At 39.9% G+C, this 67,500-nt stretch overlaps 1 protein-coding gene across 1 annotated transcript; it reads left to right on the top strand.

Annotated features, from left to right (window-relative positions):
- Window positions 1-11,899: 11,899 nt before the first annotated feature.
- Window positions 11,900-48,527, top strand: LOC137614375 (telomerase RNA component interacting RNase-like). Its single transcript, XM_068344162.1, has 4 exons — window positions 11,900-12,028; window positions 27,009-27,252; window positions 40,966-41,043; window positions 47,406-48,527. The coding sequence occupies exons 1-4, from the start codon at window positions 11,934-11,936 to the stop codon at window positions 47,514-47,516; spliced, it is 528 nt and encodes a 175-aa protein (XP_068200263.1). The 5' UTR covers window positions 11,900-11,933; the 3' UTR covers window positions 47,517-48,527.
- Window positions 48,528-67,500: the final 18,973 nt, after the last annotated feature.

Genomic DNA, 67,500 nt, shown 5'->3' with positions numbered 1-67,500 from the left:
TTTCCTTATATCATTTCCTCAATGGGCTATTTTCCCTGTTGGAGCCCTTGGGCTTATAGCATCCTGCTTTTCCAACTAGGGTTATAGCTTAGCAAGTAATAATAATAATAATAATAATAATAATAATAATAATAATAATAATAATAATAATAATAATAATAATAATAATAATAACAAGCATGTCTTGTTTAACATGGGAAAAAGAACTGTATCAAACAGATAATTTTCATTTCTTTATTCTTTATCTTTATCATTAGTACAAAACAATTATTCTTTAGGATTCTAAATGGGAAAGAAGTTTTTATGGGTGGAAGAACAAAAGTAATGAACTTCACCAAGTAAAATTATTAAGAAACAAAATATCACAAGATTACAGCAATATCAGAAATGCTCTCTAAAACAACCTAGGATGAAGGGTCCTAAATGACTGTGGATGATCCTAACCTAACCAGACCTAGACTGCCGTATACTATGGGAATGGTTGGATATATTTAAAGAATTTATTGCCACATAGTCCTACACTGGGGCCCGGAAGACCACTCAGTGTCACGGTATAATAAGAAGTTGCAACAGAGGTAAAGCCGAAGGATAGAATGTGAGGTGCAGCTAAGGCGTAAAGAGATGCTAAGACCCTTTAGTAATACTGTATCTAAGTACACTGCATGAGGTACAGTGATGGCACTAACCCACTACAAGAACCATATAGAGTAAAATACACAATTGCATTCAACCCTAACCTTCCTTGTTCTCTTCTAACCTAACCTAATATAAGGCACAGGGTTCTCACCAGCCAGGGTAGTATTTTCTCCCCTGGACTGGCCCTAACCTCACCTAGATCCCATAAATGTTGAATACTACAAAGATGCATCTAACCCAAACTCTCATAACAAGGACAAATGGTCTATAGATGCCCAAAACACCTACTTTATGCATAAGTTATATTTATTTTTAAAGGACAGGCTTGTATACAACAGTACTTTAAAACTACAAATTTTAAATGCAATTTATATTTTTTCCTAACGATACAAACCCAAGTAATTTTAATGGATAAGCTTTTAGCATACTTTTGTTACAACCATATACTGTAGATGAAAAACTGGTGGGAGATGGTTAGGTAGACCAAAATTGCGATGGATTGACTGTGTGAAAAGAGATATGAGGGAGTTGGTATAGAGCGAGGAAGATCCACTGGACCGAAGGAAATGGAAGAATGTGTTGAAGTACCACTACAGCAACCGCAAATAAGGACAAGCTTGTAGAGAAAGACGGTATAGAAAAACCACTGTTGGGCATGGCAACAATGTATGATTGCCCCATGTTTCCACCCAGGCACCGGCGCAGCAACGCTAGCATCACGTAGTCACTCTATCTTTTGGTTGAGACTTGCAAGGTGGCAGAGGCTGACAATATGAATAAAATGACACGAGTCTATATAACTAAGAAAAATACAAATCATATTTACAATTTGTAGTTTGTTCCTATGCAGATACAAACCCTCATCATTTTAATGAAGAGTCTTCTTTAGGTGGTAGGAAGTCCCAGTGATGTCAGATAAAGGACATCTGTTTGACCTTTACCTCAAAGAGGTCATGCCCGGCTTTGAGAAGATGCAAAGACATACCTAAATCCTTAAGTGACATGAAAATGAATGACATGATCCCTGCCAGACAAAGAGTGTAATTTGCTTTGAAACAGACAATCACACGTATCATAAAATCATACAGTACGTGTATAGCTGTCTGACTACATGTAGGCAGATTGCTGTCTGTCAGCCAATACTTCTGAGTAACAGCGATTCAACAGACAGAATGCAAACTAAGGTTAAAGTGAACATTTTGCCCCGTTTAGTTAATCTACCAAGAAGCATCTTCAAATTTTATTGGGTACTGTAAGTCAACCCGCCTTTTTTGTAGGGGTTAGGTAACAGAGGCAGGTGCGAGAATCAAGAATCCGCAGATACTGGCTACCCTAGGGTGAGTTAACTCCCAACCTAACAACTCACAGCCCATTGTTTTCACGCTGTCCATTAATACACTAAGTAACCCACTTTACAACCTGATATTGTTTCTTCTGGGTTTCTATCACAGTATAAGTATTGTATTACGGTATGAACACATTTCAGTAAGTGTACAGTGCATGTGCACTCATGTTCGTAAGACTGAGGTACTACACATAACACTAGTCATTGCAACACTTATGGGTAAATAATGTAATGTGACAACAAAACACTGTTGTTCCTTTCTAATATAGCACCTGCTGATACTGTAGTGTATATCATTGTCATATATGTACAGTACAGTACTATCACTACATCCTCATCATCATCATCATCTCCTCCTACGCCTATTGACTCAAAGGGCCTTGGTTAGATTTTGCCCGTCGTCTCTATACTGAGCATTTAATTCAATACTTCATTTATCATCTCCTACTTCGCGCTTCATAATCCTCAGCCATGTAGGCCTGGGTCTTCCAACTCTTCTAGTGTCTTGTGGAGCCCAACTGAACGTTTGGTGAACTAATCTCACCAAACACGTAGTCAATCTCTACATTACTGTACTCTTGTAAAATACAGCATTTCATATACAGTACAGTCCTTAATATAACAATAACACTAGAGTATTATACAACGAATACACTAACAAAATAAAAATTAAAAGAAAAAGTATCAGTACAATACCACTATTAAAAATGGCTATGCATATATATCCAGTACCTGCACTTCGAGAGCACTATAAATGTACTATACACTCTACTGTAAGTACTGTAATAATACTCTTATCCTGTTTCTGTGTCTGAAAGTATATGTACTGTGCAGTAGTCTAGAAAATATACAGGTACAATACACGAGACACTAGCATTGTAATATAGTATGCGTGTAAAGTATTATGCTATACAATGTACTTACAACTCAAGTACGCATTGTACATACTGTTTTAAGCAGTAAGTAGGAAGCATGATGCAACTCTTGTAGAACAGGGGTAACCTTGATACGGCTCCCCTTCTATTCTGCCACACCCGTTCGAAGCGTAAACGCTATTAGGGGTGCAGATTGCTATGTGGCGTGTCAAGAATACGTCCTCTGATATCATGCGATATCCTTGAGAGAAAATTTAAGGATATTCGCGCCAGGAGTTAGAATTCTGGATACCTAAAGGTAAAATTCTCTGGGAATATCACTGTAGTACATATATCCCTTAGGAAGCTACTTTAAGGAACTTCCATCGGGATGACATGGCCATCTCACCCAAAAATAGATTTTGAGCGAATAGTGTGGCGATGACAAAGTTAATTGGTTCCAAGAAGCTGTTTGTAAGTTGAATTGTTTGCGAAAGTCCAATTTTGTTAAATTTTGGCTTATGGTAGGCCTAACCTGAATTCCATGCCTATGATTTCCAGCTACAAGAGTCAAGAAATAGTCAAGCTTCATATGAAATATATATCAGGTTATTACAAATGTCATTTTGCTTACTGTAATAAATGATATAATATTGTTTAATTACAGTATTTCTTTATCTTATCTTTGTTATTTTCAGTTGGATTTGCTTTTGTATCTCCGAATGTGTGCTTGAGGGTACACTCGGGCTCACTGTTCTATCTAGTTTCTCTTCCTCTTGTTTTGTTAAAGTTTTTATAGTGTATATAGGAAATATCTATTTAGATGTTACTATTCTTAAAATATTTTATTTTTCCTTATTTCCTTTCCTCACTAGGCTATTTTCCCTGTTGGGACCCTTGGGCTTATAGCATTATGCTTTTCCAATTAGGGTTGTAGCTTAGCATTTAATAATAATAATAATAATAATAATAATAATAATAATAATAATAATAATAACAATAATAATAATAATAATAATAAGGACCTTCTGTATGTACCATAGTCTACATACACATGTGTACATATATTTTACACTTCTGAAGTGTTCATTCATTAACACAATACTTATACTGTGATAGAAACCAAGTAAAAACAATTTAGGCAGCACAGAGTACAGGGGGTTACTTAGTGTGTTAGTTAACTGTACATAGGCAATGGGGACTGAGTTGGTATGTTACGAATTAACCCACTCTATGGCAGAAAATATTCGCGGATTCGCGCTTTTCGCACCTGTCTCTGTTACCTGACCCCAGCAAATAAAGAGGGCTGGCTGTATTTTGAAGTGATCAGTATAGCATTTATGTCTTGATCTGATGTTTTTGGAGACAGTTATAGGTTCATGTATTGAACCCTATGTTTCATGGGTATAAACAGGCATGCTTTTTATGACAGCCCATACGGTTGTCAGTCTCAGCCAAATTTCTACCTATCTGTAATTGGTAAAAAAAAAGAAAAAAAAAAAAAAAAAAAAACGAGTGTTAGTTACGTCGGTGCTTGAATACAGTCTGAACAAAACCAATTGTATTAATGTTTTCATCTCATCCTCAAGCCTGAAGCTTTACAACATCCTGTACTTTTCTCTACATTTAATGGTGCTATATAGAACGCCAAATACCAGTTTCCCATCGTAGTCTCAGCTTTTATTTTTCCTGCCTACTAGAAATACTGTATTAAATTTTTAAATCAGATTGAATTATACTATAGGTTTAAAAATAATCTTTATCAAAATACTGGACATGTTCACAGATTGTTTGTAAATAGAAAGAGAGCTATATCAAGGCTAAAAATATGAAAACAAAATTTAAAGAAAAAAAATATAGTAGTTCTGACAATAAGGTACCAAAATAAATAAGCAGCACTTGTAAGATCAATAGGCCTAGATATAAATTGTAAAAATGGAATTAGGTAAATTGGTCTATTAATAAGTAAACCAAAGTATTATATTGAGTAAAAATGCAGCGCAGTTACTAATTGTATACTGTGCAAGAGAAACATATTGCTTACTACAAACAGAAATAAACATCATACAATTTACAGTGAGCTGTATCAGGTTAGGCTGGGAATCCAGCTCACCAACATTAACACCAGAATTAGGTTAGAACAAAGGGTTTTATTATAGTTACAGACAAAAAAAAAAGCTTTCTACTAAAAGACAGGAGTTTCCTATAGAAAAATGTCAATTTTCTTTAAAAATGACACTTATTTTCACTGCAAATAAAAACTTAACTATCGAATAAATAATAATTGATGGGGTTATCATGCACAGCTTGGAATGTAATGCTTGCCAGTACATAGGAGCTTGATGTTTTTCTTTTTCTGCAAGCAAAGCAGAGCAAAAACCATTAGCTTTCTAAAAAATATCCCCATTCCTAGACGCTTTAACGGCATTTTTGGTTTATTTGCTGTTGAATGAAGGTCAAATTCAGTGAAAGCACATAATTTACAACAGGAAAAATTATTTTTACTGTTCTAAATGTTGTTCCATTCGGAACTATAATTTTACCGAACAAAGTACCAAATCATAAATTTTTAATCTCATTATGGAGCCTTTGTGGATGGACCGAGACACCAAATCAAATTTGAGTAAATATTTGCTATAGCATAATATTGCTAATGAGGAAAATGAGAAGTTTTCTTGGTGTATTTATAGTTACTTTGAACTATTCAGCTGCAAATAACCGGGGAAACCCATACTTTTCAAATTTTAGATGTTTTTAAATTCCATAAGTTCTGACTGAAAAATCACGTTTTTAAAAGGGAAATAAACACAAGACCACCACCTCACCTGTGGTTACCCACCTACCCTAACCTAAGAGACGTATTCTTACCTACTTGTGTACCCGAAGACTAAGTCTTAAATTGTGGTTTTGCTTCATTACTGGCAAAGTAACACTAAATCATACTACTTCATAAACCATAAAACCAGCCTCCTATCATTAAGACAAAGGATTAGACAGTGTAGCCTAATATTGGTTATTAATTGTACCAAATCCCCAGTAACTTTGGGCAGGGAGGCCATTCAGTTGAGGTCAACCGAGGTAAAAATACCGCCGGTAAAGTTTTACTGTATTACAGATTATCATTTCGAACAGAATATATAAGTTTTCCTGTAGTAAATAATATGATTTAAAAAGAAAAAAACGTAGTTTTTTCCCTAGGTTACATTACCGTGTTATACAGTACAATAATACCTACTATCGTAATCTAAGTTAGACATAATAATACAGGTGGCCGCTATCATACATACACCCCAATACCACTATTGCACTATGAAGATGGAATGGAGAAGATTGGATTATGGATTATCCAATAATGGATAGACCTATGGTTTTTTCTTATGGTTTAATTGTAATTTAACTGGATGTTTAATGAATATATTGACAAGCTAAAATTTCCACCTTTGGAAATCATACCATAAAAAGATGATAAAGACAAAGCCGTAAATTTTATTAGTAGAGCTGCATGCAAATTTTGAAAAGTTTAATTTTATTAGAAAGATTAAATTTAATACTTACAAGACTTGAATGAATGAAATGTCTTTGTTTTGGGCCAATTATCACCAAATTTTGGTTCTTGTTTCATGATTACGAACTTAATATCACACACAGAATATATATTTTTTCTCACGTTTCTAAGTTAAATAAATTCCATAATCAATTTCAATACATTAGGCGACTTCATACATGAACTTTATAATTTACTTCGATAACATTTTTTTATTATTTTCCACAACTAAAAAATTAAATAAATGCATTGTTGTATTATCTAATTATCTCCATAACTCACGTAACTTATCGTATTCAATCCTAATTCTATTTTAATTATAAAATTTTAAACAATTATTTCAATATCAAAGATTTTCCAAATTCCTTATTATTTTCTACAACTAAAAAATTAAATAAATGCGTTTATGTATTATCTAATTCTCTCTATAACTCAGATATCATATCATATTCATTCCTAATCATATCATTCTATTTTAATTATAAAATTTTAGACAATTATTGTAATATCAAAGATTTTCCAAATTCCAAATTTCGATATTTTTTTATTATTTCTTACAACTAAAAGATAAAAATAAATGCGTTGTATTATCTAATTATCTCCATAACTCATATAACCTATTATATTCATTTCTAATTCTATTATTCTATTTTAATTATAAAATTTTAGAAAATTATTGTAATATCAAAGATTTTCCAAATTCCAAATTTCTAATAGTCCCGCATTGATAGTAGTAGTAAAGCACTGGTATGGGGGTGTTGGTTTGTAACGGCACCCCAAATGTACACTAGAGACAATAAAGAGGATAGGTTTACACATTATTATTATTATTATTATTATTATTATTATTATTATTATTATTATTATTATTATTATAATTATTATTATTATTATTATTATTATTAACCCAAATGTACACTAGAGACAATAAAGGAGATGTTTATACAATGTGTATTATTATTATGATTATCATTATTGTTATTATTATTATTATTATTATTATTATTATTATTATTATTATTATTATTATTATTATTATTATTATTATTATTATTATTATTATATAAGCTGCGACCCTTGTTAGAAAAGCAGGATACTAAAAGCCCAAGGGCTCCAATAAAGTAAAATATTATTATTATTAGTTGCTAAGCTACAACCCTAGTTGGAAAAGCAGGATGCTATAAGCCCAGGGGCCCCAACAGGGAAAATAGCCCAGTGAGGAAAGGAAATAAGGAAGAATAGGTTATTTTAATAACAGTAACATTATAATAAATATTTCCTATATAAACTATTAAGTCCTTTCATGGATTAGTCAACCCCCATATGTCTCTATTCATGGCCACCTCTTTTAGCTCTTTAGCGAATAGAACTGTGGAAATTTTACTGCACAGGAAACTCATCTATGACTCAAGTTTAAAGAATATGAAAAAGTTAGAAGGAATGATGTGCCAACTACCTTCTCGCATTAATGCGTTTCTTTGTCATATATTGGGAACTTTTTTTTAAAGAATTTCATAAGATGATTGTCTCTATTCATAGCCACCTCTTTTAGCCCTTTAGTGAGTAGAACTGTGGAAATTTTATTGCACAGGAAACTCATCCATGACTCAAGTTTAAAGAATCTGAACAACAAGTTAGAAGGAATGATGTGCCAACTACCATCTCGCATTAATGCGTTTCTTTATCATATATTGGGAATTTTTTTTAAAGAATTTCAATAATATGTTCAGTTTGCCTGAATGCCATCTGGCACTCGCCTGTGAAACCTGCTAGAATAGTATCTGCCCTTGAAACTTTAACTTACAATGTTTCTGTCTTTACCAGATTTAAAAAACTGTAAGTGTGAGGTGTGATTCTTTGCAATGCTTTTTTTCTGATGTTTCTTTGTATCCTTGTTGGCTAGGAGAGAGGCTTTGATAAGGTTCTTAAACTTGATGTCACTGACAAACCTTGCAGATAGCACATTTTATATATATATATATATATATATATATATATATATATATATATATATATATATATATATATATATATATATATAGCTGAGTCCACTTGCAACCAACTCCTTATTTCCCGATGTTTATGCCACTCCTCCTGATCAGATTCATAACTTTCTATTACTGAAACTGAGGTATATCAAGGAATGGTTAGCCCATTTTTTTTTTTTTTTTTTTTTTTTTGCTCAAACATATACACATACAACTCCAAAACATATTACACAAATAACGCCCTAAACAGTCACATATTATATGTACAACTTTTACCAAGCTTTTAGCAATTAGAATTAAAACACGCTTCTGAGAGAAGCTTTTACTTTTAAAAGGTTTTATGTTGGCCAAGATATATACCTACATAAGATTAGACTAGACTACGTTAGACTGTAGGCCTACTACGATAGATCTGAAGACACCCTCCATCTTAAATGTTTGAAATTACAACTTCCCTAGAAACCTCAGGAAATGACAAATTTCATAAATTAACTGTAAAATATATACATTCTTCCACCTGCATCGATTTCCACTTGTTTAGCTGTGGTTTTAACTGCACCATCTCTTCACAGGCTGACGAAATACATTCTCGTCTGAGCTCTCCATGCATGAAATCGAGTAAATAAGTACACAGTGTGCTGCTTAGATGTACATAACCTCTTATTAAAAAAAAAAATTCTTGACTGCTATTCTGAATTACTAATGCTATTAAAACATGTTTAACTGACAAGTAAAAGATGGGACCTGTGGTGGTGGCCGATGTGACAACGTCCCTAAATGATATACGTTAGACTGGGGTTCCAGCCCCACTCAAACTCGTAAGTTTCTTTTATTATTATTATTATTATTATTATTATTATTATTATTATTATTATTATTATTATTATTATTATTATTATTATTATTATTATTATTATTATTATTATTATTATTATTATTAAATGCTAAGCTACAACCCTAGTTGGAAAAGCAGGATGCTATAAGCCCAGGGGCCCCAACAGGGAAAATAGCTCAGTCAGGAAAGGAAACAAGGAAAAATTAAATATTTTAAAGAATAGTAAGAACATTAAAATAAATATTTCCTATATACACCATAAAAACTTTAACAAAACAAGAGGAAGAGAAAATAGATAAAAGTGTGCCCGAATGTACCCTCAAGCAAGAGAACTCTAACCCAAGACAGTGGAAGACCGTGGTACAGAGGCTATGGCACTACCCAAGACTAGAGAACATTGGTTTGGTTTTGGAGTGTCCTTCTCCTAGAAGAGCTGCTTACCATAGCTAAAGAGTCTCTTCTATCCTTACCAAGAGGAAAGTAGCCACTGAGCAATTACAGTGCAGTAGTTAACCCCTTGGGTGAAGAATAATTGTTTTGAGAGCTGCAACCTCATCATCCTTATGAGCTAAGGATGGGGCGTTTGGGAGAGCCTATAGGTCTATCTGCTGAGTCATCAGCAGCCATTGTCTGGCCCTCCTTGGTCCTAGCTTGGATGAAGAGGGTTCTTGGGCGCTGATCATATGTATATAAGGCCAGTCTCTAGGGCATTATCTTGCTTGATAGGGCAATGTCACTGTCCCTTGCCTCTGCCATTCACGAATAGACTTTAAACCTGGTAGATGGACCAAATGAGAACCGATAGATTGTCAGTAAAGGTAAATTATATGATTTTCTGAAAGCTGAAAATTGCTGACATCAAGGGCCCCTAATTTTAGTCATGACAGAACAGATTTGTTTAGGCAATGCAATGAATTCCATTAAGGCAGCCAATGTCACTGAAGTTTATTTATATAGATATATTTTTTTGTAGAAGGCAGTTTTGTTAAAAACCATTCGCAAAAGATCATACATTTAATATCACAACGCTCGTGATCTAATTGTGATAATATTTCTACTTCATCCCATGACCGAATCTACAACGAAGGCCCAGAATCTTGGTAAAAGAAATTAAAATTATAACAATAATTTGAATCAGCACTTCTCAACAATGATTCTCATAGCATGCCAGTAATAATTCGTCAACACTATTTATAGTAGTAATTCTTATATGATAACAATTTGGATCAATTTTTTTTGGCAGTAATTATTAAAATCAATGAACAATATCCCACCTCTTCCCTAGCACTTGGCTGCCATCTCCTTTTAAAATTCTGCGTATAAAACCCTAATAGAATATGAAGGAAAGTCTAAAATATATATATAAATAATCCTATAAGAGAAAATTAAAAAATAAAGCTTTATTAAATAACTATTATATGATAACAATTTGGATCAATTTTTTTTTGGCAGTGATTATTAAAATCAATGGACAATATCCACCCCTTCCCTAGCACTTGGCAGCCATCTCCTTTTAAAATTCTGAATATTAAACCCCATTAAATATGAAGGAAAGTCTAAAATATATATATAAATAATCCTATAAGACGGGAAAATGAAAAAAAAATAAAGCTTTATTAAATAACTATTTTTCAGATCAGATCAGATTAACTCTGTGTCTAGTTTTGTGTGTTCCTTATTTTCACTAATTTTTCTCTTTTCATCCAAATTTGTTGTAGTTCAATTTTCTTATTCTTAATATTTTCTTCATAAAAAAGGAAATTTTGGCAGTGATTATTAAAATCAATGGACAATATCCATCTCTTCCTTAGCACTTGGCAGCCATCTCCTTTTAAAATACTGCGTATTAAACCCATATTTAATATCACAGAAAGCTTAGAATATATATAGATAATTCTTTAATGGAAGAAGATTAAAAAATAAAGCTTTATTATATAACTTATTCCCTAGGAACGGAGGCGCATTGCATTATCGAACGCCTGTGACTTTAAGCTAAACGAACGCGCACGCACAGACGAACACACACACTCACGGCCAGGCCAGTGTTGCCTGATATGGGAATTTATCCCTAGATTTAGGGAAGTTTGTGTGTGTGATGGGGATATTCTCTACAAATTTCTATGAAGGGAAACGAAGATAAGTAAACCTTTATAGTAATTTATATATTAGTAATTTCTATATTAGTAATTTATATATTAGTAATTTATATATTAGTAATTTCCATATTAGTAAAGCCTTCAGAATCAGAAGGAAATATATTTTTGTAAATGGGGAATTTTTGGTGTTTTGGGGATTTTTTCATCATGAGTTTTGGGGATTTTTAGATTAACCCATCTCCTTTTAAAATTCTGCGTATTAAACCCCAATAAAACATGAAGGAAAGTCTAAAATATATAGAAATAACTCCTTAATGGAAGAAAATTAAAAGAATAAAACTTTATCATACAACTATTCTTAGGAAAGAATAAAACTTTATCATACAACTATTCTTAGGAAAGAATAAAACTTTATCATACAACTATTCTTAGGAACGAAGGCAGAATAATAAAATTCTGCGTATTAAACACACATTTAATATCACGGAAAGCTTAAAATATATATAGATAATTCATCAATAGAAGAAAATTTTAAAAATGAAGCTTTATTGTATAACAATTCTTTATCGAACGCCTGTGACTTAAGCTAAACGAACGCACATCACACACGCACAGACGAACACACTCACGGCAATATGGCGGATCGAGCATCCCCTCCTTCTTCCTCTTCATCGTCTTATCATCCTTATCCTGGTTCTTCCTCGGGCTCTTCGGATAATGATTCCAATAGGTAGAAATAACGTCAGAGATTTGTACTTGATGTTTTATAGTTTATTTAGTTAATTATCGTTGTTTACGATGGGTAAATGACTCTTTGATTACCCAACATCGAGTAGGCTTCGAGTCTAATTATGGACTAATTTTGGTTTTAATTTTGGTTTATGATTTTTATAATTGTCATTATTTAAATGAGTCTTGCAATTGCATGCCTTAGATGTAATTGTCATAGATTAGTTTATCGTAGGCCTAATTTAGGGTTTGGTGCAAATGGCGAAGCCTATCGTTAATTGCCAAATTGTCATTATCATAGAACTATGGATTTTTATTAATTTCCCATTATGGTATTTATATGACAACCAAATTCAATTATATATTTCGTAATTTACCATTTTATGGTTAATTGTGCATTCTAAGCCTAGACAACTAACAAAATAGACAACGGTAGGCTAACACTACAGTACCCTATAGAAGAATACCGGAGGAAATAAATTAGGGTATTTACTCCAAAATTATGCAATTCCGCAGCTTTATTTTTCTTATACAGTAATTAGGAGGTTCTTTAAATGCCGGCAAAGCTAAAAATATTAAGATAAATTAAGCAAGGGGGGAGGAGTTAGAAAAAATAAAAAAAATAGTTTGAGCAAATCGAAGAATCTATTTTTGGGTGAGATGGCCATGTCGTCCTGATGGAGGAAGGAATAATACAGAAAGTCAATTTTCTGTTCGCAATAGCCTCAGGGGCTAGGGTTAATGAAATATAGGCCATATATCGCTTAGAAAGCTGTCTAAAGGAACCTTCCATCAGGACGACATGGCTGAGCATAAAAACTTGGGCATTTATTTATAAGAGCACGCTCTCCATTTACTCCAAAATTATGCAGTCCCGCAGCTCTTATCTTATACAGTAATTAGGAGGTTCTTTAAATGCCGGGAAAGCAAAAAATGTCGAGACAAGACAAGATATAGTTATATAAAAAATACTATCTTGGTTTCCTCACTAAATGACCTGGAACCGACATTGTCAACATAGTCAACCTAACAGAAATGTTATACTGTAGTGTATTTTCAAAATATATAATAAATTAAAAATGGAGTAATTACTCAAAAGTGTCACTATTTGGCGTTTGTATATTGTATGGACATTTTTAATTTAGTATATACTGTATATACTGTATTTTGAATATACATCAAATGTACGCTGTCATCACGAACTTCTTTTCATGTAGGTTGGCATCGCGAACTTTTGTTTATGTGCGTTGGCATCGCGAACTTCTGTTTATGTGCGTTGGCATCGCGAACTTTTGTTTATGTGCGTTGGCATCGCGAACTTCTGTTTATGTGCGTTGGCATCGCGAACTTCTGTTTATGTGCGTTGGCATCGCGAACTTCTGTTTATGTGCGTTGGCATCGCGAACTTCTGTTTATGTGCGTTGGCATCGCGAACTTATGTTTATGTGCGTTGACATCGCGAACTTCTGTTTATGTGCGTTGGCATCGCGAACTTCTGTTTATGTGCGTTGGCATCGCGAACTTCTGTTTATGTGCGTTGGCATCGCGAACTTATGTTTATGTGCGTTGGCATCACAAACTTTTTATGTTCGTTGGCATCGCGAACTTCTGTTTATGTGCGTTGGCATCACGAACTTCTGTTTATGTGCGTTGGCATCACGAACTTCTGTTTATGTGCGTTGGCATCACGAACTTCTGTTTATGTGCGTTGGCATCACGAACTTCTGTTTATGTGCGTTGGCATCACGAACTTCTGTTTATGTGCGTTGGCATCACGAACTTCTGTTTATGTGCGTTGGCATCACGAACTTCTGTTTATGTGCGTTGGCATCACGAACTTCCTTTTATGTACGTTGGCATCATGAACTTCTGTTTGGTTGACTATGTTGGCAATGTCACTTCCAGGTCGTTTAGTGAGGAAACAGAGCTATTTTATTTTTAGAACCCCTCCCCCCCTGGTTCAACATATCTTGACATTTTTTGCTCTCCTGACATTTAAAGAACCTCCAACTTACTGTACAAAAAGAGGAGAGATGCAGGAATGCAGCAAGTATTAATAAAGTGTAGTTAGGTATCTTGAATATCCTAGCTTTGTACACTTAAGAATCAAAACGCTGACTGTTGCTTTGGCTAAAAACTACCCTTTTGCAATTAGCCTAAGAGATTTTTAAGGGTTTGGCGAGTAAGACTATACATACCGTCTACCTTAAGGTCTATTTTAGGAATTTGGGAGTTGGAGCCTTTGTATATCAGCGGCCTGTTCCTCCAGTGAGCATAAAATATAGATGCCAACTAACCTAAACTTCCCCACCTAACCTAACCTACAAGCCATTTCCTTACCTACTTACCTAACTGGGGGTAATGCCCCCAGCGACCCCCTTTACGCTGCCGTATTTTTATTCAGCCGTCATGATATATACATGAGGCCGCTATCATACATACACCCCTTAGGGTCCATTTTAGGAATTTGGGAGTTGGAGCCTTTGTACATCAGCGGCCAGTTCCTTCAGCGAGCATAAAATATAGACGCCAACTAACCTAAACTTCCTCACCTAACCTAACCTAAAGCCGTTTCCTTACCTACTTACCTAACTGGGGTAATGCCCTCAGCGTCCCCCTTTACGCTGCCGTATTCTTATTCAGCCGTCATCATTCATACACGAGGCCGCTATCATACATACACCCCGGGTAGTTTGTTTTGGGGTGGGGGAAATTGTATCTACTGGGAAGATTGAATGGATAAAGATATATTAGTTGCTCTAACTGTTTGTTTAACACACTTAATTTGGCAGTTTTAATTTTAAAGTCCAGTTGGCAACTCAGATCCTCTTATTACAGAAGGTCGTCAACTTACAAACTTAATTGGGTCCAAGAAGCTGTTTGTAAGTCGAATTTAGTAAATATTGGCCTAGAGTAGGCTTAACCTGACTCCCATTTCTATGACTTCCAGCCATAAAAGTCAACAAATAATTGGGTTTCATATGAAATAGATATCAGGTTATTATAAATGTTGTTTTGCTTACGGTATCAAATGATATAATATTGTTTTATAACATTATTTCCTTATTGTTATTTTCAGTTGGATTTGTTTGAAAGTCAAATTTTTGTAAGGGGGAGACCTTCTGTATAGTTATAATCTCTCTTAACATTCCTTAACCCAATAAAATTACGAGGCACTTCATCTTAAATTATGGATTTTTGTTGCCTTTCAATATTAGAATTGGAATATTGTCAGTATTATTATTATCAAATGCTAAGCTACAACCCTAGTTGGAAAAGCAGGATGCTATAAGCCCAGGGGCCCCATCAGGGAAAATAGCTCAGTGAGGAAAGGAAACAAGGAAAAATAAAATATTTTAAGAATAGTAATAACATTAAAATAAATATTTCTTAAATAAACAATAAAAACTTCAACAAAACAAGAAGAGAAACTAGATAGAACAGTGTGCCCGAGTGTACCCTCAAGCAAGAGAACTCTAACCCAAGACAGTGGAAGACCATGGTACAGAGGCTATAGCACTACCCAAGACTAGAGAACAATGGTTTGATATTGGAGTGTCCTTCTCCTAGAAGAGCTGCTTACCAGAGCTAAAGAGTAATTTGACGTTTGTTTTATTGATTGGTCCAATTTTGATATCTGGTGAAGCTGGATTATTGGTATTATCGTAGTTCCGGTCAGGAAAAACTTTATCGTAGTTGGGGTCAGGAAAAACTTTATCGTAGTTGGGGTCAGGAAAAACTTTATCGTAGTTGGGGTCAGGAAAAACTTTATCGTAGTTGGGGTCAGGAAAAACTTCATCGTAGTTCCGGTCAGGAAAAACTTTATCGTAGTTCCGGTCAGGAAAAACTTTATCGTAGTTCCGGTCAGGAAAAACTTTATCGTAGTTCCGGTCAGGAAAAACTTTATCGTAGTTCCGGTCAGGAAAAACTTTATCGTAGTTCCGGTCAGGAAAAACTTTAGCGTAGTTCTGATCAGGAAAAACTTTATCGTAGTTCCGGTCAGGAAAAACTTTCCTAATAAAAAAATTTTCCTAATTTTTTTATGCCAAACTACAGGGAAATCCTTAGCGAACAGTATGGATAGAGGCGTTTGCTTCAATATTGGCACAAGGGTAAATTTAGAGACAAAAATGTCTGAAATCTAGTTGAGTACTTATGATGTGGTTCCATTTTTGTTTTTAAAGCATTATTTTGATGTGTTTGTATTTTTTTGTTAGCATCATTTGGTAAATATTTACCTGTGCCATTATTTTAGTAGTAAATAAATAACCACGTTACCCCAGGTGTAACGTAGAATTCTGTGTCCTTATACATATGGGATTCAACTGACTTTGAATCCCATAGCCTTGCTTACCAAACGTATTTGTGTTTTGAATACTATTTCCTTGCTGACCAAACGTATTGTTGTCTTTGAGCCGCGTATGGGTAAAGGTATACCCATCATTGTTATGGTAAACCTATCACTGTTATCTTAACCCTTTTACCCCCAAAGGACGTACTGGTACGTTTCACAAAACTCATCCCTTTATCCCCATGGACGTACCGGTACGTCCTTGCCAAAAAATGCTATTTAAATTTTTTTTTTGCAAATTTTTGATAATTTTTTGAGAAACTTCAGGCATTTTCCAAGAAAATGAGACCAACCTGACCTCTCTATGACAAAATTTTCAATATTAAACTTAGCCGGTGATCATATAAGCTGTCAGCTCTGCTGCCCGACAGAAAAACCTAAGGACAAAATACGCCAGCGATCGCTATACAGGTGGGGGTGTACATCAACAGCGCCATCTGTCGAGCAGGTACTCAAGTACTCCATGTAAACACAGAACCAATTTTCTCTCTGTCGTGCCACCGGCAAGACCTACTAAATACGCTGTTGCTTACTGGATTGGTTTTCACAGATTTTGGTGAAGTACACATTTCTAGTTATTAGCTTTCGCTTTGCAGAGGTTATCTTCAATACTTCCTTGCATTCTTTGATTGAATTTTGGATTATTTGTTGACGACTTGGATAGATTTTGAATTCCCCTTTGACTAATTCAAGATGGCTGACCCTTCTCAAGTCCCTAAATACAGAAAGTGTAGTGCTAGGGACTGTTCAAGGCGTCTTCCGAAGGCCTCTATCGATCCGCACACCATTTGTTCCAATTGTCGGGGTAAAACCTGTCAATTGGAAGATCGATGTGAGGAATGCGTTGGGCTTTCGGAATTTGATTTTCTCGAATTCCTGAAATATTCACGTAGGCTAGAGAGAGATAGAGTCAGGAGAAGTTCATCTCGCTCCATTGATTTTTCCTCTCCCCATGCCCCACAACCTATTCCTTCCCCTGTAGTGGTTGCTCCTGATCCCCCTTCTAGCACTCAACAACCTTCGATGGCAGATATGATGCGTGCCATCCAGGCTCTGGGTGAGAGAGTCGAGTCATTGGCGAGTGACCGTAACCAACTCATGGCAGACGTCAAGGAGTTGAAGGGTAAGAGTGCAGTGGGTAGTGACAAAGTGAGTGGTAGTGTTGTGGAAAGTGTTAGTGTTGCGCTTGAGGGTGCGTCTGTTCGTGCCTGTCGTCCTCCCAGTCCGGGACCTCTTGCAAGCTCCCAAGCCCAGGGGAGAAGCAATGTCGTACGACCAATGGGTTCGACAGGCTTTAATCAGCGGACAGACGTTCCTTCCGTGGTTTCGGACGTATCTTGCCAAGATCGCCTCACCCACAAGAAGACGAGAGAGCCCATTTATTCCTCGTCTGCGGAAGATGTTTCTCGGAAGAAACAATGGACCAAGGTCTCACGACCTCTCAAACGCAAGGTCCCTTCCGCGCAAGTCCAATGGCCCAGTTGTAGCCACTGGGTCAGTTCGGACTCGCTGCAGTCTTCCGATGACTGCACACCTCCTAAGAGAGGCAAAGCGGTACCGCAACAGGCAGTAACACCGTCTGTTGCTGCACCTGCTACTGTAGACCCTAAGTGGGCTTTGCTGCAGACCATGCAGACACAGTTAACATCTTTAATGCAGGACTTTCGTGCGGAGAAGGTTGACGCTGCACCCGTTAGCCTACAACCAACCACGGTTATGCGTCCAGTTGACGCTGAGGCTACCTTCTCCCGCACTCCAGCTGTGAGAGTCCCGCCACCCATGCGCAGTGTACCCTGCCAGCCGCATGTTGACGTTCAGCGACGCACGGAACCCTCCGTTGACGTTCGCGAGTTACAACAACAACCTAAGTTGTTTTGTTTTGACGCGGTGCGTCAACCTCCGCAACCCACTGTGGTTACCACTACTCGCCCACAGCAGACTAGACAGTCAGGAGTAGACGCTTTGCGCCCCCGCGCAGCTATGGTTGTTGCCAGGTCACAGACTGGCCAACAGTTCCATGACGTTGCGTCCAGTGCAGTCACGCATGCACCCGTGCTGCCGGACTCAGCTGACCAGCCAATTCCTACTCCTTTGCCGCTTCCTCCTCAGCATTCAGACGATGGACTCTCTGATGATGACGACGCTGCACACCTTGACGACCCGCACACGGACATCGACGAACCCAAGACCACGCCTCCCTCCTTGGACTTTAGGAAAGTTCTTGCACTGTTCAAGGATATGTATCCTGATCAGTTTGTTTCTGCAGCCCCACGCTCTCCTCCTTCTGAGTTCGCTTTAGGCACGCAGTCATCCGCGCCTGCCTTTACGAAGCTCGTCCTCGCCCGCTCGTCCAAGAGAGCTTTAAGAGTGTTGGGAGATTGGATGCAGTCCAAAAAGCACCTTGGGAAGACAGCATTCTTGTTTCCCCCTGCGAAACTCGCTTCCAGATCGAGCGTCTGGTATGCCACGGGAGAAGTTCTCGGCTTGGGAGTTCCTGCCTCTGCCCAGGGCGACTTCTCAAGTCTAGTAGACTCTCCCCGCAGGCTGGCCATGAGACGCTCCAAGATTTGTTGGACTCCTTCAGATTTAGACCATCTGATGAAAGGAGTCTTCAGAGCCTTCGAAGTGTTTAACTTTTTGGATTGGTGTTTGGGAGCGTTGAGCAGGAAGACCTCCCCTTCTGACAAGGAAACTTCCATGCTCATTATGTCCTGCATGGACAAGGCCATACGGGACGGTTCCAGTGAGCTTGCGGCTTCGTTCGTTTCCTGGGTCCTCAAGAAACGGGAAAACCTTTGCTCCTTCTTGTCAGCTGGAGTAACACAATGTCAGAAATCGTAGCTTATGTTTGCTCCTCTCTCGAAGTGCCTTTTCCCAGAGGAGTTGATCAAGGAGATTGCTGCCTCCTTGATTCAAAAAGACACGCATGACCTGGTTGCGTCATCTGCCCGCAAAGCCACCCCTTTGCCTACCGTGTCTAGACCCAGGATGGATATTCCAGCGTCAAGATTTATTCCGCCCTTTCGTGGCAGAGCCTCCAGCAGAGGAGGTACTCGTGCCGAAGGGAAACGTGGGAGTAAGAAGAAAGGTACCAAGTCCTTTAGAGGCAGAGTCTGACTGCCACCTTCTTCAGACAGCAGTGGGAGCCAGACTCAAGAACTACTGGCAGTCCTGGGAGAACAGGGGCGCAGATGCACAATCTGTGAAGTTGCTCAGAGAAGGGTACAAGATCCCATTCTTGCGCAAGCCCCCTCTAGCAACGACTCCCATCGACCTCTCTCCCAGGTACAGAGAGGAGGACAAGAGACTAGCTTTGAAGCAAGAGGTGTCTCTCTTACTAGAAAAGGGAGCGGTAGTCAAAGTCCGGGACCATCAATCCCCGGGCTTCTACAACCGTCTCTTCTTAGTGGTAAAGAAGACAGGAGGGTGGAGACCGGTGCTAGACGTCAGTGCTCTGAATGTCTTTGTCACAAAGCAGACGTTCGCCATGGAGACGACAAAGTCTGTTCTAGCAGCGGTCAGGAAGGAAGACTGGATGGTCTCTTTAGACCTCAAGGACGCTTACTTTCACGTCCCCATCCACCCAGATTCCCAACCTTTTCTAAGGTTCGTTTACGGGAAGGTTGTCTACCGATTTCAAGCCCTGTGCTTTGGCCTAAGCACGGCGCCTCTTGTCTTTACGAAACTGATGAGGAATATTGCCAAATTCCTGCATTTAGCAGACATCAGAGCCTCCCTCTATTTGGACGACTGGCTTCTAAGAGCTTCTTCCAGTCGTCGCTGTCTGGAGAATCTAAAGTGGACTCTAGATCTGACCAAGGAATTGGGTCTCCTGGTCAATATGGAAAAGTCCCAACTGGTCCCATCCCAAACTATAGTGTACCTAGGGATGGAGATTCACAGTCAAGCTTTTCGGGCTTTTCCGTCGGCCCCCAGAATAAGTCAAGCCCAAGGATGCATCCAGAACATGCTAAAGAAGGACCGATGTTCAGTCAGACAGTGGATGAGTCTGATAGGGACGCTTTCATCACTGGACCAGTTCATTGCGTTAGGGAGACTGCACCTCCGTCCCCTTCAATTTCACCTAGCTGTTCACTGGAGAAAGGACAAGACGCTAGAAGCGGTCTCGATCCCCATTTCCGAGGAGATGAAGTCATCTCTGACTTGGTGGAAGGACAACATCAACCTCAGAGAGGGTCTGCCCCTGGCTGTTCAGACCTCCAACCACGTTCTCTTCTCGGACGCATCGGACACGGGCTGGGGTGCGACATTGGACGGTCGGGAATGCTCGGGCACTTGGAACTCGGAGCAAAGAACGTTACATATCAACTGCAAGGAGCTACTGGCAGTTCATCTGGCCTTGAAAAGCTTCAAGTCCCTCCTTCTAGGCAAGGTGGTGGAGGTGAACTCCGACAACACCACGGCCTTGGCGTACATCTCCAAGCAAGGAGGGACCCATTCTATGACGTTGTACGAGATCGCAAGGGACCTCCTCACCTGGTCAAGAGATCTAAACCTGTCTCTAGTAACGAGGTTCATTCAAGGCAACATGAATGTCATGGCGGACCGCCTCAGTCGGAAGGGTCAAATCATCCCAACAGAATGGACCCTTCACAAGAATGTGTGCAAGAGACTATGGGCCACATGGGGCCAACCTACCATAGATCTCTTTGCAACCTCGATGACCAAGAGGCTCCCAAATTATTGCTCGCCAATCCCGGACCCAGCAGCAGTTCATATAGATGCTTTTCTACTGGATTGGTCCCATCTAGACCTTTATGCATTCCCCCCGTTCAAGATTGTCAACAAGGTACTGCAGAAGTTCGCCTCTCACGAAGGGACAAGGTTGACGTTGGTTGCTCCCCTCTGGCCCGCGAGAGAATGGTTCACCGAGGTACTGCAATGTCTGGTGGACGTTCCCAGAACTCTTCCTCTAAGAGTGGACCTTCTACGTCAGCCACACGTAAAGAAGGTACACCCAAGCCTCCACGCTCTTCGTCTGACTGCCTTCAGACTATCGAAAGACTCTCGAGAGCTAGAGGCTTTTCGAAGGAGGCAGCCAGGGCGATTGCTAGAGCAAGGAGGACATCCACTCTTAGAGTCTACCAGTCGAAGTGGGAAGTCTTCCGAAGCTGGTGCAAGTCGGTATCAGTATCCTCAACCAGTACCTCTGTAACTCAAATAGCTGACTTCCTTTTATACCTGAGGAAGGTAAGATCTCTTTCAGCTCCCACGATCAAGGGTTACAGAAGCATGTTGGCAGCAGTCTTCCGTCACAGAGGCTTAGATCTTTCCAACAACAAAGATCTACAGGACCTCCTTAAGTCTTTTGAGACCTCGAAGGAGCGTCGTTTGGCCACACCAGGTTGGAATTTAGACGTGGTACTAAGATTCCTTATGTCAGAAAGGTTCGAGCCACTACAATCAGCCTCCTTTAAAGATCTCACTTTAAAGACTCTTTTCCTCGTCTGCTTAGCAACAGCTAAAAGAGTCAGTGAGATACACGCCTTCAGCAGGAACATCGGATTTTCATCTGAAACGGCTACATGTTCTTTACAGCTTGGTTTTCTAGCCAAAAACGAACTACCTTCTCGTCCTTGGCCGAAATCGTTCGATATTCCAAGCCTTTCTAGTTTGGTTGGAAATGAACTAGAAAGAGTCTTATGCCCTGTTAGAGCTCTTAAGTTCTATTTAAGACGAACTAAACCTTTACGAGGACAGTCAGAAGCTTTATGGTGTGCTATTAAGAAACCTTCTTTACCTATGTCAAAGAATGCAGTTTCCTATTATATCAGACTGTTGATACGAGAAGCTCATTCCCATCTGAATGAGGAAGACCATGCTTTTCTGAAGGTAAGGACTCATGAAGTTAGAGCTGTCGCAACTTCAGTGGCCTTCAAACAAAACAGATCTCTGCAGAGTATAATGGACGCAACCTATTGGAGAAGCAAGTCAGTGTTCGCGTCTTTTTATCTTAAAGATGTCCAGTCTCTTTACGAGAACTGCTACACCCTGGGACCATTCGTAGCAGCGAGTGCAGTAGTGGGTGAGGGCTCAACCACTACATTCCCCTAATTCCATAACCTTTTTTAATCTTTCTCTTGAAATGTTTTTTATTGTTGTTTTTGGGTTGTCCAAAAGGCTAAGAAGCCTTTCGCATCCTGGTTGATTTGGCGGGTGGTCAAATTCTTTTCTTGAGAAGCGCCTAGATTAGAGGTTTTGATGAGGTCCTTTAGTATGGGTTGCAACCCTTGATACTTCAGCTCCTAGGAGTCGCTCAGCATCTTATGAGGATCGCGAGGCTCAGTAAGGAAGACGTACTTAAAAAGGCAGAGTAATTGTTCAAGTCTACTTCCTTACCAGGTACTTATTTATTTTATGTTTGTTATTTTGAATAACTGCTAAAATGAAATACAAAATACTTAGCTCATAATAATGTAAACATGTAATGCTGGTCTCTACCCACCCCCCTGGGTGTGAATCAGCTTATATGATCACCGGCTAAGTTTAATATTGAAAAATGTTATTTTTATTAATAAAATAAATTTTTGAATATACTTACCCGGTGATCATATATTAAAGGACCCTCCCTTCCTCCCCAATAGAGACCCAGTGGACCGAGGAGAAAATTGGTTCTGTGTTTACATGGAGTACTTGAGTACCTGCTCGACAGATGGCGCTGTTGATGTACACCCCCACCTGTATAGCGATCGCTGGCGTATTTTGTCCTTAGGTTTTTCTGTCGGGCAGCAGAGCTGACAGCTTATATGATCACCGGGTAAGTATATTCAAAAATTTATTTTATTAATAAAAATAACATATTAAGGCTGTTAGAGCAATTTAAAAAAAAAATATACTGCAAACTGCTTGAAAAAGAATAACCCCTGGCGGTTAAGGGTTGGAAATTTCCAAATACCCTGGGGGTAAAAGGGTTAACAGTGCATCAAACGTTTGTTACGGGGATTGAGTGGGCCACACGATTTTTAGATGGAGCAAAACAATATCATGGGAACAGGGTGAACAGCAATTGGAAAATATTGTATGTTCAAAATATAGAGAAGAAGATAAAAATATGCTTCATGTGTGATGGATTTTGAGTAATATTAGTTAATGGCAGAAAATAAAGCAAAAAAGTAAAGTTATGATAGATGGATATATCCTGAGTTGATTTAAAGGGAAAAATCTTAGCTGATAAGATGTTGGGATTGACCTACTGTTTATCATATTGGCTAATGCAGATGGGAATGATTAAATATCTGGTATTTTATGATATAATTTTAGCTCAGAATTGATTTGGTTTCAACAGGTGGTTTAAACAGGTTTACAGTCCTGAAGTGCACAAAGTGCAGCACATTTCCGGATAAGGTTGAACAACCCCTTTTGTTCACTGCCAGTACCTCCCATCTAAGGACTGAACCTCCACTTTTAGAATAAACCCAAAGTCTGTTATGTATCTCACCTCAAACCAACCCCATTTTCTTGTTCCTATTGCCAAAGGAGCATAATACCAAACTAGTACAGCACAGTACGTAGAGTGGTGGGAAAATGAAGCACACGACTCCCAAACCTAGTTTCAAGTTTCGGCTGTTTACAGATTTCTGGGAGGATATCCACATAAAAGTATTTGCAATCTTATTCTGGAAGAAATGCAAATCACATGTAATATTTTGTTTTTATTATTGCAGTGTCATCATTACTGTATTAGTATAATTATTATTAGTAGTAATATTATTGCACACTTTATGGCAAAGCAGAATACTGCAAGGTCAAGTTCGGGAAAGTAAAGACTAAACTATGAAAGAGGAACGGCCCTAAAAATCAAACGAATGTAGTTTGAATAACTAATGAAATGAAATGAACAACGAACCTAAGGTATAAATCAAAACTTATGCCAACTTCCTCAAAAAAAAAAGAAGTTTGAAACTTCATAAATTTCCCTGATTATACTATTTGATTTAGAAATCATTCATCAATTTTGTTGCAGCAGAAATATAGAGTAAAAAATACAGTACTGTATACTGCACTGTATTGAGCATAATAAAAGAAAAGTCAGGACTTATGATTAACTGTATGCATGTCAGTCTGTTTTCCAGTTAAGCCTACCCATTGCGTGAGAGATCCCCCTTGACTAAGGAAGGATGTCACATTTAACTCTTCCAATTGCTTACCTGTTGGGAAGTGACTGTTAGTTGAGTTTCATTGCACGATAATAGTATAATAGTTTGTCTCAGGGTTGTGAAGAATACAATTACCTGTGATAAAAGATACAGTAGTGATTCATAAAATTCGTCATAAAGGTCTTGGAATATTATGACGATGTCTTTTGCTTCGAGATGGAGGAAGTGAGCTTAACTTCTTCCTTTCGTTCTTTGAGTGCTCATGCTATCACTACTCCTGCACTTACTGCCCTATCTTGGTCCCCAGGGATTATGCCTCGGAAGCAGGGAGCCCTTGGAGCTACGTCAGTACGCTTTTCAGGTTCTGGTGGTGTGTACGGTTCCCCCGTGTTTGCTGCAACATATCGGAAGGGGAACCTTTTCTCTTCTTTGGGTGGACATCCTTGTATTTGTGGGTACAATGGTCAGAGGGAGACGAACTTGGCTCCAGCTAAAAGGAGGGTGTCTGATGAGCAGGACTTTGGTGCCTCTCGAGGGCCCATGTCATCCCCAGCGATGGCCTGGTCGGATCTGGCTATAGATTGAGTTGACGATCAGATCTGTGGATCTTAGAACTCTCGGTTCCAGTCGGTCATAAAAGATCTTGTCCCCTCCACTCTTGAGGCAGAAAGGTTATTTGCAAACTTGCGGCATCAGCACCTCTTCAAGCAGATAGTCTCCTGACTTGACCAGTTGTCTGTTGCAGTCAAATGGGGTTATTGACCCTGGAGTCTCTGGAGAAGTACAGTAGTTTTGTACTGTCTGGTTGAAAGTAGTGACCTTCCTGGCACCAGTCAGCAACTAGTATGTCACCTGAATATTTTAAGGGCAGAGATGCCTTGGTCTCTCCATTCTCAAAACAAGTTAGCTCAGAGGCAACTCTGTCCTTTCGGAATTCGTTGGTGCGGGGTTCGGCAAGGAAGGCGTCCAGGCCTCCTCGACGTTGATCAGGACCACTCATAACTTTCTGAAAGGAGCCGGTGCATGCACAGCACTTTTGTGTCACCTAACCTGTTTCTTTTCCCCTATTTCTTTTGAGCAAAGCATTACTTGTTGGATTTGACTTCGTGCTGGTAAACACACTTCTGATCTCCATTCTTAGAAAACCAGAGAAGTTTGTCCCCTATCCTCCTTAGATAAGTGGAATAGATACCAAGCTGTGGGTCATCATACATCAGATACATTATTGCAGACTGCTATCCCCTTCGGCGGAAGGGACCCCTCTTTAGACCACATAATCTTCTTGAACAAGCAAGACCCTATCAGCATATTTATCCCTATGATATCCAGATAGGAGGTTGCTGGAGTCATCTATGCTCCCGTACAGGACCAGGTAGATTTACATTTCCAAGGAAGAAAAAGAACCAGTTCAGTTTTGGGGTTACTATCATCCCACCAACCAATGATTCTCACCACTTAATGGATGAAAAGTTTCTATATGAGTAGGAACAAATAATAAATTTTAAAAGTGAATTGTTCCGGCGTAGATACAAACCCTCTGCTATTTGTAGGGTATACTTTCGGTGCAGCTGAAAGACTACCCTATAAATAGCTCCAGGTTTGTATACTAGGAAAAATACAAATTACTTACAAATTTGTTATTTTTATTTTTCTTACCTATTAATCTAAGTCATTTAGATTAAACTCCCCACCTCAGCCGCCCCTCTTTGTCTTGAGTTGAAAGGTCATAAGTGAAGAGCTTTTTACAGGTGGGGGAGGGACTTCTTGCCCTCGCTCATCACCTGTTGTTAACGATTTCGACAGCTGCTCCACCTCACGCTGAAAAATTTTTCCCTACCTAAAGGACTCGGGGGGGGGGGGGGGGGGGTTAAAGCTAGAAAAAATACAAATAACAGATACTGGTACTTAGAAAAAAAATTAACACAATGCCAGGCTTACTAAGTTTTTATTATTTAGCTAATCTGGCCACACACATCATTGATATTCGGTACACTAGAGTATATTGTGATTTTATATTACACGATGTCAGGCTTATTAAATTTTATTGTTTAGCTAATCCGGCAACACACGTCATTGATATTCGGTACACTAGAGTATATCGTAACTTCATATTGCACTTTAAATACTAAAAATGAAATTCAGTGATAAACTAGATTAATTAAAGTACAACTCGGTTGAGTCCCTTGTCAGGCTGGGAGGAACGTAGAGAGGAGAGGTCCCCTTTTGTGTTTCATTTGTTTGATGTCGGCTACCCCCCAAAATTGGGGGAAGTGCCTTGGTATATGTAAGTACAAAAAGAACCCAAACTTCTGAATATTATTACGTAAATATGTATAACCTACTTGTATAACTTAGACAGTACTATTGAGTTGCTGTTTATGCTGTATTTACCTTGCTGAAGAATTTATTACTGGAATGTCTAGCCAATTAGTAATACATCGGTATGATAATGTACCCCATGTTATAATTGATGCGTCATGAATAGCCGTTATAATTTCCTTTTATCTTTGCAGCAATCAAGAAGACTCGAGACAACCAGCGAATATTTTCCGAAATGACGGATCGTTTATGGAAATATTTAAAAAAATGCAGCAACGGGGTCAAGTGGGGATTAAAAAAGAAGAAAGTGATAGCAAGTCGAGCGAAGAGGGCTCAGCAGCAGCAGCAGCAGCATCACCTGCGAAAGAGGCCGGAGATGCCACCTCGGCGAAGGAACAACTACCGTTGACGTCGACTAAGAAACCCATCATTAGTCTTGTAAGGCCAGGCTAAATGATCATTATGCTTCTGTTATTCAGTTTGGGGGTTGTTCTTTCTCTTCTCTTACCGTGTTTCGAACCAAATACTGCACGTACTGTATATTAATTTTCCACCTCTGTGAACTTTTTTTTTTATGTTTATTTAATTCTTTTTAATGTTGCTACAGTATAGGATTTCTTTATAATGGGTGTAGGGGGTTCGAAACTTCTCCAAAAGCAGGGAAATTGATTAGTGGCATAAACAGTAGTGTTGATTTTTCAAGGTAGTACTAAATGGAAGACAGCCTGTGAATAGTGGTTTTCACACGCCCCTGTTGTATACACGACACCCACAAGGTGATCGCGCGAGGGTAGTAACCTCTGCATTCCATGCTTTTATCTTTCTCTAGTATATTTAGAAGATTTATATTAGAAAAGTGTAAAGAAGGACTTTTTTCACCGGGCGTCACAGGTCTCTTCCCAGAAATAGATTTTTCCTTTGTCAAAATCCCTTTTTGACTAAAGAATCATTGAAGTATTTAAGAGGATATGAAGTTCCATGTGTATTCTCATTGCTGAGCTTTACTCTGTTTTTGTGATAAGCAAAGACGACTTGTAGCATTTCATAGTTTTACAATTCTGGTACGCTTTGAGAACAAGTTCTTATACGCCAGGCATCTGAAAGTATAAATGAATAGGTGTTTGGGTCAAATTATTTACGATGTTAGGGTAGAAATTCATTGATCTTTTTTTTTCTGTAGATGTATGTAGTTATAATAGGAATTGAATGTTAAACCCTGTGAGGATCTGATAATGCACTTTGTCGTCGTCTGCTCATTGTAAACAAGTGCTACGTAGAAAATGTCATCAGCTTTCTAATGCAGATTTCAGCTTCTTATCTTTGTTAATTTTGCTACGAGATGCCAGCAGAAGTAGGTTGACACATGACATTGCTCCTTGGCTAAAAGTATGAGCCTGACAATGATTTTTTGATGTCCAGGATCACCAGATGGTTAATACTTTTGCATTTAGAAGGGATGCAAAAAAATCATTTTTTCTTGGAAGGCATTTGCTGTTTACCTTGCTTAAATTTTTGTTATCCAAGGGGTCAATTTCTGTAAGCAATTCAAATAGCCTATAGGAACCTCCTTTATAGCACTGATAATTTTTTTTATTTAACTGGTATTGGGAGGTACTGTCTGTGTTTTTGTAGAAATTTCTAGTTATGCACTGGCTTCATCTGTTTGCTTGTGGAGTGGTCTGTTGTGATTCATACAGTATTTGTTCCTATGCAAATGTAAACCCTTGTCATTTATAGGGGTTTACTCCTTCGCTGTTTTCCCACGACCAGAGAAGGGAGTGTCCAGGAACACAATCTCTTTGTAGTTACGAGAAGTAATTGTAAGAGCACAGAGATCTTTGGGAGAAGCATTTGCTTGGGCCCCTTCCAGGCCCATAACATTTGTGGTGTTGCTGCAACCCTGGCGTTCCGCAAAAACCATTCTGTATCACAAATTCTTAGCTCTGGTGTTTGGAAGAGGCAGACCATCTTCACTTCACACTACTTGAATGACTGCACCCACTGATCACTAGATTCATTCTCATTGGACCCTGTGATGGCTGCACAACAAGTAGTTTAGAACATATGCCTTTGCAGGACGGCTAATATGTGGTCACGCAATTAGTTATTTCCAACATAAATGTGGTTTGAGAGTAGTATGAATGGGCCTTCTTTCCTCTCTTCCAACCTTCCCTCTCTTCCAATCTTCCCTCTCTTGCGATTACAAGCATGGAAGACTATATATGCAGGTGAGAATAACCTTGTGACTTTGTTTTAATTGAACATATTAGAATTCTGTATATGAATTTGTTCATAACAAAATACTATTGTTGGATTGTGGTTCAATCTTTTACTTTAATCATGAGGCTGACATCAGGACCTTGCCTCTCAATCAAGTAGGTCATGATAGTCTTTTTATCCTGGCTTCAAGGTCATATAGACATCCAATCTAGCTCTGGAACTTTCTCCCCCCCTAAGGAAGACTATAAAATGGAGAAGGTTTGTTTTCCCATAGGAACAAACAACAAATTTTCCAATATTAAACTTACCCGATAATCATGTAGCTGTCAACTCCGTTGCCCGACAGAATTCTATGGAGGGATACGCCAGCTATCACAATACTAGAAGGGGGTGTATTTACCAGCGCCACCTGTGGCCAGGTACTCAAGTACTTCTTGTTGACACCTCCTCAATTATTCCTCTGTCGTGCTTCCGGCAAGACGTTCTGGGATACGCTTATGTTCTTGGAGTATTTTCACGACTTTGGTGAAGTATTTCTCTTTGATTTCGGCTGTCGCTTTACTGGAAACTTCTATATTAGCTTAGTTAGCTTTTGGAATTAATTTGATTAATTATGGTGACGAGAGAGTATGAACTCTCGTTCACCTTTCAATGGCCGACCCTTCCCTTAGACGGAAGTGTTGGTGTCTAAGAGAGTATTGACTCTCTTTCTTAATTTTGCTTAACAAAAGTTATAGATTTTTTTTTTTTTATATCTCTCCGCCTCTTATAGGCCTCTTCGATTAACTTCCTTTTATTATAAACTCATTAAAATTAATTTTTATATTTGTTTATATTCGACCTTCCTAATAGTAGGCGGTCTTTTACCGAAGTTAATAAATTTTGAGCCCGTCATTTCGGTTTTACCTGTTAACATATTATGCTATTTCCGCCACAGAGTTTGAAAGAATTTCTTTGATAGTCTCATACTGTTTTCAAAGTTGAACTAACGTTTTGTTTTGTCTCTGCAGTTGTTGACGTTCAGAACGTTCAACTTGCACTCTATCGTTACGATAGAGAAAGAATGTTCACGGTTTCACGTTGCAGTAAGAGTAACCGTGTCTAGCGTTTTGTTCATTCTTTCTTAACTTAATGGTTTTGATCCTAATAAAGGAACTTTTCAGTTTTTTCCTTTAACAATAATATGTTTTAACGATATATATGATTGGGCTCTTCTCTCAGGTTCTAAGTCAGAGAGAGAGAGAGAGAGAGAGATAGAGACGGAGGGAGAAAGAGGATAAACGTTTCTTTCAAGCCTGCCAGGCGTACGAGTAACGTCGTTATCGTTTTTGCTCTTCTCCCTAGTCTCTTTAGGGGAAGAAACTAAACGTTTCTAGAGTGATCTAGTGTTTAGTCTCTTTCCAGCCACTGAATTATCTTTCATTAGATTTTTCTGTTACATTGTAATTCTGTTTTCGCAATTACTAACTTTGAGAAAGGATAGAATTGCGTATTTCAGGTACAAACCACTTAAAGTTTCGAGTTCAGTGAAATAAGTGCAAACAGAAATCAAAGTGATAAGTGATTAGTGCGTGAGGGTACTTTTGTGCGCGCCAGTCGTCCTCCCAGTCCGGGACCTCTTGCAAGCTCCCAAGCCCAGGGGAGAAGCAATGTCGAAGGGCATAAGGGTTCAGCAGGCCTTGATCGGCGCACAGAAGTATCCTCGGTGGTTGTGGGCGTGTCTTACCGAGACCGTCACTCCCACCAGCAGACGATTGAGCCCTTATTTTGCTCGTCTGCAGAAGAGATTAGGGGAGAAAATAAAGGCAGAGTAACGCTGGTCTCAGGTCTCAAGACCTCTTAAACGTTAAGTCCAGACCTATGCCAGACGTACGAAGTTAAAGTTCACAACCCGAATGCAGTCATTGGGTTAGCTCTGACTCTCCTCAGTCATCAGTTGATTACACTCCGCCTAAGAGGAGTAAGGTTCTGCCGCAACAGATCTCTGCTGTTAAGGCTTTACCTCAGCAGACCTTAGTGTCTGCCGACCCCAAGTTGACTCTACTGCAGTCCATACAGTCACAACTTTCGGTCTTGATGCGTGAGTGTCGGGCTGAGAGTGTTGCGCCTCCGCCTCCGCCTACACTCCCCCCCGCCTATGATCGCTCCGCCTGATCGCAGTACCATCTGCCAGGCGTACGATGTTGTGAACTCTACTACAGTCCATGCAAGCACAGCTTTCGGACTTGATGCGTGAGTGTCGGGCTGAGAGTGTTGCTCCTCCGCCTCCGCCTACACTCCCTCCACCTACACTCGCTCCGCCTGATCGCAGTACCATCTGCCAGGCGTACGATGTTGTGGACTCTACTACAGTCCATGCAAGCACAGCTTTCGGACTTGATGCGTGAGTGTCGGGCTGAGAGTGTTGCTCCTCCGCCTCCGCCTACACTCCCTCCACCTACACTCGCTCCGCCTGATCGCAGTACCACCTGCCAGGCGTACGATGTTGTGGACTCTACTACAGTCCATGCAAGCACAGCTTTCGGACTTAATGCGTGAGTGTCGGGCTGAGAGTGTTACTCCTCCGCCTCCGCCTACACTCCCTCCGCCTTCGCTCGCTCCGCCTGATCGCAGTACCACCTGCCAGGCGTACGATGTTGAGCCACGTGCTGAGTTTGCTGTTCCCTGTGGTGTTCAGCCTCCGCCTTCCTTAAGGCAACCTTTACAATGGGATCAGGAGGATTATACCTCTCTTCCTCCGCCTCCACTTGCTGCTCCACCAGTGATGCAACACTCGGTTGAGGTATAACAACCTCTCCCGTCCATGAGTCAGTCTCCTCAGCTCTCGCTGCAGCGAGCTCAACCCTCCACAAGGCAAGCACCACAACACCTTAGCCTTGCGCCTCAGGAGCCTCAGCTTGCGAGACATTTACCTTGTTCTGCGCAGCCTCTTCCTCATCGCGCTCCGCTCACACCACAGGAACTGGAACTTGCTACTCCGCTTCCGCCAACCGCTCAGCAAGCGCAACCCTTGGGTTCAACCACTCATGCTAGGAGTCAGCCTCCTCCACCCATGCGCCTTCCTTCTGCTTGTCTTTTATTCAGCCTTTGCAGACTGAGCCTCAGGTGTTCCCTCAACGGAGTCTTGAAGAGGAAACCACAACTATTGTTGTTCCAGCTCGTTCTGACTCTGCTGTTCAGCATACCTTACCTCCATTTTCATACCATGGTTTAAACCCCATGCAAGCATGCATAAAGCACTCTAGCACTGGTCATGGAATTTCTGAGAAATGTTTAACGCCATGCACACGCTCTGCTTTCCTTACAGCAGGCTCTGCTTACAGCAGGCTCTGCTTACTACATGCTCAGCATACAGCATGCTCTGCATTCAGCATGCTCTGCATACAACATGCTCTGCATACAGCATGCTCTGCTTTCAGCATGCTCTGCATACAAGCATACTCTGCATACATCATGCTCTGCATACCTTACCGCATGCTTCTCAACACATCTTGGGTTGTTGCCAACTCACTAGACTGTCAAGCAGTTTCATAACGTTGCCTTCTAGTCTGCTGCTTTTGCACCAGTGAACCCTCACTCAGAGAACTTAGCTTTTCTAGGATAAGGTCCCTGTAGATGAGAAAGTTCTTTTCTCCCTCCTTCTGATATTCCCTTGAGGACTCTGTCATTTGGAGGGAGCCTTTAGCTGCATAACCTCTTATGGACTTTTATTTAAGCATAACATGCTTACAGGGAAGGTAATGGTTCCACTTCAGTCGCTAATCCCGTCTGTTACCACACCTGCTCCCATAGACCTTGAGCTGTGTTGCATGACATGCAGTCCAAGCTTAGTCCTTGTTAGAGGATTTTTTGTTTACGGAGTCAATGTGTCACGGGGAAGACGTTCAACAACCAACAGAAGTGACTTGTTGTGACGCAGTGCGGCAACCTCAGCAACCCGTTAAGGAGTTGTCTGTACGACCCAGACAGTCTAGACAGATTCGGGTTGTCACTGTACTTCCTCGCTTGCCCATGATTGACAGTTTACAGACTGTGCAGCAGTATCATGATCTTGTGTCCGGCTCCGTCAGACGACTGGCTTTTAAGAGCTCCCACAAGTCGTCGCTGTCTGGAGATTTTCAAATGGACTATGGATCTGACCAAGGAACTGGGCCTCCTGGTCAATTTTGAGGAGTCTCAGCTCGTTCCATCCCTGACCATTGTCTCCTTGGGTATGGATCTTCAGAGTCGAGCTTTTCGGACTTGTCTGTCGGCCCCAAGGATCTTCCAAGCCCTAGAATGCATCCAGAGCATGCTGAGAAGGAACCGATGCTTAGTCAGGCAGTGGATGAGTCTAACAGGGACACTTTCATCGCTGGCCCTGTTCATCGAGTTAGGGAGACTCCACCTCCGCCCCCTTCAGTATCATCTAGCTGCTCACTGGATAAAGGACATGACGCTAGAGACGGTCTCAGTTCCTGTTTCCGAAGAGATGAGGTCTACTCTAACGTGGTGGAAGAACAGCATTCTTCTCAAGGAAGGTCTACCATTGGCTGTTCAGACCCCCGACCACCGTCTCTTCTCGGACGCATCGGACACGGGCTGGGGTGCGACACTGGACGGACAGGAATGCTCGGGAACATGGAATCAGGAGCAAAGGACACTTCACATCTATTGCAAGGAGTTGTTGGCAGTTCATCTGGCCTTGATAAACTTCAAGTCCCTCCAGCTAAACAAGGTGGTGGAGGTGAACTCCGACAACACCACAGCCTTGGCTTACTTCTCCAAGCAGGGAGGGACTCATTCGAGGAAGTTGTTCGAGATCGCAAGGGACCTCCTCATTTGGTCAAAAGATCGAAAGCTCACGCTGGTAACGAGGCTCATTCAGGGCGATATGAATGTCATGGCAGATCGCCTCAGCCGGAAGGGTCAGGTCTTCCCCACAGAGTGGACCCTTCACAAGAATGTTTGCAGCAGACTTTGGGCCCTGTGGGGTCAGCCAACCATAGATCTATTCGCTACCTCGATGACCAAGAGGCTCCTCTTGTATTGTTCTCCGATTCCAGACCCAGCAGCAGTTCGCGTGGATGCCTTTCTGCTGGATTGGTCCCATCTCGACCTGTATGCATTCCCGCCGTTCAAGATTGTCAACAGGGTACTTCAGAAGTTCGCCTCTCACAAAGGGACACGGCTGACGTTGGTTGCTCCCCTCTGGCCCGCGAGAGAATGGTTCACCGAGGTACTGCAATGGCTGGTCGACGTTCCCAGGACTCTTCCTCTAAGAGTGGACCTTCTGCGTCAACCTCACGTAAAGAAGGTACACCCAAACCTCCACGCTCTTCGTCTGACTGCCTTCAGACTATCGAAAGACTCTCAAGAGCTAGAGGCTTTTCGAAGGAGGCAGCCAGAGCGATTGCCAGAGCAAGGACGACATCCACTCTCAGAGTCTATCAGTCTAAATGGGAAGTCTTCCGAAGCTGGTGCAAGGCCAATGCAGTTTCCTCATCCAGTACCACTGTAACCCAGATTGCTGACTTCCTGTTACATCTAAGGAACGTAAGATCCCTATCAGCTCCTACGATCAAGGGTTACAGAAGTATGTTGGCAGCGGTTTTCCGCCACAGAGGCTTGGATCTTTCCTCCAACAAAGATCTACAGGACCTCCTTAGGTCTTTTGAGACCTCAAAGGAACGTCGGTTGTCCACTCCAGGCTGGAATCTAGACGTGGTCCTAAGGTTCCTAATGTCATCAGGATTTGAACCGCTCCAATCAGCCTCTTTTAAGGACCTCACATTAAAAACTCTTTTCCTCGTGTGCTTAGCAACAGGTAAAAGAGTAAGTGAGATCCACGCCTTCAGCAGGAACATAGGTTTCACATCTGAAACGGCTACATGTTCCTTGCAGCTCGGTTTTTTGGCTAAAAACGAGCTTCCTTCCCGTCCTTGGCCTAAGTCGTTCGAGATCCCAAGCCTGTCCAACATGGTGGGGAACGAACTGGAGAGAGTACTTTGCCCAGTTAGAGCTCTTAAGTACTATCTAAGAAGGTCAAAACCATTACGAGGACAATCAGAAGCCTTATGGTGTGCTATCAAGAAGCCTTCTCTACCAATGTCTAAGAACGCAGTTTCTTACTACATCAGGCTTCTGATTAGAGAAGCAAATTCTCATCTGAAGGAAGAAGACCTTGCTTTGCTGAAGGTAAGGACACATGAAGTGAGAGCTGTGGCTACTTCAGTGGCCTTCAAACAGAACCGTTCTCTGCAGAGTGTTATGGATGCAACCTATTGGAGAAGCAAGTCAGTGTTCGCATCATTCTATCTCAAAGATGTCCAGTCTCTTTACGAGTACTGCTACACCCTGGGACCATTCGTAGCAACGAATGCAGTAGTAGGCGAGGGCTCAGCCACTACATTCCCATAATCCCATAACTTTTTAACCTTTCTCTTGAATACTTTTTATGGGTTGTACGGTCGGCTAAGAAGCCTTCCACATCCTTGTTGATTTGGCGGGTGGTCAATTCTTTCTTGAGAAGCGCCGAGGTTAAAGGTTGTGATGAGGTCCTTTAGTATGGGTTGCAGCCCTGTATACTTTAGCACCTTTGAGTTGATTCAGCCTCCCAAGAGGAACGCTGCGCTCAGTAAGGAAGACGATCTTATTAAAGGCAGAGTAACGGTTCAAGTCGACTTCCTTACCAGGTACTTATTATTTCATTGTTATTGTGGATAACTGATTATATGAAATACGGGATACTTAGCTATCCTTTAGTCTTGTACACTGGTTTTTTCACCCACCCCCCTGGGTGTGAATCAGCTACATGATTATCGGGTAAGTTTAATATTGGAAAATGTTATTTTTATTAATAAAATAAATTTTTGAATATACTTACCCGATAATCATGATTTAATCGACCCTCCCTTCCTCCCCATAGAGAACCAGTGGACCGAGGAATAATTGAGGAGGTGTCAACAAGAAGTACTTGAGTACCTGGCCACAGGTGGCGCTGGTAAATACACCCCCTTCTAGTATTGTGATAGCTGGCGTATCCCTCCATAGAATTCTGTCGGGCAACGGAGTTGACAGCTACATGATTATCAGGTAAGTATATTCAAAAATTTATTTTATTAATAAAAATAACATATTTGAAAAAAGTCCTGACCATGGTCAAAGTGAGACAAACTGTTGGCCCAGCCACTTCCACCTGGAGTGGGTGAGATACCCGGCAACCTATCAATGTTATCAATTCCAATGATTTCCTTAATTCTGGTCATGGAAAAACGGCAACGGAGTAAATCCCTATAAGTGACTCTGGTTTATATAGCTAGTAAAAGTGCAAATTGCTTTAAACATTTGTAGTTTTTTGGAATAGTTCATTAGACTCTCTCTCTCTCTCTCTCTCTCTCTCTCTCTCTCTCCTCTCTCTCTCTCTCTCTCTCTCTCTCTCTCCCTCTCTCTCTCCTCTCTCTCTCTCTCTCTCTCTCTCATATTGTTGCCTTTGTGAAAATGCTGAATTATATCTTTCAGTTGTATAGGAAAGACATTTTATGGGTTACAGTATTTTGTTGAAGGGAACGTTGCAATTCCTATTTGTAGAGCTCCATCACACCCTTTGTTTATGCTTCAAAATTCTTTGGTTCAAGTTCTCTTGCTGGAAGAATTACCCGAACAAACATTACTCTTATGTGCTTATTTTGTTGGGCTCATTTTTGTTTTGGCAGTTATTATATGGTATCTTTACTGTATATATAACTTTCCTCATGTTTTTTCTATAACTTACACATATGCATTTTGTTTTGTAGAAGCTTACCTGGGAATTTCATTGCCCTATATTTCATGAGAATGGAAGACCATTATGAATAGCACTACAGTATAGATAGAGTATTCTTTTTTAAAGTACCGTGCAGTACAGTAGTCATTTTCCAGCGTATTTTATCGAGATTATAATTTCTTTGTTGAAGAGAAACCATGTTGTCTTCCCACTGATACAAAAATGATGAGGCATGAACGTGCCAGCGAATATGGTTTATTCTCCTCTTTGTAGCTAAATCTTACTTTGAAAGTGGCTTTGTTGTTAAATCTTACTATGAAAAAGGCTTAGTGTTGAGAAAATGAGAAGATTGCGTTAACGTTCAAGTCTGGTTAGTTGATGTAGGCGACTGCATGTAGTAAATCTGTGTTATAGGAAGCCATAGGAGTTATGAAAAATGAGTGATTGTACTTTGTTATAGACAGAGGCAAGCAACATTGATGCTATTACATTACATACATTAACTGTGGCATGGAATACCAGCCCAAACCTAGAAAGGCCAGTCCAGTGGCTTTATCGTACCATCTAATTTTAGGTTTAATAATTACTGGTACGTACTGGTATCGTGTCAAATTGTTGTATCTTGAAGTAAACTTCACTGAACTTTAGTAAGAAAAGGAGGATGATTTGAAGATAATTATTTCACAGTCGTGCTATCAGTTCTAGCTTTATTTAAAACTTAACAAGATCAATTGGGACTCGATTGCAAGCCTATTGTGAACATTTACCGTATCGTATAGCACCATATAAATACTAACGCCATGTTTATTGAAGTTGTTTGCTGGGGATCAAAATCTGTGATAGATTACCAAACAATTCTTTACTCAAGGGGTTACTGCGCTGTAATTTTTCAGTGGCCACTTTCTTATTGGTAAGGGTAGAAGACACTCTTTAGCTATGGTAAGCAGCTCTTATGGGAGGACACTCCAATTCAAACCATTGTTCTCTAGTCTTGGGTAGTGCCATAGCCTCTGTACCATGGTCTTCCACTATATTGGGTTAGAGTTCTCTTGCTTGAGGGTACACTCGAGCTCACTATTCTATCTTATTTCTCTTCCTCTTGTTTTGTTAAAGTTTTTATAGTTTATATAGGGGAGATTTATATTGTTACTCTTAATTCTGACAATAAAACTCTATTAATAATTCATTATTAATACTATTTAATCTATAAATACATGGTAGTATTTGACCTCTTTCCTGAGTTTTTTATATCTTTATTTTCATCCCTTTGTGACAAACTTATACATAGCTGTCTTTTCAGGGATATTTAAGGACAATTGAATAGATTCTAGCTGTCTTTTCAGGGATATTTAAGGACAATTGAATAGATTCTAGCTGTCTTTTCAGGAATATTTAAGGACAATTGAATAGATTCTAGCTGTCTTTTCAGGGATATTTAAGGACAATTGAATAGATTCTAGCTGTCTTTTCAGGGATATTTAAGGACAATTGAATAGATTCTAGCTGTCTTTTCAGGGATATTTAAGGACAATTGAATAGATTCTAGCTGTCTTTACAGGGATATTTAAGGACAATTGAATAGATTCTAGCTGTCTTTACAGGGATATTTAAGGACAATTGAATAGATTCTAGCTGTCTTTACAGGGATATTTAAGGACAATTGAATAGATTCTAGCTGTCTTTTCAGGGATATTTAAGGACAATTGAATAGATTCTAGCTGTCTTTTCAGGGATATTTAAGGACAATTGAATAGATTCTAGCTGTCTTTTCAGGGATATGTAAGGACAATTGAATAGATTCTAGCTGTCTTTTCAGGGATATTTAAGGACAATTGAATAGATTCTAGCTGTCTTTTCAGGGATATTTAAGGACCGTTGAATAGATTCTGCATAGTTAATGTATTCATTTAGGTATAGTGCTCAGAGATTCGTTAATCGTGTAAATAAAACCCGATATACAGATTTCAGTGATGGGAAAAAGTCAACCTTAGAATAATTCATAACCATTTTAGGTAATACCATATGATGATGAAAAAAACCCAATCATGAATGCATCATTGTTAGTTCATTCCTTATAGATGGTCCTCAAGTTTAGCAGTATAGTTAAGATACCTTTAGGAAAATTCAGCCAATAAATTAATGATGGTGATGACTGAACTAAAATGTTAAGTTGGCTTTGTTGAACTTGATAGCTTTATTGGCTCCTTGGAGGATTAAGTTTTTATTTATTGGTTTAGTTTATAATTTGGAAGGGCACAATATATACAAACTTATAGAAACTTCATTTGCTTTTTTTTCAAAGCCTTTATTTCTAGGTTAATCATCCCGTTGTCTTGTTCGTCCACATTCCCTTTTCTATGTTTCTAGTTTATGCTCTACTTTCCTTACATTCTGTTGAATTGTTTGCCATTCAATTTTCATTTCTTATAGCAGTACTTTAGTAACTGGAATGCCTTTGACAAGTAGCTGTCGATTTTTACATGCTAATTGTATCGGTCATTATCTGGTTTTAGAGCTCGGTGCAGATATCATTTGGGTTGTTGATTCAGGTCTGACAGTATTTTATTACTTTCTTGCCAGTATTTCATTACATTCTTGCATCTACCTCTGGAACGAGTTTAGGGAACAGCAAAATTATGCCATGTTGTATTATTATTATTATTATTATTATTATTATTATTATTATTATCATTACTAGCCAAGCTACAACCCTAATTAGAAAAGCAAGATGCTATAAGCCCAAGGGCTCCAATAGGGAAAAAAATAGCCCAGTGAGGAAAGGAAATAAGGAAATACATGAATGATGAGAACAAATTAACAATAATTCATTCTAAAAACAGTAACAACGTCAAAACAGATATGTCATGTATAAGGTTAATAGGTTTTTACAGAGGCTAAATTTTGAAGTTATGGATTTTTCTAAAGTTCTTAGGAAGGTAGCTTACTGTTGTTTGGGATTTTATTTAAAAAAAAATTGAACAACAACTGGATAACCATTGTCAGGCTTTTTAATTCAGTGGCTGCATATAATTTGCTATTCTAAATGTAGATATTTCTATTGTATGTGAACTCAAAACCTAAAGTAATCTACCCACAAGTGGCTTAATACTTGATTAGAATTTAAGTATTAAATAAGAGAGCATAGTATTGTAATTGCAACACTATTGCAAAGGACCAATTACAATATTCATGCTGTATGCTATTCTAAAGTAATTGTTGAACTTGGTAACATTTGGATATTTGTGTACGGCTGTGGAATGCCTGTAGTCCAACGATACACTTGGCATCCTGTATTTTCAAGGGCTTCAAGTATCACTGCATTTCTTATACTTTCTACAGATATCAAAAGCATGGTTGTTAATTTCTCTTTTTAACATTTTGAGTAATGTGGAAAACTATACATTATTTCAGTTCCAAACTAAATTCCTAAGTAGTATTGTGTGTATTACAGCTAGTCATAGTCACAAGTCCATCTCTTTATTTTTGTGTCTTGGATATTATTTCCCCCCCGAAATTAGTCTTTGGTTTAGCAATAGAAATTAATGTGAAATATAGAAGAGAGAAATAAGTGTTCGAGAAAAAATTTTCTTTATGGATATTTAGTCTATTTTTTTTTTTATGAGGATAGATTTAAATATTTTTTGCTGAATAACCTTTGCTTGTCTTTTGAGAAATGTGCAGTACAGTACATTAGGTGTAGAGAAAAAATATAGATTTTTTTCACTGGCATGACTTTTGTTTCTGGTTACAAGTCTTGTTTCAAGTCAAGTTAATTAAGTTTCATCTTAACTTAGAGGTTTACGTAGTTCATTTTGTGTGATAGCTCGTAGGATAGACTTTCCTAATATATATTCTATTTATAATCCTTGAACCAGCTTAGAACTTGAACCCTGTTTACCAGGAAGGCCTTCAGAGAACCTGAGAGGGAGGAGGAACCTACACGTGATACTCATTATCTTGAGCTTTTTGTCTTTAGTCTTAGGCAGGCCCAAGTGGAATGGGTATTTCCACGGCCACATTTGGTTTTCTCACGCAGAAGCGTCATGGAAGGGGAGGCCAGATCGGCATTGCAGCCTCAGTTGGTGGAGGATAGGACCAACAACATAGTCAAGGTCCCCCTGGACTGGTGAGTCATTTGGGAAAAAGATGGGATCCAGTCTAATGGAGGTGAGCTTGTCTCTTCGCAGGTGGGCAAGCGACGTGGTGGCAGAGTCCTGGCCACTGGGATGGTCAAGAAGCAGCGCAAACAGCCTGTCCCTGAAAAGGTAAGCGTGCGATTATACCAGAATGACACGGGCAGTTTCCGACTTAATGACCTACTTAACTTTTGCCCTTGCCTACTTAAGGTTGAGGAAAAAAGTACCTATAAGGTATTTTAAATTGAAATACATTATATTGCATGAATCAATCAAACTTAGTCAAATTTTATCGATGTTCAGTAGTTGAGAATATGAGTAGGTCAGAAGTTGAAGACTATCTGTTTAACTTCAACTAAAAATACCAAAGTTCTTAAGAAGTGATGTTTTGTTATTGGGAAGTTTTGTGAGTTTAGTACATTTGGACAAAGCACAAATAAGTGAACTGAAGGGAATTGAGAAATAATCAACTTTTGAGATAAAACAGAGTTCAAAGCAATGCATAATGCCTGCAACCAAAGACAATTTATGAGCAGCTAACCATCATTTTTTACTTTACCAATAATGTAGACTAATTCTAAGGTTGGACATCTTATATTTAACCTGAATGTATTGATTAAGATCAGTGGGGGGAATGCTATTTGTGTGGTTAAATTTTCTTTGCTTTCTAACTTGTACATTTTAGATTTTAAAGTTATCTTCATTAAGAGGGAATTTGTTATTTGGCTTTGTTTCCACGTTACTCTTCTAATGAAAGATACTCCAAATATACAGAATGTTCACATTTCTACTTTCTTAGTAGGGAGTAATGTTTGTATTTCAGGTGTAATGCCTTTTAAACTAAAGGGGTTTAGCTTAACCTTTTGTAAACAATAAGAACATTTGCAGATCTGAACATTTATACACCAGTGTTTTTATTTCTATATGGTTGTTATTGATTGAGATCTTATAGTTAGTTCCAATGAGGTTCAAGTTGCTGCTGTCATTTTTTTGTAGTTTTTATTATATAATATATGAAAGCTCAAAAAAGCATGATTATTATTATTATTACTGTCCAAGCTACAACCCTAGTTGGAAAAGCAAAGTGCTATAAGCCCAGGGGCTCCAACAGGGAAAAATAGCCCAGTGAGGAAAGGAAATAAGGAAATAAATAAATGAAGAGAATAAATTAACAATAAATCAATCGGAAAAAAAGTAACAACGTCAAAACAGATATGTCATATATAAACTATTAACAACGTATGAGAGAGGAAGGAATTTCACAGATTGATAGGGAACGTAAATAATTTATGGAACGGCGATGATTGGCGTTAGGTAAGCGTTAATTTTTCTGTTCAAGAAGAGGTGTAAGAGAGAGTACCTTCTTGATATCAATGAGGGAGAGAGAGACTTGAATAGGCAGGTGAAGGCAGGATGATGAATTTGTAGGATTTCAACTTAATGAATTTGAAGAATTTCAATTTCATGAATTTCAATTTCATGAATTTGAAGAATTTCAATTTCATGAATTTGAAGAATTTCAATTTCATGAAGTTGAAGAATTTCAACAACAGTTTCCCTTTGCTGTGTAGAGCAACAGCCCTTCTAGTGGATTTATTCATTCTCCTGGGTCCTCTCTCACATAACTGCATTTTCCTCAGTTATGCCTTGCTTGATTCGTCCCATCTTCCACTTTGCCCAGGAGGGGCTAGTGCCTTAATGCACACGTATTACTTAAGGGCCTTTGGAGCATTCTTTTTGCCCCCAAGCTGCACTCAATATTTAGCTTTCTACAATACCTCCATTCCTACGTAATTTCTTCCATCCTCTTAACTTTTATTTCATAGTGCAACTACAGGGTTTTTCCCTAGTTGCACTTGGCTGCTTGATACCCTCACTGGCCCAAATTGATTATTTCATAAATTCATCAACCTTCTACTCTGGATCCTATTAGTCTAGAATGCAAGCCAACCCATGTTAATGACAGAGGATTCACTTCTTTGTATGTTAATGACAGGGGATTCACTTCTTTGTATGTTAATGATAGAGGATTCACTTCTTTTTATGTTAATGACAGAGGATTCACTTTGTATGTTAATGACTTAGGGTTCACTTCTTTGTATGTTAATGACAGAGGAATTGCTTCTTTGTATATTACTGACAGAAGATTCACTTCTTTGTATGTTAATGACAGAGGATTCACTTCTTTGTATGTTAAGGACAGAGGATTCACTTCTTTGTATTTTAATGACTTTGGGTTCACTTCTTTGGTTGTTAATGGCAGAGGAATCACTTCTTTGTATGTTAATGACAGAGGATTCACTTCTTTTTATATTAATGACAGAGGATTCACTTCTTTGTATTTTAATGACTTAGAGTTCACTTCTTTGTATGTTAATGACAGAGGATTCACTTCTATGTATGTTAATGACAGGATTCACTTCTTTGTTTGTTAATGACAGAGGATTAACTTCTTTGTATGTTAATGACAGAGGAATCACTTCTTTTTATGTTAATGACAGAGGATTCACTTCTTTTTATGTTAATGACAGAGGATTCACTTCTTTGTATGTTAACGACAGAGGATTCACTTCTTTGTACGTTAATGACTTAGGGTTCACTTCTTTGTATGTTAATGACAGAGGATTCACTTCTTTGTATGTTAATGACAGAGGATTCACTTCTTTGTATGTTAATGACAGAGGATTCACTTCTTTGTATGTTAATGACAGAGGATTCACTTCTTTGTATGTTAATGACAGAGGATTCACTTCTTTGTACGTTACTGACAGAGGATTCACTTCTTTGTATGTTAATGACAGAGGATTCACTTCTTTGTATGTTAATGATAGAGGATTCACTTCTTTGTACGTTACTGACAGAGGATTCACTTCTTTGTATGTTAATGACAGAGGATTCACTTCTTTGTATTTTAATGACTTAGGGTTCACTTCTTTGTATGTTAATGACAGAGGAATCTCTTCTTTTTATGTTAATGACAGAGGATTCACTTCTTTGTATGTTAATGACAGAAGATTAACTTCTTTGCTGTCCAAATTTGGGATAAATTGTCCACATATGAATGGATGAGACCAATAAGATATGAAATAGATATGTCAAAATAAAATTGGTTAAATAAACTACAAAATGAACTGATTAAGAATTTTGATTTTGACTTTCAAGAGAGATGGCAAGGGTTTCAATAAAATTCAAGGCTTTAGCTACATCAAATTTAGAAATGTTTATAAATGGGTGGCCGTTTACAAGTCTTAATGTATTGTAGATACTGATCCATTAACCCTTTTACCCCCGGGGTATTTGGAAATTTCCAACCCTTAACCCCCAGGGGGTTATTTTTTTCCCAGCACATTTTGCAGTATATTTTTTTTAAATTGCTCTAACAGCCTTAATTTTTGTCATAGAGAGGTCAGGTTGGTCTCATTCTCTTGGAAAATGCCTGAATTTTTTCAAAAAATTATCAAAAATATGAAAAAAAAAATATTTATAGCATTTTTTTGCAAGGACGTACCGGTTCATCCATGGGGGTAAAGGGATGGGTTTTGTGAAACATACCTGTACGTCCTTTGGGGGTAAAAGGGTTAATGCGATGTTCTTTTCAAAGATCATTTGTTTCTTATTTCCCTTCTTTACCTCTACCTTTTTTCATTTCTTCCATCATTCTATGCAATTTCTTGGATTTTATTTTATCGCGACAGCAGGGTTTTCCTCCCCAGTCATACTATAGAGTTGAAAGGGATCCTTGTGGTCCGAGTTCCATAGATGTATGAATATAAATCTTTTGTAGCAATTCTCATATATGATGGACTATTTGCTTCTTATGGTGAAAATGAAAAGCTTCCGGTATATATTATGAGTCATTCACAGTAGAATACATTGACAACTACAGTAAACATTTTATACCTTTTGGATAAATTTATTTTAAATTTGTTGTATCAATTAATATCATTGTCAAAAGCAACCAAAATATTTTTAGTTTTATAGGTTGGGTTCATGATTTTCTAATTGCTTTTCATCCATACATAATTATAGAGTTTATTTTGTAAATTGCATATTAGGGTGTAACTTTGGATACAGTAATTTAAAGGTTTAAAGGTCGCTCATGAATGGCAAAGCCAAGGGACAGTGACATTGCCCTATCAAGCAGGACAGTCCCCTAGAGATTGACTGTATTACATATGATCAGTGCTCAAGCCCCCTCTCCACCCAAGCTAGAACCAAGGAGAAACATCCATGGTTGCTGATTCAGCAGATAGACATATAGGCATCCCCAGACCTGCCATCTTTAGTTCACAAGGATGGTGAGGTTGCAGCGACAAAAGGAACTAACGAGTTTGAGCGGGACTCTAACCCCATTCTGGCAATCACTAGGCGAGGATGCCACCGCAACGTTTAGATATTTTACTCCTAGCTTGTCGTCTTCATATTAACTAAAAAGGTCACAAAATAATACCAGTTTAGTATAAATACCAGTATTTCCTAGCTTGTCGTCTCCATATTATCTGAAAAGGTTACAAAATAATACCAGTTTAGTATAAATACCAATATTTCCTTGGGCTTATGATTTGTGATGGTGTCATAATTATCTGTTAGCAAAGGTGACAAGCATCCTCAAACATATACAATATAGTCATTAATCATTACTGTATTTTCGGCCATATCCTGTTTCTGTAATGAATACACAAAAGAAAAACCTACTGTAGTTTAAATCTGTAAGTGAACAAAACAATATAGTTCTTCAAATCTGTTGTGATACTTGGTAATGAGAATGGTGTGCACTATTCCCTTTGTTTTGAGATTTATTTTGATCGAGTATTGTACAAAAAACTGTAAATATTTTGGTTTGAGGGGGAAGGGAGGTTAGTCTACCAGAATTTTTATCGAATAAGTAAGTACAATACAGATAATTGTAAATATTTTGCTTGAAAGCACTGTGTGACATGGTGCTATTATGTGACTGTTTTTTGTTTTTATGATGTTATTCCCTGTCATAGCTTAATTCCTTATAAAGAGGAGTTTGTATATACAGTAGTACTGTAGTTTTGAAGTACATATCTCTAGATAGGTACTGTATTTCTCCTATAGTATAATTTGGCTTCAATCTATTGTACACTTGTTTTTTTTTTATGCTTAACCTGTTTTATGTGCTTACCTGCTTTAATGAGTCGGCCGTTATCATTCGCAAATTCAATTATTTGTCCGAGGGCTCAGAAATTCCATCGAGTAACACCTTTGATTATTCGAGGATTCACAGTTATATCACATTAAATACAGGAGAGGAATCAGAACTATAAAATAATGCACCTTGACTGGAAAGTGAAAAGACATAATTATGTAAGCTGGCTCGCTAGTGGTAGCTGATCAAAATACAAATCCACTCCTTTTTATAAGCAACACGTTATTAAGACCAAATACATCACAGTATTAGTGTTATATAACAAAGGAGAATTAAGTTGTGACGGATGCTGTTATAAAAGTTGAATTTTCAAACCCTTGTATTTCTTTTCCGTAAGGTTCTACTCTGTATTTGGTGTTTTATAACTGTGAATACTTTACCATATTTGGTGTTTGTATATAACTTTCAATACTGTTATCCTTGTATGTCTTCTCTCAAGGCTAAGATGCACAAGTTTTTATTTTTTTTATTTTTATAAGGGAAGGGTCAGTCTGGAAGTGTCAGTAAGGGGCCAGCAATTATTTGTAGATTTTCAACATCCGGAAATGTTGATATGAAAGTGTTTAGAGGTTTTGGGTATGGATCTGTGGCAGTATTATGAAGTCTTCGCTGATTGTATTGGTACTGTATTTTATATAAAATGATGAATTCAGCAATATTCTAGTCCCTTCTTATTATCCAGGTATCCAGAATGTTGGTACTGTACTGTATTACCCTATCTAGATGACCATTACTTTTCGAACATGTCAATTTCTTGATGGACTTCTAAGTTTAACTTTTAGCATTTGGTTCTCTTTAGATCCCAAATAATTTTTGTCTTTAACCCTTTTACCCCCAGGCTATGTGGAATTTTCTAACCCTTAACCCCCAGGAGTTTTTTTAATTTTTCAAGCACATTTTGCAATATATATTTTTTAAATTGCTCTAGCAGCCTTAATTTTCATCATAGAGAGGTCAGGTTGGTCTCGTTCTTTTGGAAAATGCCTGAAGTTTCTCAAAAAGTTGTCAAAAATATGCAAAAATAAAAATATAAATAGCAGTTTTTTGCAAGGACGTACCAGTACGTCCATGGGGGTAAAGGGATGAGTTTTGTGAAACGTACCAGTACGCCCATTGGGGGTAAAAGGGATAATTCTATTATTTAAAATCTCATTTATCCTCCTGGTTGTTGTTTTGGTTTGCATCAGTTGTTTTTGTAAATTACAGTATAAGGGTTGTATGATAGCTCCATTAACGTTGAAAGTGTTAAAAGGAAAGGTTTTAAGCGAGTCTTTTCGTACAATAGCAATTTTGTTTATATTCGTTTCATCTTTTGCAGCTGCCAGAGGGTGGAAAGACTGATGCCTGGTCTGAATACATGAACGAAGTGCGCAAATATAGGGAACAGTCGTGCGAAGAAGAAGGAAAGAGACGCCCCTTAGTGAAGTGATCGTGGGATGGTTGTCGTATTTGTGAACCGTGTAACCCTTTATTGTACGACGATACAGAAGGTTTCATTGCTCCTCTTCTTATTAGTCCAATAAAATCTTGCTTTTGGAAAATCAAGCCTTGGCATTTACTAGAGAAAGAGGCTCGATGCTAAGTGTACATAGACAACAGCAGAAGGTAATGCAAGCTAAGTGAAGAAGCAAGTGAACATTATATTAATTTACTGTGAATAGGATTTGTAAATTGAATTTCGTCAAAGACATCGCTGTCTTTTAGGTTTGGTTCATGTACATGAGACAGAGTTGAATTGTTGGAACGAGTTTTTTTTTTCTTTTTTCTTTCTTTTTTTTTGACTGTTTCATTGAAGTACAGTATTGCCAATATTTAGATTAGCACTTATTGATAAGCTACATTTCGACATTTGTTTTGATTTCAACTGGTTAATGAAATAAATTGATAATTCTTGATTTATTTAGATAGATGTAAGTAGAATTAACTTGTACATTTTGATGGTAAGGTCAAGCTGTATAGTTAGACCGTACCTAAAGGGTTTTTTAGTAAAAAAATAAAAGAGAAAAAGAAAAAAAAGGTGAGATTTTGTCTGACGCTAAAAGCTAGAGGGCATTATTATAATACATTATAGTACAATACTTATCTTAAGTTACGCTATCTCGATCTGCATAATACATAGAATTGAATTAGTTACAAAGTTGTTGAAGATGGCTACATACTTGTAAGCTTATGATTTTTCTGTGCATGAAATGCATACCAATGGGGTCTGTTTGACAAATTAACAAGTACCGGTACTTTCAAGTATATATATTCTCTTGCAAACATGTATGCTAAAATTTTAATCATATTCTAGAAATTGTTTTTTCAGTAATGACTGGGTTTCTATGCACACAAGTACAGTAATACATTTTTTTTTTTTTCTGATGTAAAGAGACTAAACTACTTACCTTTATAAGGGGTGTAGTTATTATCATTCCTAAATAGTAAATAAATACCAGTTTCTTGTTTATTTTCTTCATTCATTGGTTACCGCAGTATGTTACCTACTTTTATACTTAAAATATTATTGGTGAGGAAAGCGTTTGTTAGGCTGGCGAGGAAGTTCGGAACAAGTTTGCGGAAGTGTTGTCCTGTCTTTTGTGAATGGACTTAACTTTTCTATTAAATGTATTCAAACACAAATCAAATTGTAAATTACTCTTTGTTCCCATAATGTGGCTTTTGGAGAACCTGGGAGAATATTTTTGATAACCTAAGCCATTGTGGTATTACTGTATAATGAAAAGTAAATTATTGATACTTTGAATCTAGTCTAAACCAGGTTTGGTACTTTGGTCTCCTTGAGCAGTTATAAAAAGTATAGAGTTCATTCAATCCTTACGATAATGAACCTGACCAATTTTGCAAGTGTATCAGTAGAAAATTTTTGCTATCACGCTTCAGGGCCACCATAAAGTACTGTAAGATTTTTTTTATATATACCAGACCATGGCCGTTGATAAACCTATGAAGAAAAGAGATACAAATGCCTGAAATAACACCAAGTAATACAAAAAATACAGTAGATTAAAGTACAGGGCAACTGGAATATGATGAAGTTGTCAGTTTTTATGCATTGCTTAATAGCATAAAGGAAACTACAATTATCCAAGGCAAACCCATACTTATGCATGGCCCGCTCATACATGCACTTCTTTTTAAAAACACTTCAGGTATCCAGATTAGTTTAGCTACGGTAATTATCTTTCCATAAAAGTTAGCATCCAAATCAGTTTAGCTAATTATCCTGCCATAGAAACAGCCATCCGGATCAGTTTAGCTAATTATATTGCCATAGAAATAGCCATCCGGATCAGTTTAGCTAATTATCTTGTCATAGAAGTAGCCATCCGGATCAGTTTAGCTAATAATCTTGCCATAGAAGTTGGCATCCAGATCAGTTTAGCTAATTATATTGCCATAGAAATAGCCATCCGGATCAGTTTAGCTAATTATCTTGCCATAGAAATAGCCATCCAGATCAGTTTAGCTAATAATCTTGCCATAGAAGTTGGCATCCAGATCAGTTTGGCTAATTATCTTGCCATAGAAGTTGGCATCCAGATCAGTTGGCTAATTATCTTGCCATAGAAATAGCCACCTTGGTCAGTTTAGCTAATTGTCTGGCCAATGAAGTTGGCATCCGGATCAGTTTGGCTAATTATCTTACCATAGAAATAGCCATCCCTTTCAGTTTAGCTAATTATCTTGCCAATGAAATTGGCATCCAGGTCAGTTTGCCATGGAAGTTGGCATCCGGATCGGTTTAGCTAATTATCTTGCCATAATTTGTTGTATTGTCAATGCCCTTTTTTATAAATAAATATCTGTTGATGAGAGTCCTTATAATTTCCAGATTCCAGAGTTAATTTTGATTTTCACAAGTGAGATTTACAACTGTGTTGACTACATGAAATGGTCCATTAATTCACAAAACTAAAGGATATGAAAATCATCCGAAGATCTGTTAAGAAGCATTAATAGGTAAGCTTTAAGAAACCATTTCTTTTATCAGGATTTGAAGGACTTCTTTTTTTATATTTTTTTTCGTGTACTAAAATATTTAGAGACAAAAGAATTATGTATATGTAGGCAAGGAGTCATATACTCTATTGGTTTGTGTTAAGGACCTACTAGGAAATCCTCGATTACTAATTTATACCTTAAGCTGATCTTTTATAAATTGCCATTGCCTTTGCCGCTGATGATTTTAATTATATGGAGTTTGGTGAATGACTAAAAGTATTTATTGTATAACAAAGCAGTAAGAGTATCATTCCATAGGAAATTCTCGATTACTAATTATTTATACCTTAAGCTGGTTTTTTATAAATTGCCATTGCCTTTTCCTCTGATGATTATAATTCCATGAAGTATGGTGAATAACTAAAAGTATCTAATGTATAACAAAGCAGTAAGAGTATCATTACATTTTATGCATATGATTTACTATTATCTTCTCCCATGTTTATGCATCTAGATTCAATTAAAAATGGTTTAGCTTTGGAAAGGATAATATAAATGATAAAGTAGTAATCGTAATGATGTTTTCTGGAAGAAAAGGAAAATATGAGAAATGAATGAGAGGGAGGAATTTTTTTTTCGGTAAGATATAACATTGAACAGGCAAAAAAAAAAAAAACAGCATTTTTAAGGAAGAAATAAAAAAATCTAAGGTGAAAAATTGCAGTGAACATGTGGTTACCCAAAATCACAAAAGCATTATTTTGAGTCAGGCTGGAAAATGGATTAATGCAAGGGTTCATTGTATGACTGCATCACTCATTTGATACAACTGGTAATTTGTCTTATTATTATTATTATTATTATTATTATTATTACTTGCTAATCTATAACCCTAGTTGGGAAAGCAGGATGCTATATGGCCAGGGACCCCAACAGGGAAAATAGCCCAGTGAGGAAAGGAAACAAGGAAATATAAAATATTTTAAGAACAGTAACAACATTGAAATAAATATTTCCTTTAGGTAGTGTGATCAATAATGCATGCAATGTCTGCCACTCGACCTGAAAGTAGTTATACAGTAGTTTGGAAACCCATTCCAGACCCTACGATTCCACAGTCCATACGAAAATGTAAATTCGGTGTTTGAAATTCATTCTTGGATGAAGAATATCCTGAGTTTTGACTGCATACTGTTCTTAGGCTAGTTCTTTTGACAGTAAAATGCAACCTTATTGTGCATTTTGTCCACGTTTAGCTGTTAACCCTTTTACCCCCAAAGGACGTACTGGTACGTTTCACAAAACCCATCCCTTTACCCCCATGGACGTACCGGTACGTCCTTGCAAAAAAATGCTATAAAATTTTTTTTTTTTTCATATTTTTGTTAATTTTTTGAGAAAATTCAGACATTTTCCAAGAGAATGAGACCAACCTGACCTCTCTATGACAAAAATTAAGGCTGTTAGAGCAATTTGAAAAAAATATACTACAAAATGTGCTGAGAAAAAAGTAAGGGTTGGAAATTTCCAAAGAGCCTGGGGGTTAAAGGGTTAACATTGTAATGAAATTGTTACTACAGTAGTACCAAATGTATCCATTCAATACTGTGTTTTATCTCACATCAGCTGTTTGCTCCCAGCTGTCACAACCTAAACAAGAAATTCCTAAGTAAGCTCTTTGGTTAAGTATTGGAGAGCAAAGTGTAGTGAAGTTTGTTTCAGGGATTGACTGTTTGGTAGTTGAGATCAGATTAATTCCATTTTATGATAATCCTGTAAAGAGAAAACTTGAAAATATACTTTAATAAACTGCAATTTCACGTGGCTGTTTTTTATCAAAATCAAGGTTTCAATTTATAGAAGAATACCATCAAGTCAGAACTGAATTTACCAGAGATTTAATGACTTAATAATCTCAAAATCACCTTACAAAGTATTGGTCAAAAGATCATACTTTTCAAGGCACAAAACCAATGGCTAAGACCAATGGTTAGAAGCACTTTTTAAACTTTGGGCCTAAAGATCATGGTTTTTCAAGGCTCAAAATCAATGGTCGAAATCACTTTTCAAACTTTGTATCAAAAGATCATGGTTTTTCAAGGCTCAAAACCAATGGTCATAATCCGTTTTCCAGCTTAGGGTCAAAAGATCATGCTTTTCAAGGCTCAAAACCAACGGCTAAGACCAGTGGTCGAAATCGCTTTTCAAACTTTGGGTCAAAAGGGATCATGGTTTTTCAAGGCTCAAAACCAACTGCCAAGACCAATGGTCGAAATCACTTTTCAAACTTTGTGTCAAAAGATCATGGTTTTTCAAGGCTCAAAACCAACGGCTAAGATCAATGGTCGAAATCACTTTTCAAACTTTGGGTCAAAAGATCATGCTTTTCAAGGCTCAAAACCAACGGCTAAGACCAGTGGTCGAAATCACTTTTCAAACTTTGGGTCAAAAGATCATGCTTTTCTAGGCTCAAAACCAACGGCTAAGACCAATGGTCGAAATCACTTTTCAAACTTTGTGTCAAAAGATCATGGTTTTTCAAGGCTCAAAACCAACGGCTAAGATCAATGGTCGAAATCACTTTTCAAACTTTGGGTCAAAAGATCATGCTTTTCAAGGCTCAAAACCAACGGCTAAGACCAGTGGTCGAAATCACTTTTCAAACTTTGGGTCAAAAGATCATGCTTTTCTAGGCTCAAAACCAACGGCTAAGACCAATGGTCGAAATCACTTTTCAAACTTTGTGTCAAAAGATCATGCTTTTCAAGGCTCAAAAACAACGGCTAAGACCAATGGTCGAAATCACTTTTCAAACTTTGTGTCAAAAGATCATGCTTTTCAAGGCTCAAAACCAACGGCTAAGACCAATGGTCGAAATCACTTTTCAAACTTTGTGTCAAAAGATCATGCTTTTCAAGGCTCAAAACCAACGGCTAAGACCAATGGTCGAAATCACTTTTCAAACTTTGTGTCAAAAGATCATGCTTTTCAAGGCTCAAAACCAACGGCTAAGACCAATGGTCGAAATCACTTTTCAAACTTTGGGTCAAAAGATCATGCTTTTCTAGGCTCAAAACCAACGGCTAAGATCAATGGTCGAAATCACTTTTCAAACTTTGTGTCAAAAGATCATGCTTTTCAAGGCTCAAAACCAACGGCTAAGACCAATGGTCGAAATCACTTTTCAAACTTTGGGTCAAAAGATCATGCTTTTCAAGGCTCAAAACCAACGGCTAAGACCAATGGTCGAAATCACTTTTCAAACTTTGGGTCAAAAGATCATGCTTTTCTAGGCTCAAAACCAACGGCTAAGATCAATGGTCGAAATCACTTTTCAAACTTTGTGTCAAAAGATCATGCTTTTCAAGGCTCAAAACCAACGGCTAAGACCAATGGTCGAAATCACTTTTCAAACTTTGGGTCAAAAGATCATGCTTTTCAAGGCTCAAAACCAACGGCTAAGACCAATGGTCGAAATCACTTTTCAAACTTTGGGTCAAAAGATCATGCTTTTCAAGGCTCAAAACCAACGGCTAAGACCAATGGTCGAAATCACTTTTCAAACTTTGGGTCAAAAGATCATGCTTTTCAAGGCTCAAAACCAACGGCTAAGACCAATGGTCGAAATCACTTTTCAAACTTTGGGTCAAAAGATCATGCTTTTCAAGGCTCAAAACCAATGGTTAAGACCAATAGTCGAAATCACTTTTCAAGCTTAGGGTCAAAAGATCTTGGTTTTCAAGGTTCAAAACCAACAGCTAATACCCAGTTTAAAAGTGTGCTAATATCAAACAATGATGCATCATATTCCCCTGAGGTTAATAATGCAATCTTGTTCAGGAAAGCTACAGCACTTTTGTTACTAATAAGTAAAGTAGCATAGATCTAAAACTTTTTAAGTAAAGAACAAAACTGAAGATTGATTCCTAAGATACGTTGGTAGTTGTCTTTTCAACACTTGAAATTTGGAGTTTATTTTTGGATCCTGATTCCAAGTGACCTATTAATCCTTTTTACATTTCTTTGACTTGGGTCAGTTTTATGTTGAACTTCCTACAACGTTGTAATGTATGTTATTACTTATTAGTTAAGTGAAATTGGAAATCTGTACGCTCAAAAGTGGTCATGCTTAGATTACATTGTGGTCCTTACTGATAATTTCAGGTTTAAGCAATAATTTTTTCATTCTTTAAGCAATCGATCTCAAAGTAATCAACGTGGTTTAATTTTTTCTTCCAACTTTGACAGAAAAATGTAATTTTACCAGTGTGTCTTGCAGGAGATTATTGTTTTTTTTTATCCTTTTTGTTTCTTTATTTGTTAGAATATGTAGGTGGCATGCAGATGAGTCGACAATCTATCAGGTCTCCCCTTGGTGATGTTGCTCTTTAATTCCTCCCATGAGGAGTACATTGCTACAACAGCAGCAATATATTTTGCTGATTTTCCCTTTTCAGTTTTCATTGCTAACTTCCGCTTGTTCTCTTAACCTTTGTTAATCTTGTGGTTCAGTGCCCTGCCCTTCTCTTGCTGTCCGAACAATTCTGCCGTCTTAAAAATTATTCTCGGGCAAGATCATTTTCATTTTTGGATTTTGCTTTACAGGGTTAGGTCCTCAGGCAAGGCCTGTTTTGCCTACTGTATGTAATGAGAAGCATAATCTCATCCAGACTTTGGCTTGGTCCCATGCTTAGTTTTTTCTGGCCTTTCTATTGGGCTATACCCTGCAACTTGAGTACCTACAGTACAATGCAGGACTTAAGACTAGCTGACATCCACTTTTCATTAATTAATCAAAATAAGTTTGATATTTTAACACCACATCTATCAGCACTTTCCTCTTGCAAAATCTTCCTTATTTGGGCTGATATTTTATGGCCATGAAATAGTCATTCCGTAATCACCACTCAAATTGTCTTATATGTATATGTTCATATTTCTACTGCATAGAAGTACAGTATGGCAGTAATTTTTCATTGTTGCTAATACATGTACCTTGTCTCAAGATCTGATCTTGAATTTTGATACAGTAGATATATATACTAAGAGTGAGCATTCTTATTCCAGGCTCACAGCAAATCTTTCCAAGGCTCTGTTCATTACTGCTGGGCATACTGTAGCCTAGCACTGGATGTATATTATGTGGCTGTAGGTCCTTTTAAATTCCTTGTTGCCTTTGCCACATTCAAAGAGTTTGCAAAAGGTATACATTCACCCCTGTCTGTTTGTTAGTTTAATTATTTTTTTATATTGTGGTCAACTTTATGCAAAAACTACTGTACTGATTTTAACCAAACTTGCTAATCATGTTGAGTATGACCCAAGGATGAATATGTAACATTTTGGATAAAGTACATCAAAGTACAAGTATGCATCAGTACTTTAAGAATAAATGCAGTTTAGTAAATGGCAAATTTGTTCCGTAACCGAAATACAAACCACGCTATTTACAAAGGGTTATTACTTTTAGCGTAGCTGAAATGGCGAGCCATTAGAATTTAACGAGGGTGTATTACCCCCGCGCTAGTTAGCGGGGGGGTAGGGGAGTGGTAGCTAGCTACCCCTCCTCCCCCTCACACACAGGTGAATACTCACTTTCACTTTTGGCTCGGACTGTGACAGACGTCTCTGTCTTGGTCCTCGCTTGGCAGCCATTGTCTGTTTTGTCTTTACTTAATCGCTTACTTTTCTTTTACTCAATATATATGTAAACATGTTTTCATGTTTGTATATATATTTGAGTATAGAAATAAATAAGTTTCCTTTTCAGATGTGTGTGTGTAGTGTACGATATCTACGTGGAGGCCTCGGCAGTTAGGCCACCACGGCCTAATTTTATGGGTTGCGATCGAGTTTGACTTCGGTCTTTCTCTCTCTCTCTCTCTTGAGGTCGTTCACCCTTTTACTATGTTTTACTACGCCCTTGTAGCTTCCTTCCCGTGTGGGTGGGGTTGCTACGCCGTACATTTTGTCTCAATTAGTTTATGAATCTAATTGTAGTTGTTAATTTTTCAGCTTGTAGAACGATTCCTTTCGGGGTTTTCGTTTTTTCTTTAGTGTTCATTCATTTTTAAATTACATAATTACATAGTTACATAATTTAATTGTTATAATTCTGTTTTGGTTACAGCTCTCCTTCCGCGAGTGTAAGTGGTTGTGAGGGCACGTGCCTGTTGTGTAATTCTTGTTCCTTTTCCTCGGGATTCCTCTTCGGAGCCTTCCCGGGGGAATGAATGTGTACTAATATTATTTGTTTTATTTTTTTTTTTACAGTTACCGATCTAGTTCGTTTCTGTAATATAGCAACGGTGTGAGCTGTCTGGTTGAGTCCTGGGGATTCGGCTGTTGCTGCCTCCCCCCTTGTATTGTCGTCAGGGGCGTGTCTCCTTCTACTGGTAGTACTCCCGTGTCGACGGACAGCTCTCCAGTTCATTTTAGAACAGTCAGGAGGCTTGCCTCCTTGGGCGGATAACTTTCCTTCCGAGGGAAGTTTTTTCCTGTCCAGGCTTGAGCTTTTCCTCTTTTGGGGGGTTCTTCTCTTGCCTTTTTTTCGTGCGACTATGCTCTTGGTGCTGAGCGGTCGCACCTGCAGTTTCGCTCAAGGGGCTGGGCAACTGCAGGAGCTCCTCTTCGGAGGATTGCCCCTTTTAGGTCACTGGCTGACCAGTCTCTTCCACGAAGTGTTTCTCTTTCGTTCGCGAGAGAGTACACTCATAGAGACTCCTCTTCGGAGGTTTCTTCTGTTGCTGTTGCTGTTGGCCTCCCTCGCCGTAAGGCCCTCCGTCCGCCTCGTCGTAAGGGCCTCTCATCTCCCTATAAGGGTGCTTGAGGCGCCTTTTTGAATCTCCGTTTGCAGCCTACAACTTCTTTTTCTCGATCTTCCGTCTTGGTGCAGATGGACAGCAGTCTAATCTCGTCTTCCGACGGGCAACGGTCTTCCCGACGGACAACGGTCTTCCCGACGGACAGCGGTCTTCCGACGGACATCAGTCTCCCGGCGGACAACGATCCCTTCGGGGCAAAGGGTTGCCCCCACGGGGGTTCTTCCCTTGCGTGTCAGGGTTTCCCTGCGCGCCCTTCTGTTCGTCAGCGCTCTCCTGTTTGTCAGCGCTTTCAAGATGATCTTCCCTACCCTCAACTGCGGATGCTGATCGCCATCGCGCGACCCTCAACTGCGGATGCTGATCGCCATCGCGCGACCCTCAACTGCGGATGCTGATCGCCATCGCGCGACCCTCAACTGCGGATGCTGATCGCCATCGCGCGACCCTCAACTGCGGATGCTGATCGCCATCGCGCGACCCTCAACTGCGGATGCTGATCGCCATCGCGCGACCCTCAACTGCGGATGCTGATCGCCATCGCGCGACCCTCAACTGCGGATGCTGATCGCCATCGCGCGACCCTCAACTGCGGATGCTGATCGCCATCGCGCGACCCTCAACTGCGGATGCTGATCGCCATCGCACAACCCTGAACGATTGCCCGCTTACGCATGCTGCTCCTCATCGCACCACCCTGAACGATCGCCCTCCTGCAGATGCTGATCACCATCGCACCCTTTCACGCGATCATTCACCTGCGCATGCTGCTCGCCATCGCACAACCCTGAACGATTGCCCGCTTACGCATGCTGCTCCTCATCGCACAACCCTGAACGATCGCCCTCTTGCGGATGCTGATCACCATCGCACCCTTTCACGCGATCATTCACCTGCGCATGCTGCTCGCCATCGCACAACCCTGCACGATTGCCCGCTTACGCATGCTGCTCCTCATCGCACCACCCTGAACGATCGCCCTCCTGCAGATGCTGATCACCATCGCACCCTTTCACGCGATCATTCACCTGCGCATGCTGCTCGCCATCGCACAACCCTGCACGATTGCCCGCTTACGCATGCTGCTCCTCATCGCACAACCCTGAACACTCGCCCTCTTGCGGATGCTGATCACCATCGCACCCTATCACGCGATCATTCACCTACACATGCTGCTCGCCATCGCTTACCGCCAGCGATCTTCTTCACCTACGCGGCAGCACGATCCCTCGCCGTCACGCCCATTCGCCTGCGCGCCCGCGCGATCGCTCGCCTGCGCGCCCGCGCGATCGCTCGCCTGCGCGCCCGCGCGATCGCTCGCCTGCGCGCCCGCGCGATCGCTCGCCTGCGCGCCCGCGCGATCGCTCGCCTGCGCGCCCTCGCGACCGCTCGCCTGCGCGCCCGCGCGACCACTCGCCTGTGCGCCCGCGCGACCATTCGCCTTTGCGCGACCGTTCGCCCTCGCGCGACCATAGTTCGCGGCGAATTCCACAGCCGGTGGTAGCAGCAGGGACGCGTGCTCCTAGGCGGCACTCGGGATCACCTCCATCCAAGCACAGGTTGGTAGTGCAGGACGAAGACAGGTCAGTACAGCATTCTTCCCACCTTCTTTTCAGGCAGGAACCGTCGTGTCCTCTCCAAAGGATCGCCCGATCCCTTTCACCTTAGCGAGGATTTCGGACTCTGTGTCCTTGGAGCAGCAGACATGGTTTGATCCGCTGGCACGGGCGTTAATGAGGGTTATGAAACCAGCACTCACCGGCCAGGGTAACAAACCAGCGGCTGTCTCTCCTACGCTGAAGAGAAAGAGAGGAGTGGACTTCGTGGTGACTTCCCCCAGGGCGAAGTTGGTTCCCAAGAGGTTGGTCTCGAGGGTCCCCTCTCCTGCACGAGTACTCTCTCCTTCTCCCGCCCTGGAAGGATTTTTGGCGGGGGGGGCTTTCCGTTGAAGATTTCTCCATCGGACAAGGGGTGACTGCTTACCTCTTCCTCTGGGAGCTTACCAGGTTCTTTCCCTCCTCGGTTACGGCCCGAGGTTTGGTTCAAGGAAGCTACAGGAAGATCAAGGGTACTTTCCTCCTCTCGAGCTCAGGCACCTTGGCCTTTCGTCGTTAGGTATCTACTTGCGGACAAGCTCGATGTTGTACCATCTGGACGCACTGACTGAAGGCTTCCTTCGGGTGTCTCATCTGTGGAGGTCAACGACCTCAGACACCCTTCCATCCTTGAGAAGAGTTTTGTCTTTGCCCAAGGACAGAGACTTAAACATCTGCTGTACGGAGTAAATCGACTTCCGGTTTCACTCCTCCAAGGCGCTTTCTTCCAGACTCTGCAGGGCTCCAGCTCCCTTTTCTTTCAACCACGTCGGCCTAAGTTATCGGCTACGACAACTGGGACAAGGTGTCCAATTGCAGTTTCCTCCTGTCAGGAACAGATGGCACGGGAGACTCCCCCGGGGGGGCATAGTCCTAAAAGGAGTTCACGAACTCTAGGATTGCAGGTTTTTTCGCTGGGAGGATGCTTAAGGTTACTCATCCGAATGACAGCTTCCCGATGCCCATTCCCGCACAATCTCTGTGAGTAGCCAAGGATATCGCGCCTGCCGTCTCTGTCAGCGAATTCAGTGTCTCTGAACCTCTATGCCATAGCATCAGCAGAGTTGCCCGGTTGGGCAGAATGATCCATACCTTAGGCGAAGGTCTTCCTTAGGATCATCGACGGCTTCACCCCCGGCCCCCTCAGTCGATCCTTTCTTGTAAGGAAGGATCTGAGAGGGGATGTCCATAGTCGACCTCTCAGCCCTGATCAAGTTTGTCGAACAAACTTCGGCCAGCGTAGACCAGCAGAATCGATCAGACTGGTAACGAGGCGACAGGACTCCTTTAACCCTGGATCGGAAGGACGGGTACTTTCAGTTTCCATTCCATCCATCTTCCAGGGTGCTCGTCGAATTCAGCCTAAACTGCAAGTATTCCTGCTTATGATGCAGTGTGGCTATCCCGCCGTGGCATAGCAGGTTTGTTTCCCCAGAGAACTCTCCCTGCCTTCCTCTTGGCCGCTCAGGTGCAGACTTCCGCCTCCTCTGCTGTTTGGAGGGCTGGTCAACTCCGGTAGGCTCGGGTTTCGACCTTCTTCAGCGCCGGGAAAAGCTTCCGAATGCTGACCATGAGTGTGGGCTCATGGTATTTTGCTTGGAGCCTTCTCTTCCTCTGCCTCAACATCTGGAGTATCTGGCCATGATATTGAGTCAACCGCCTTACCACGTTGGAAACCCCGCTTCTCGTCCGTCCAGCGAGGTTAAGCAACGTCGGTACTTGGATGGGTGACCACCTGGGGACGCCAGATTCTGTTACCACATCCTCCGAGCCTTCCTTTCGGTTGACTGTGGCAAGACTGAGGAGAGTCGCAGTACCTGTTCTCAGTCAAGCAGAGTTTTCAGCCCTACCTTGGAACGTTTCCTAGTTCTTCTTTCCTCATTGACCCGTTTATAGTCCGAACGGTCGCCTCAGGATAAGTTCCATGTGGGGCGATCCAAGTTCCGGTGGCTTCAGGCAATGTTTAACCGGACTCCCTGGCCCTATGGGACCAGCGGAACTATTAAACCTGCAATGGGTGTTGACCTATGGAGCCTCTTGATGGTAGTGGATATTCTCGTCCTTTCCCCACATTCTTGATGCGGTTCTCGGACTCGTCAAAGGAAAGGGGGGGGGGGCATGTTCCGGTCCAGGCCTATGGTCAAGACCTGAAGGATACCTCTCCATCATTCAGGCAGGCTTAAGGGCCTTAGTCTGGCCCCTCTTCAGATCCTACCGCTCCTGCCAAGTCGCCCCGTTGCGTGTCGACTTCATGCTAACCAGCAGGGGACGCATTTTCACACCTTCACATCTTGCAGTAGAGATACCGGGATGATTGAGATTCTCTCAATTCCACCATCGGCTCTCTCATTCCAGGCAGGGGAATGTTTCTCTCAGACTATCCGAGCAGAGCCTCATAGAGAGAGTGTACCTAAGGGTCTTTGACCTTGGGTAACCAGCAAGTGCTGGTCTGGGGGACCTGATCGCGACAGCTTGGAACCTCAAGCTTCCGCTAGTTTTCCCCCCAGTCTCAGACCCCGAGACTCTGGCAAGATGCATTCCGGTGATGGTGGGACAACTTCGACGCCTGCGTCTTCCCTCCTTTTTGTCTGCGGACAATGGGTCTCAACAAAACCAGGTTGTCTGTCAACCTTTCAATGGGAGAGCTCCACTGGGACTATGCGCAGAACGGTTTCTGGACCCTCTGCTTCCCCTGACGGAACTCCCGGGAGAGCTTCTCCCACGGCGCAGACTACTCAAGCAACCACACTGCGACATCTCTCCCGAACCGGGGCGTCGCTTCGGCTTCATGCCTGGAGACACTACGCTTCCTCCTCTAGAAGAGACAACCCGCTACAGTCGCGGTACGGAGGTCGCGTCATCTGCGATAGTCATCCACAGGGGTCTCCCAGGCAAAGTGAAGAGTCTAAGGTGGTTGGTGCCGTGGGAGATATACCTCTTCCCGTGAGGCCTCTTCTCCAGCAATAACGGTCTTATTGCCTTTCGGCGGGAGGAAACTCCTTTCCGCTCTTGGCAATGAAGCCTGTCGCTCAGCCTTTCCCTGACCTTCAGGCTTAAAGGAATAACTTTTTCCTGCCCGCTGGATCTATCCTCGCTCATGCGAAGCTACGATCGTCCCTGCCCTAGTCGGAGGAAGACCTCCAACTTGGAGCATGGCTCGGACTTTTAGTCCTTTAAGAGATCTTCTCAAGACCCTTTTACGACAGGCCTCGGATTGTATTCCGCCTTGGGTCTTCTGCTCACTCTGGCCACGGCCAGTGTGTAAGCAATCTTCTTGGTCTCTTACTACTCCCCCCCTTTCTAAGGAAGAGGGGAAGGCAACATTCAGGCTCGCTCCTGAGTTGTTGGCTAGACTCAGAATCTGAGGGTCCCGACCCTTCGGTCCGATTCATTCAAGATTTTGAGTCTCCATTCTGTGTCTGATGTCCCAAGACCTTCTCTTTCTTGCCAGTACAGGAATCGAGAGGTTAGCGCTGGGAACAGCTGCAGTTTGGCCTCAGTTGCAGCCGATTTGGGAACACAAGGAGGACATGGGGGGAGAGTCACCAGTATAACCTCTTCAGCCCGGACTCAAGGACATTCATCTCGACCTGTCTTCAGACCCTCCCCCGTCACGTCGCCCTACAGCACGATGTTGGATACATCGCAACGTCCCTCGCCTTCGAGTAATACTACTCTGTGACGCAGGTGCTACAAGCTGGAGTCTGGAAGCGTCTGATGACCTTCGCAGCCCGCTTCCTGCAGGGCGTGACCCACAGGAGTCTCGATACGTTTTCTATCGCTCTGTGGTGGCTACACAACAGCTGGTCTAACCTCAGGCTCCTTTTTGGACAGGTAGCAGAAGGTTGAGGGCATTGTTATCAGGTTTTAGTCTGCATGAACGAAAGAAGTATGTCTGGCCCTTACTTCTTTCTTCATCATCCCCTCTACGGGGAAGCAGCATCCTGGTCTCTGCATAGCTGACCTCGAACCTCTGCAGGTAAACCATGCTTCCTTGTGTTCCGAGTATTGAGTCAATACTGTCGCGTCCCCCATACCCTGACGAGGTGGTATTGGGAACGTCCTAACCCAGAGTTCCTTCTGGAACTCCAGGTCAACTGCCTAGGACGGGTCACACTTCTTCCTTCACACACAAGCTTACGTAGGCCACATGGTTCCTTGCGGTGCAAGGAACTTGTGAGGTGCAGGGACTCCTTTTCTCGAGTGCGACTCACTCGGATTCTGAGTCCCCGGGTAAAGCCAAAGCCAGTATGGCTGGGGACTTTCCACCCTTCCTAAGGGATAAGTCACCCTTTGTAAATAGCGTGGTTTGTATTTCGGTTACGGAACAAATGACAAATTCGAAGATAATTTGTATTTTTCCTAACCATACAAACCTTAGCTATTTACACATATTTGCCCGCCAGCCCTGTCCCCCAAGACAAGTCCTACCTCTAAGTGAAAGTGAGTATTCACCTGTGTGTGAGGGGGAGGAGGGGTAGCTAGCTACCACTCCCCTACCCCCCCGCTAACTAGCGCGGGGGTAATACACCCTCGTTAAATTCTAATGGCTCGCCATTTCAGCTACGCTAAAAGTAATAACCCTTTGTAAATAGCTAAGGTTTGTATGGTTAGGAAAAATACAAATCATCTTCGAATTTGTCATATTTTGGTAATTTATTTTTTGTTTGTGAACAACATTATGCAAAAACTACTGAGCCAATTTCAACGAAACTTGGTGGACATGTTGGGTATGACCCAATGACAAATCCTTTAGATTTTCAGGAAAATACATCGCAAGTTCAAGTATGCAGTAGAGTTAAGAACAGAATAAGACTGCTTGGCATGTTAAAGGTATGCTCTCCACTGAGTGCCCCTCTAGTTTAGCCATGCTTTGCTCCAAATTACTCGTTCGACAATTGGGTTTTTCTTTTTCAAGGCAAAACCGAAAGGGCATCTCATTCTTCCCAATGAAGTCTTTCAAGTGCTCAGCGCCAAACCTGAATCGCACCATGTTCCATTTCATTCATAACAACTATAAAAGTTTCATTCATTATTTGCAAGCTGGACTTTGTATTGATCATGGTTTTATAAGCAATGGCATGCTACCGCAACTCCCTATGTCAAACCAAACTCTATGATGCAAATGTATGCTTTTTTAGATAATTTCTTGTCCACTGTTTTTATGGCATTACAAATACTAACCTACAGTCTAATCATATTTAATGGATTTAATTAATTCTCCATTCTGCTGTATTTTAGGAGAAATTTTAACGGACTTTTACATAGGAAAAATCTATTTTTGGGTGAGATAGCCATGTCGTCCTGATGGAAGGTCCTTCCGGCAGCTTCCTACTGTATATTTCTGTGAGTAATATTACAAGAAAATTACCGTCAGGTATCACAGGGTTCTAACCCCCGGAACGACTATCCTAAGATATAGTGCATAATCGGGGACGTATCGGTTAAGGGTCATAATGACCCTATCCCATAAGGACTTAGTGCTGTCAGTACAGATCACAAGGTGCATTGAATGAACTACTGTACTGTACTTGGTTTTTGCAACCTCATTTTGGTCTTCAGTTGGACATGTTTTTTAACCTTTCACCATACAGTACTTTCCATCCTCTTTAAACTTTTAAATTGTAGGTTTTCCCTCCTACCCGTGTTGCATCGTCCCACCAAATGTTCTAGGAGTGTGTAGTGTCTGGCCATATAAATAGCCTTAGTTCAGTGCCATATGTCCCTAATTCTAAGAATCAAACCTAGGGCCTTATACTGAAAACAGACCCCGGGTCACCTCATGGCACGTATCACTCCGCCAGAGGTTACCCCGCATAGAAAACGGGAGTAGGGTAAACTACAAAAAAAAATCCGGTCATTTGGGAGGAGATCCCAGATACTCCTAAGAAAGTAGTTCGAGTTAAGTACTGTTAGGAAAAATACAAATTACTTAAAATTTGTGATTTTTTGCTATCTTTCGAAAAATGGAATTCCAAAACATTATCTTGCTTGTTCCGTAACAAGGAGGGGTTGCTAGTTTATGAAAATACCTTTACTTTCATACCAAGATCATAATGCTTTCAGCTCTAACGGAGAGGACTGCTGGTCATTTAGGATCAATGTACATACTGTATAGCGATCCCCAGAAGGGGCAAATACAGCATTGACTGTTGCATCCTATTAGTTTTGAAGCGTCTCTTGCAGTCGCATTGTATTAATTTCCTCTTGGTATTTTCTTTACACATTAATTTTGTTATTTCTTAATGAAAATATTTTTAAATCCTAATGCTTTCACAGAGTTCTAGTCAACGTTTCCGTATCAAAATAGGCTGTATGTCGCATAGGGTGTATCTGTACATATTAAATAACAAACTGAAGACTTTTAATGCCAAAAATGGAAAGAATATGGACTTGATTCCTTACATCCATAGTATACTAAACAGCTACTTTAACTATATATCTGGAACTTAAACAAGCTGTGTCGAAAACGGTGATCCGTCAAATGTTACATTACATAATGTACTTTTAGAATTTAAATAGATATTATTAGAGGAAGAAAAAAATATTCATTATTTAATCAGCGATGAAATATCGAATTTGAGAGCCATCGAAATCTGACCACCCTCACGTAATGCATCCAATAATTATATTATTTATTGGAATGTGAAAAGGGATTAACAGCGAGTTAATACTATGAACCTATTCAAATATGCTTATAATATGTTAATTACAGGTTTTCGTCAATTGGAAGCTATTTTTAGCATTTCTATTAATTTTATGATATTGGTAACTCATAGTCAGTCACCCATGGTAGAGAGTGAATTATAATTTTAACGTTTCGAAAGCAAAATTTTGTTTAGATAGAAATTCGTTGTATTATTATTTAATATGATTATTACTTGCTAAGCTACAATCCTAGTTGGAAAAGCAGAATGCTATAAGCCCAAGGGCTTCAACAGGGAAAATAGCCCAGTGAGGAAAGAGAATAAGGAAATTACAAGTGAAGTTGTTAACAATTAAAATAAAATATTTCATGAACCACAACATTATAACAAATCTTTCACATATAAACTATAAAAACTGTAAAAAAAAAGAGGAAAAGAAATAAGATAGAATAGTGTGCCCTCAAGCAAGAGAACTATACCCCAGGACAGTGAAAGACCATGGTACAGAGGCTATGGCACTATCCAAGACCAGAAAACAATGGTTTGATTTTGGAGTGTCCTCCTTATTGAAGAGCTGCTTACCATAGCTAAAGAGTCTCTTCTACCCTTACCAAGAGGAAAGTAGCCACTGAACAGTCATATTGCAACAGTTAACCCTTCGAGCAAAGAAGAATTGTTTGGTAATCTCAGTATTGTCAGGTGTATGAAGACAGGAGAATATGTAAAGAATAGGCCAGACTATTCAGTGTGTGTAGGCAAAAAGAAAATGAGCCGTAACTAGAGAAAAGGGTCCAATGTAGTCCTGTCTGGCCTCTCAAAGGATCCGATAACTCTAAAGCGGTAGTATCCCAGCGGGTGGCCATCCTACTACCTACAATGTTTACTGAGTAATGCTTTTAAGTATCATAATCAAATCGTTTCAACTTCACCTCAACAAGATCTGGACATTTTCGATAGCTTCTGTAGATCATAATCCCCATGCGAGGTAACTATAGATAGAGAAAAGTTGCCAAATCTAATGGACGCAAACCCGCTTTCTAAAACATGATGAAAATGAATATATCTTTGGGTGCTGAATAACAATTATATTCTGTGACTGATCCAGTTACACAATTAGTAGTATAATTTTTGAGAATACTTTTTCATTCATCTTTGTAAAATTCTTTGAAAATCACTCGTCTATGAAACGATAAAAAATTAACTGGATAGAAGACCTGCCCTGATTGGAGTTCAATACCTGTAGTACCAAAAGTGTCTTTATAGTCCCTTTCGGACTCTAGCCACACACACTTTTTAAAAGTCTCCTGACACCTCTGTTTCTTTCATCTATCTTTCTGTTCATTGTCTTTTACCCATAGTTGTGTATCGGGGGTGAATGGCCCCTTCGCCCCTAGTGCCAGCCCTTGTAGCCCAATTTCAATAAATACAATTTCCATAAATGAAATTCTTATATTTAAATGTTAAGTGTAATTATGATATGTATGGTGGGAGAATGGAAATGGCAGTATGTCTACAAAGTATTGCTAAGAAACTTCGAATTTTCTTCAGAAGACAGGGTGGGAATGTATGAAGAGATTGTTTAACCAACTCTCCATTATGGAAGTGAAGTGTGGAATGCAAATAAGAATGAGGTTGAATTTGTTGAGATGAACTGTTTGCGAGTTGTACGTGATGCAAGGAGAATTAATGATAGGGTGATAAATATAGAGATACGTAAGACTGGTATAAAGGTTAGCATAAGTCAAAGGATGGATTAGTGTGTTTTGAGGCAGTTCAGTTACAGTATTTGGAAAGAATAAACGAACATAGGTTAGTGTCTATGCTTTCAATTCACAATGAAATCTTATGACTAAGCTGGGACTTCCTTGTAGTCTTAGGTGAACTGTATGCAATCTAATACAGTATCCCAGTTCAGATGTATAATTTGGAAGAGCAAGAAGATAAAGATCTAGGGTAGATAGATGTCCTGAGAGACGTATTATAAATGGAGGACTTGGAAATCCAGGAAGCACATGCAAGATAGGGTTGAATGGCCAAGTCTCTATAGGAGTACTTGATACATCACTGACGTGCCTTCTGTGAACTTGTATGAAACAATAAAAGCAATGACTTATGTTTCATCTCTGGTGCTAGGCTATATCTTTTTAGGGGAAAGGGTTCAAGTTGAATAGGCTAACACACATTTGTATGTATATATACATCATCCTCATTAGCCGTTACTAGTCCACTGCAGAACAAAGGCCTCAGACATATCCTTCACTTGCATCTGTATATGGTCTTTCTGTGCCAGTCCTTGCCCATAAACTTCCTTAGTTCGTCGATCCATCGTCTTTTCATCCTTAGGGACCCATTCTGTTATTCTTAATGTCCATCTACTGTTTGTCATTCTCATTATATGTCCTGTC

Source organism: Palaemon carinicauda, chromosome 20 (genome assembly GCF_036898095.1).
Source record: "Palaemon carinicauda isolate YSFRI2023 chromosome 20, ASM3689809v2, whole genome shotgun sequence".
Lineage (NCBI taxonomy): Eukaryota > Metazoa > Arthropoda > Malacostraca > Decapoda > Palaemonidae > Palaemon > Palaemon carinicauda.
The sequence above is the reverse complement of the archived record's forward strand: the minus strand, read 5'-3'. Positions and strand labels throughout refer to the sequence as shown.

What these genes read in the sequence shown, in the direction of transcription:
- LOC137614375 (XM_068344162.1), top strand. Translation starts at nt 11,934, where the DNA reads ATGGCGGATCGAGCATCCCCTCCTTCTTCCTCTTCATCGTCTTATCAT. An exon ending in TCGGATAATGATTCCAATAG is followed by an intron (nt 12,029 to 27,008) that starts GTAGAAATAACG and finishes TTATCTTTGCAG; the next exon opens with CAATCAAGAAGACTCGAGAC. An exon ending in AGAAACCCATCATTAGTCTT is followed by an intron (nt 27,253 to 40,965) that starts GTAAGGCCAGGC and finishes GTCTCTTCGCAG; the next exon opens with GTGGGCAAGCGACGTGGTGG.